Raw genomic sequence first — 64758 nt, forward strand, 5'->3', positions numbered from 1 at the left:
CATTTTATCGCTTAGTATTTAACTTAATCATTTTCTTGCTTGTTTTTACTTTATCGTTTTTTTTTCCCCGTTATTTTTAAACTTAGAAATTTTTCACAATTAGTAACAGGAATCGAACACACAAATTTTTCGAAACATTATCAAGTCTACAATTTTCATCCAACTAAGTTAATTTAAAAACTTGCAATCAATTTACTCTTAGTAGTAATTAACACTTATTATTAACAAATTTTCACGATTTTAAAAAAACAACTTATTTAATTTTTTTCCAGTAAGCAAATTTCGCACTCAAGTTACATTTCATCACTTTATATGCTTTTCAAGAGTTTCATTTAATTTATCACATTTTATTTAATCAACTCTATTAATTATTTTTTGATTAGTATTTAACTTAGTCATTTTATCACATAGTGGTTTACTTTATTATTTTTTTTTTTTCATACAAGCATTCTTGTAAGAATAAAACAAAATTTTCAACCTTCATGAATTAGAATCACTTTGAATATTTCATTTTCCCAATAATATTTTACTTTAACAACTAATTTCTTTAACAAAATCGATATCATTTATTTTAGTCTTTATCCTTTTCGAACGATACATTCAAATGGACAGCTATACGTTAAATGAAGAAACTTAATCTAAAATTTGACAAATTAAGTTAAAGCTAAATACTGACTAAAATTAAGTACAAAAGACTAACCTTTTTGGGGTGAAATCCCTCAAGTACCAGCTATCGCGAAGTTATTTAAAAACAGTGAATGAAATTGTAATAAGTGGATTGTTAATTATAACTCAATCTCACAAATTACAACTACACGCATGTTTTATTTGAAATCGCTGCATACGGCTGTTTGCCCATCGTCGATTTGCAGAAGGCATGCCGTGAAATCGCAAATCAACTCGGCTGTTGAAAAAAACTACCGTAATCCTACAGCACTTCGGATGGTCCACACACACCGGTGCGAATTGAGGAAATGACTTTATCAATATTTCTATCTACCCTTTACCGATAACAGATAACAAACCCCACGTGTGAGTATGATTCACCCCTTAGCAAGCACGTCTTGTAAGTGATGCCACTGTTTCTGACCAATTAAAATTAGTTCACGTTTCTCAAATATCAAGCACATAGATCGACAATAGCCTGATGTCAGGTTTTCCAAACAAAATTTTAGATTTTAATTCGTAGTTTCGAATTAATTTCTTTTTCATTTCAAACTTATAAAAAAAATTTCCAGCTTGTAAGAATATTTCTTTCAAAAACAGATTTTTGATTCAAAACAGTATTTTTTCAAACTTGTAATATTTTTCTACTTAGAAAATGAAATCAAAAATTTTTGTTTTCTTTAATCATATAAAAATAAATTTTTAATCTTACAACAATAAATTTTTCCGCAAAAATATTTTTTTCAAATCAAAATAATAATAATAATAATATTTTTGTGACATATTATTTTTTTTCTTTTCAATCTTTTTTTTTTTTTTCGCAAAACTATTTTTTTTTTTTTTTCAAAAATTTTCAAACTTACAAAATAAAATTTTTTCAACTGAATCTTTAAACGAAATGATTTAATTAAATTTAAAACTCAATATCACTTTACTCTTAGTATTAATAACCAATAGCACTTAACCATTTACTCTTTGCACTCTAAGTATTAATTAACACAAATGCATTACAAATAATAATAATAATGTTTAAGATACTTACAAATCATTCACTCAAGCTTTCAAATATCCATCTAGCATGTTATAGTTCATTCGTGTGAGGGAACTTGTAATAAAACTTTACTCATCAACCGAAATTATAAGCGAAAATATCACATTTTTAGCACTTAATATAATCCTACAATTAACAAATTGGTTTTAACTTTGAATTTATGCAAATTGACATGATCAATTACACGTGATTGGCCATGTCATGCGCGAGATGCGAAACCGTCATCGACATTCGGTGTGATGTGAAAACCTGCTACCATCTTAAAATTACTCGTAGTAGGTCAGGATGAAGTTGGAAGTCAAAGTGTTAGTATTTTCTAAAAATCTGAATACTGTGGAAAACAACTCAATTCTGCTCAAAAGTTCGTGTGATATTCTATGACGTCAGTAGCGAGAGATTTATGTACACTTCTCATTGGTTAAAGTGAATATTCATTGGTTTATAGTGGATGTTTGGAGAATCATTTTCAGAGTGATTCTGAGCTTTGAAAGACGTCGTGAAATTTTATTATTCTATGTACTTAGGATTTTTCTTCACCCGCTAGTGTTAAAACCTAGTTTGATTTATTTCTTAAGTTCACAGGAAGTTGTTTTAGTATTGTGACTCTTAATCCTATGAGAGTTAAGAATGACTAACGCTGGTGAAAATCATTCTGAAACTTTGAAGCCTGAAGATGAACAGATGGGATGCAACGAACATGAAAATGAACACTGAGGCTTCTCCACAGCCTGATGATATGATACACTTGGGTGATTGTATTTTCACTTTAGGTGAATGCTTTTCGGAAACGTACACGCGTGCATATTAGAAGATATACGTGTGGGAAAGATGGTATTCTTCGACCAACTAAGGATGGTATTTCCTTAGAACCAGATGTGTGGAGATCACTTATTTCAAGCCTACGTAAAAATATAAATCAAAAATTAATCGAAGACCGTGATTTCGCTTTTGTTATAAAAAAGGAGAGTCGAGTGCGAATGGTAACATCTGTGTTAGTGTGCAAAGATTGTTCAAACTGAAACGAGAAGTGTTCCAGTTGATGCCTGATAGAATTCTACTTTTGGAAAGCCAGATTGACAAATTGTGCTACGCGTCCCCTTGTATCTCACGTAGTGTCAAAGACAAACTTATGACTTATACTCTAAAAGAGTACATCCTTTCGGAAATTGAGAAAAAATATCCCTGTGATTGTCGATGTGATAAAATCAGCACATATACATCACAAGAAGTTAGTAAACTGGCTAATTCTCTACGTAAGTGACTATTTGATGAGCTCATATGCAACATAAACTACCTTTCTAAAAAAGAATGTGTGGATTGTAAAAATGGATTCATTTTTTACATGAGAGTGCATGAATGTGAATCATTAACAAGGGGTCGAAAGTTCGACACTTTTTTCGAACAGGCTCTTTTTAATGTTAATTGGGAAAACTTGACTCGTGACTTCGTTACTTTGAATGTTGATAGTCCATGTTTAAAATGTCATGTGTCTGATTTATTTGATGCAATCGATGTTAAAAATACGCTTGAAAGTTTTGAAGAGTTTTACTTAAAGATGTAAGTTTTTTTAATTGTCTTTTACTGTGTGTGTGAATAAATTGTGTTTATCATTTTAAAAGAGACTTGTGTTTTGATTGAGTTGTTGAATATGGTTGATGGATTATACTTTGAAATCACTCTTACATATATTTTTTATATGCACTTTATTGTAAGTAATCTTTTATACTATCGGTGTTGTCTTCATCTTATTGTATGGTTTTGTAATTAAGACTGAATGAAAATATAATTTTTGTGATATTTCTGTAGTTTAATACATGCGAAGGACTTCGACTAATGCTAAGTGGAAAGTCAAAATTAGAACCGTAAAGCTTAAACATGTCAATGGTTTGAAAACAATACACAGTTATATTCACATACACAATCTCGTACGTATCAATACACTTACATTAAAGAGAAATATTAAAGACTTATAAATTCTCATATGAGATAAGAACGCTCTTTCTTAACTTAGTTGGTCACATGATCGATAAAAGATCCTCACCTATTTGTGATTTGTCATGAAATAATATACATCGATAGATATGTTACTAAGTGTGTAATAGTATTTATTTTTCTTAAATTCAAAGTTAAAACCAATTTGTTAATTGTAGGATTATATTAAGTGCTAAAAATGTGATATTTTCGCTTATAATTTCGGTTGATGAGTAAAGTTTTATTACAAGTTCCCTCACACGAATGAACTATAACATGCTAGATGGATATTTGAAAGCTTGAGTAGATGATTTGTAAGTATCTTAAACATTATTATTATTATTATTTGTAATGCATTTGTGTTAATTAATACTTAGAGTGCAAAGAGTAAATGGTTAAGTGCTATTGGTTATTAATACTAAGAGTAAAGTGATATTGAGTTTTAAATTTAATTAAATCATTTCGTTTAAAGATTCAGTTGAAAAAATTTTATTTTGTAAGTTTGAAAATTTTTGAAAAAAAAAATAGTTTTGCCAAATAAAAAAAGATTGAAAACAAAAAAAATAACATGTCACAAAAATATTATTATTATTATTATTTTGATTTGAAAAAAATATTTTTGCGGAAAAATTTATTGTCGTAAGATTAAAAATTTATTTTTATATGATTGGAAAAAAAATGATTTTTTTTTTAATTAGTGGAAAAATATTACAAGTTTGAGAAATTATTTCTTAAAAACATTTTATATGATTAAAGAAAACAAAAATTTTTGATTTCATTTTCTAAGTAGAAAAATATTACAAGTTTGAAAAAATACTGTTTTGAATCAAAAATCTGTTTTTGAAAGAAATATTCTTACAAGCTGGAAATTTTTTTTATAAGTTTGAAATGAAAAAGAAATTAATTCGAAACTACGAATTAAAATCTAAAATTTTGTTTGGAAAACCTGACATCAAGCTATTGTCGATCTATGTGCTTGATATTTGAGAAACGTGAACTAATTTTAATTGGTCAGAAACAGTGACATCACTTACAAGACGTGCTTGCTAAGGGGTGAATCATACTCGCACGTGGGGTTTGTTATCTGTTATCGGTAAAGGGTAGATAGAAATATTGATAAAGTCATTTCCTCAATTCGCACCGGTGTGTGTGGACCATCCGAAGTGCTGTAGGATTACGGTAGTTTTTTTCAACAGCCGAGTTGATTTGCGATTTCACGGCATGCCTTCTGCAAATCGACGATGGGCAAACAGCCGTATGCAGCGATTTCAAATAAAACATGCGTGTAGTTGTAATTTGTGAGTATTGAGTTATAATTAACAATCCACTTATTACAATTTCATTCACTGTTTTTAAATAACTTCGCGATAGCTGGTACTTGAGGGATTTCTCCCCAAAAAGGTTAGTCTTTTGTACTTAATTTTAGTCAGTATTTAGCTTTAACTTAATTTGTCAAATTTTAGATTAAGTTTCTTCATTTAACGTATAGCTGTCCATTTGAATATATCGTTCGAAAAGGATAAAGACTAAAATAAATGATATCGATTTTGTTAAAGAAATTAGTTGTTAAAGTAAAATATTATTGGGAAAATAAAATAGTCAAAGTGATTCTAATTCATGAAGGTTGAAAATTTTGTTTTATTCTTACAAGAGTGCTTGTATGAAAAAAAAATAATAATAAAGTAAACCACTATGTGATAAAATGACTAAGTTAAATACTAATCAAAAAATAATTAATAGAGTTGATTAAATAAAATGTGATAAATTAAATGAAACTCTTGAAAAGCATATAAAGTGATGAAATGTAACTTGAGTGCGAAATTTGCTTACTGGAAAAAAATTAAATAAGTTGATTTTTTTAAAATCGTGAAAATTTGTTAATGATAAGTGTTAATTACTACTAAGAGTAAATTGATTGCAAGTTTTTAAATTAACTTAGTTGGATAAAAATTGTAGACTTGATAATGTTTCGAAAAATTTGTGTGTTCGATTCCTGTTACTAATTGTGAAAAATTTCTAAGTTTAAAAATAACGGGGAAAAAAAACGATAAAGTAAAAACAAGCAAGAAAATGATTAAGTTAAATACTAAGCGATAAAATGACTAAGTTTAATACTAATCAAAAAATAATTAAATAAAATGTGATAAATTCAATAAAACTCTTGAAAAGCATATGTAGTGATAAAATGCAACTTGAGTGCGAAATTTGCTTACTGGAAAAAAATTAAATAAGTTGATTTTTAAAATCCATGAAAATTTCTTAATGATAAGTGTTTATTAATGCTAAGAGTAAATTGATTCCAAGTTTTGAAATGAATTTCAGTAGAAGTTATTTTTTGGTAAGTCTATTTTTAAAATTTGCTGACATGAAGTTTTGATACTCGACTTATAATTTTAACATTTCTTGGGTTCTTCATTGATGTTTAAAATTTTTGTGTTATGTGTTTTATTTTACCGTAGGTAAAAATAATTAAATAAAAGTGAAATTTATAAATTGTAATGAAAATTCTGTTAATGAAATTAGTTGGTTGTAAAGTAATATTTTGGAAAAGCTGTAATGAATGATAAATAGTAAAACGCAGTAAGTAAAATAGTAAAGTATGGTAAAATAATATAAAATAGTCAGAGGGGATTTAATTCATGAAAGTTGAAAATTTTGTTTTATTCCATCAAGAGTGTTTGCATGAAAAAAAAATAAAGAGAGGAAAATGTGATTAACTTAAATATCGATGATAAAAAATAATTATTAGAGTTAATTAAATGAAATGCGATAAATTAAGTGAAACTCATGAAAAGCATATGTAGTGATAAAATATAACTTGAGTGGGAAATTCGGTTACAGTAAAAAATTATTTAAGAAGATAATTTTTAAAATTCATGAAAATATTTGATAGTGATAAGTGTTAATTAATACGAAAAGTAAATTGATTGTAGATTTTGGAAAATTAAATGGATAAATGTTTAAAAATAGTAACGTATGTGATAATGTAAAATATTAACAATGAAAAAGAATCAAAGACGATTAAATGAATCTAAATCGTAAATGAGTTGCTATTTTAGTAAACTGAAACTAGAGTGAAAAGCATTTTAGTAGGAACATGTTAAAATCTCTTGTGCTAAGAAAAATAAATAACTTTTAAGCATAATTTTGTAACTGGAATAAATGTATGATAAAATGATTAAGTTAAGTATTAATGAAAAAGTAATTATTAGAGTTAATTAAATGGAATGTGATAAATTCAATGAAACTCTTGAAACGCATATGCAGTGTTGGAATGTAACTTGAGTGCGCAATTTGCTTACTGGAAAAAATTAATTTAGTTGATTTTTTAAAATCCGTGAAAATTTGTTAATGATAAGTGTTAATTACTACTACGAGTAAATTGATTGCAAGTTTGACATGATTGCAAAAATTGAAGACATGATAACGTTTCGAAAAATTTGAAGGTTCGATTCCTGTCACTACTTGTGAAAAATTTCTAAGTTTAAAAATATCAGGGGAAAAAAAACGATAAAGTAAAAACAAGCGAGAAAATGATCAAACTCTAAAATATACTTAAAAAAAATCGAAATCACGAAAAAATAATCTAAGTCTGAAATGCTTCAAATTAGTTAAAGACTAAAAAGTTAAGAAAATAGTTAAAGACTGAAAATAACTGAAAAACGCTAAAATAGTGAAAAAAAAAAAAAAAATAATCAAAGTTCTAAATGACAGGAAAAAACGTTAAAGTTCAAAATGTGTGAAAGTATATTTAAGTTAATTATTTCTTCGAAAATTTAACAAGTAAGAAAAAATATTTTGTTGTATGAAAGTCAAAAAAAAAAAATTAGTTAAGAAAATTATTTCTTCGAAATTTTTACAAGTTAGAAAAATTATTTGTCAATTTGACAAAGAAAAAAGAAATTAGTTAAGAAAATTTAACAAGTTAGAAAAAATAAAAATGATAAAGTTTGAAATGCATGAAAAAGAAAATCAAAGTTTAAAATATATTTCAAGTCCACAAAGCATTGAACCAAATCTAAAATCTCGAATGGGTTGTATTTAAATAAATCTTTACTTAAGTGAAAACTTTGTTATTATGAAAAATAATAATAATGATGATAGTTTCAATTATGAGCTGAAATACAGTTAATGATATGCCATGATTAGTACTAAAGAGTGAATTAACTGATGGTTTTAAAATTAATTTAATTGTAATATTCGTTGTCATGGTACAGATTCACATTAAGATTGAAAGTGTAATGGAAAATATAGCATAGTGGTTAGCATACGTTTTTGCTAACTCAAAGTTTGGGTGTTCGATTCCCGACACTCTGTAAAATAAAAATAATTAAATTCGCGGAAATATTCTAAGTCCGGAAAAAAAATATTCAAAGTTCCGATAGATGGCGCCACGAACGTCCTTAAAAGTAAAAATCGAAAAGTAAAAACCAGGGAGATTAAAGGGAAGGAGATAAATCTTTACTATGCAGAAGTGGCAACGTTTGTTCACTTTTTCCAGAGGGCGCTGTATGTGCACCGCTCCCGTCAATCGCAGCAGATCAATGTAAATGATGCTAAGTTTCTCATTTTTTTAGAGGCAGCTATTAAAGCAAAATAAAGAAAAAACTGCTGGAAATTGGTTGTAATAAGGGGCTAATATAGTGGACGATGTACGGCTTTCGTCTACAGGAAGTTAGCGCAGTATTTTGATGGAAAATTGTATTTTATTTTTCATCACCAACTTGCCGAATTCGTCTGCTATTAATATTGCGCTGTGCGATGTTTTATTTTTTACGAGTGTGAATGTTTCTATTCCTGAAAATAATTGACGAAATGAGAATGTAGTAGAATTAATTACGTAAATACTTTTTTTAATTAGTTGTAAATTTCGTGACATGCTTCGAGAACTAGTTAAAGCGAAACAATTTTTTGCTTTCACGACCTTTAACAGAAAAAAATAAATGTTAATGTTCTATTCACTTAACTTCAAGCTGATATTGATTGTAATAATTTTATTCACGTGTTTACTCACTGCTTAAACAGAATTGTTATCATTATTTTTTTTATTATTATTGCTTTTTTTTTCTACAACCAAATCGGAAAAAAATCGGGAACCTTTTTCATTTAAAAAATACACATGATTATTTTCAACAGAAAACCCCACAAACTATCTCAAAAAAGCGTTCCAAGGTATAATTTTTTTGAATGAATAAGGTTTCTCGATTTTTTTTCCATTTGGTTGTCGAAAAAAATGCAATCTGTTTAAGCAGTGAGTAAACACGTGAATAAAATTATTATAATTAATATCAGCTTGAAGTTAAGTGAATAGAACATTAACATTTATTTTTATGTGTTGAAGGTCGTGAAAGCAAAAAATTATTTCGCTTTAATTAGTTCTCGAAACATGTCACGAAATTTACAACTAATTATAAAAAGGATTTACGTAATTTATTCTACTACATTCTCATTTCGTCAATTATTTACAGGAATAGAAACATTCCAACTCGTAAAAAATAAAACATCGCACAGCGCAATATTAATAGCAGACGAATTCGGCAAGTTGGTGACGAAAAATAAAATAAATTTTTCCATCAAAATACTGTGCTAACTTTCTGTGGACGAAAGCCGTACATCGTCCACTATATTGTCCCCTTATTACAACCAATTTCCAGTAGTTTTTTTCTTTTTTTGCTTTAATAGCTGCCTCTAAAAAAATGAGAAACTTAGCATCATTTACATTGATCTGCTGCGATTGTCGGGAGCGGTGCACATACAGCGCCCTCTGGAAATAGTGAACAAACGTTGCCACTTTTACACTAGCAATCCCGTAGGACATTTCTCTCCTTCTTCCTACTCCGTGGTAAAAACATAGCAACAATTGTTGCCAACCGAAAACTAAAAACTTTGACGTTGCCATCCAAAAACTTACCTTCTACAAAGTGTTGCCATTCCCTAAAACGAAGTCCAAAAGCGCGGGGGAAAAAAACGCGCCAAAAACTCTTCGTAACCTTTCATGACAAAGGGCGAAAACGCGGGTGGGCGAAAACGTGGTGGCCCTCCGGGGGGCGGTGGTCAGAGGCGGAGGAGGCACAACCCCAAGGTCGGAGGAGCAGGGGAGGGGGTGGGAGGAAGAGCTGATCTTCAAATCTTCCTCCTGTCGGTGAATGCCCATTATCTCCCTACTACCGTATCCGAACTAAAGCCGATACACTAAATAAATATGCTTCAATTAACCTTTAAACTGGCAATTTAAAATATATTTCACAACAATAAGACACCTGTATTCGTGCTACTTGAAGTGATTTAGGAAACTTTTTGACAAAAAGACTTAACTTTCACAGGAAATAGGTAAAAACGTCTGAAATCCCAAAACGTTCCACGGAAATAATCAGTGAAATTTTGGAAAAATTTTTTACACTGAACAGTTGACACTCATTGCTGTAAAAGTCAGTATCACCAAAACAATTGTTTTTAGTTATAAGTGCCATTTTTGACGCTACAAAAAGATTCCTGTTAAACTGTTTATAGAGATAGTCAGAGAGTTCAAAATAGCCATTTTGAACTCTCTGACTATCTCAGGTTGTTCACTGTGAAAAGAATTCAGAAACATTCTTGAAAAATAATGTGTCAGTTACATATTAGGCAGAGAAAAAGGAAATTTCTGCACTAAAATTACATAACCTTTCTGAAATTAACCCGAAATCTTTCTGAAATATCCATAAACATTGCCAATGAAGTCCAGTCACGTTTTCGGATTAAATGAGGAACTTTCCAGGAAAACTTAGATATGTTTAAATCAATAGCTTAGCATTTTCCTGACTTACCAGAAAATCTCTTAAAGGAATTTAGCAACTCCGGCCATGGCTAACGCAATTTTGCAGGCTAACTCCAGACCGTAATTGTGCTGAAAAGAAAATAGTTATTAAAGATGCTGAATATATCTTCTTACGCATAGATTTTAAAAAAGTTTCACCACAGTAGGAGCCTACATTATTCATGCAACTTGTAGCAGTTAAAAAAACTTTTTTACAAAGGTAATTGATTTTCGTAGGAAGCTGGTAAAGACCCATGAAACTCCGGAAAGTTGCCCGGAAATGATCTGTGACCTTTCGGAATGGGGTCAGTCAAAAGTACTACAGTTGACTCTATGTTTAACGAATTTCAAGGGACCACAAAAAATCGCCCTTAAGTAGAATGCGTCCTTAAATTGAATGCTTTTAAAACTAGAGTGGAGCATCCGAGACCGTGAAAAGCCGTGTTTAAATAGAGAAAATCGTTGAATAGAACGTCGTAAACAGATAATCAACTGTACTTTTAGTCACTGAAGTTGATAGATTGAGCGAAATAAATAACATGTACTCAGAAAATACTTTCATTTTCCCAACATTAAAATTTTTAATTAATTTTTTTAAGTGTAGGATTTTTAAAACAAGGCGTGGTCTTTAAGACGTCACAAGTGATTTACTTTGGCACGTAATCCACTGGCGCACTGAATACTTACGCTTGCTGTCAACCTAGTTTCTACGTTATGATAATTCAGAAGCAAATTAAATATTGCGCTCTACGCTTGCTACCAACCGCATTGTTGCCCGTACATGTGAGTAAAGATGCAAATTAAATATTGCGCTCTGCGCTAAGGGCAACAATGAATGGCAGTTCATCATTTCTGATGTCATGCGCAGAAGCGTAAGAAATAAAATCGAGTCTGCGCACCGAGATAAATAATTTCTTTAAAATAGTAAACTTTGTCAAATTATTTAAAAAATGGTCAAATCCTATGTTTTTAAGCATGCTCTTTCAGAAAAAAGTACTTTTAAAATTTCGGAAACAATCCCGTTTTCTTATAGTGCTAAATAACTTATGTTCTGCAATGCAAAACCTGAAAAAAAACGCATTTGCGAAAAAAAAAAAAACTGGAATAGGAGCTACCTACTTTTACAGCTGCATTCTTCAATTACACAAACGCAAATATTTTTTGATACTGAGACAATCAAATTCGTGTTTCCATGTTATTTCAACTCCCAATCTAATAAAACCAGAATCAGAAGCAAATTTTTCAACTATAATGCGAGTATAATACTACTTAGAAATCAAAAGACAAAAAATGTTCAAGACCTAATCAGGTTTATTTTTTCTTCGAAAGACATCAACTTTTTCCCAATTTCATTAGGTTTAACATAGAGTATACAACAACAAAAAAAATTTTTTTTTGTACGCTGCTTAACTATTTCAAGTAAATCCCCAGGAGTATTTTTAAGAATAAAAAATGTAACTACTTTTTAAATCTTTTTAAAAGGATGACTCCTCTGCACTAGTCCCCTTAACTTCTTCTACGTCTGCCTTAAGCAATAATAATAATAAAAGAGTTTGTTAACTCAGTTACACATAAGCTTTAAAGCTCTTAATCTAATTTTGCAGAAAGGTTAAAACTTTTCCAAGAACATCGTTGTTTATAGTATCTTTGTAATTTAATTGATTTTAGATGAGTAAACATGCTTAAGTTTTCTAGATACGTAAACCCGTTTTCGTGAGCAAAAATGAAAATTTCTGCCTTAAGCTTCTACTATCTGGTGACAAACATTTGCAGGGCATCTGATACTTGTAATACTATTAATGTATTGCATTTTTTAGGTACTGAAAATACTGTCATTATACAAGTCTTTTTTTTTTTTTAATTGAAATGCGGAGAACAGAAAAAATTGTAAAGAGAACGTACCACTTACCGGAACTGATAGGCAAAATATTCAATAGTCTTACCTAGAAACCCATAAAAGGACAGGCCGACCTATCCGACATTTTGGTTCCAGGACAGCGTTGGATCCATCCCTGTTTCTAGTATATTCAGTAAGTTACCGCCCTATAGCCAGGGCTAAGGCAGACATATATGAAACACACCGCCAGCTCACTCATTCCAGCCAAGGATTGCAGTTCCGTGCTTATTAGCACTCATCAGCCCGGCAAAGGAAGTGACTGAGCTAGAGGTGGAAAACCTGGAAGCCAAGAGTGATAAACAAACTGGTAGCTAATATAGAATTAGCGCTGACCAGACGAGTGACTGAAGCATGGTTCGATTCAACTCGAAGATTGCAGGCTAGGCATCCATTGCCTGCAGACAAACCAATAGTTTTTCTTCTCAACCAGTTTTTGTTCCTTACTGTTTTGTTCTTATGTACTTCAAAGCAAACCCCGAGTAACCCGCAACCGTAATGACAGCATTATTAACGGGTCTCTTGAAACTGAGCGTTGGGAACACGTGAAAGAAGAAAACATTACGATGCCGGCATGAGATCCGTCAAAATCTTTACACGAATTTGAGGTTGCAGAGGTTAAAATATATAGCATGCTCTTAGCGTTGAACGTTGCAAACTAATTAGCCACAGATTGTTCATGCTTCAAAATTTATCCAAACGAGTTATAATATATATATATGTATATATATTCACACAAACAGTCAAAATACAAATGAAAAAAGCAAATGAAAAAGGTGAAACCAGGACCAACACTTTATCAAGGGGGGGATTGGTCCTAAAGTTCACAAGGCCCTTTCTGTCTAGCAAGAGGGAAGGTCCCAATAGCTTGCTAACCTCCCCGAGAGCCTTAGAAGAGAAAGGAATCAGAGAACATACCTTAAGATAAAAGAGCATAAGAAAGTTCCGGAGTGTATTTCAATTCCATGAATTTTAATTCCATTCTCTTTCTTGAACTTTTGTATTTATTCTTTCAGTTTTTTTAATTTCGTTGTTTTTTCAATTTCTTTGAATTTCTATTTTAAATTTGTCTTAAATTGTATCTCTTCTTTTATATATGTATATATATATATAGGGAAAGAGAGAGGTTTTTTTTCCTAGCATTTTTGGTGTTTAGGTTTTTTTTGCAATTTATTACTTTCACTAACCAGTAAAACTCGGCACAACATTTTTGCACGGAGAAAACTAATCACTTTTTTCTGTGATATTTTAAAAACTATTTGTCAAAATTCAATAACATTGTATTAATCACCTCTTTATGCGTAGGAAACAAGTCCTCTGAGAAACCAAAAAATACCGTTGCCATGAAAATAAACAAAAAAGTGAAATAGCAGTTCCTTTAGAAGTGAGAGAAGGGAAAGAAAACAACGAATGTACTGAACATAATTAGGAATCGAAGGATTAAGGCATCAAGAGACTTAAGAAGTCCTAGGGCCCGTAATTACAGTTCTTCATTTAGCTTCTCAAATCAGCGTGCTTCAAACTTCTGTTTGCTAAGCAGAAAACGTTCCGATGAAAATAGAAAGTAAAAAGAACTATTAGTTTCTCACTGAGTTTGCATTGAATTGGTTTTGAGGTGCTTATCGCTCTCTCTTTTACAGAAACCGAGTGTTGAAATTTATTTTTTAGTTCATTTTCTTTTTTTTCTTTTGCATCGAAGAAAAAAGGGAAGTTAATATTACGTAATATAAAGCATGGGCGCCCATATGCAAAATTTTGAAGGGGGGTACAGATACTTTTCTTATGGTTTAGCAGGATATTTTCCCCATAAAAACTGATTTCAGTTCAGATTAGAGTGATTAAAATTTGACATTTTTAATAACTTATTCTTTAAAATGCCTGCAGAAGAAACGTTTTTACATTTTTGTAAGAAAATGTACTGAAAGCAAAGAAGTTCTAACTTCAAATGGGGGGGGGGCTCGAGCAACCGTTGCCCTCCCCCACCCCTCAATATGAGTGGCCATGATACAAAAGGTTATTCATAACTCATTCCGGTTTTAAAATGCTATTGTAACGAAAAACTAAGGCGAATACAGCAAAAAATAGCATTCGAAATATTATAGAAAGCAATTATTTTTTGTACATGCCTTACAGGTGCTCAATGTACGATCCCCTGGCGTGGTCATTGAGCTATAACACAAGAGGAGGGAGAACTTCCCATTCTTCTACACTGAGGCTCACGGTCTGAATTTCGAGCGAGTTTGGCAAAACCAATTGCGTTATAAAACATCTTGTTTAATGGCAAAAGACCGCTTCTTTTGCGACAACGATTTGAACATATTAAGGATTTGAAAAATGCATGGCAAAAGGCTTTACAAGATAAAACTTGAGTTTAAATGTTAAAAGTGCGATTCATTTGCCATAGTCGCTTCGGCAAAAAACGGACCGATTAGTTCGCTCTCCTCTTAGTGTTACAGCTCAATGGGCGTGGTATACAAAAATGAGATAGTCCAGTTCTAACACTTTCTAGCTCAAGATGGCACTGTCAGCACCGTTGACAACACTTGCTATAAAAGGGCATCTTTTCTTGTAGGTGTATGCAAAAGAACATATTTTCGTACCCTTTCCGCGCGATTTGCCAGACCTGCATGAATGGACAACACGCATTCTCAGTAACGTTGATAGTACAATGTTGGTTAGTGTGGCAGGAGCTAGACTATGGCTTCAATGTATGCCATGAGAATATGAATTCACACGTCCACAGTAAAAACCGTTCAGAGACGTTCCTAGAAAATAATGGGCAGCTAATGAGCGCTGAGTAACAAATATCGCAAAAATAGAAACGTTTTGCGCTAATTGTCATAAACCTTCCTAAAATTATCCTGGAATCTTCAGGGCTAAAGGTTTGTATCCTGGCCAAGACTAGGCTGGAATTGCGAGCAAAAATTGCTGTAAATTGAGGTTGTTTTGCAAAAGTCGTAGTTTTTGTGATTTTTGCAACATTCCTCGCAACACTTTCATGGTGGCACTACACTGTGAAAACGATTCAGAAACGTTCCTGGAAAATAATGGGCAGCTAACGTGCCCAATTTCTGCCAGTAACATATGTTGCAAAAACCAGGAACGTTTTCCGCTAAAATTTAGTAACATTCCTGAAATTATACCGGAAGCCTCCTGAAAAATTCAGAAATCTTCCCGTTTAAAGTCAGCTGTGCTTCTGGAACCTTAGGTAGGTATATTATAATAGCTTTGCCCCTTCCAGATTTAATAAGATAGTTTCATAAGTAGTATAGCAAACATGTTCAAAGCCAAGCCTGAATTGCAAGCAAGTGTCGAGAATTGTACCCGGCTGCAATTCTTGCAAAGTAACGTCGTCATACTTATTTGCTCCTTTTGGGCGCTTTATCAGCATGGACAGACCATTATTGAACTGAAGTCGATACATTTTATAAATACGCTCAGTTAATCTTTGAACTGGGAGTTAAAAATATTTTCCACAACTGTGAGAAATCTGCATTCATGCAACTTGTAGCAATTCAGGAAACGTTTTGACAATAATTCTTGATATTTCCAGGAATTTGATAAAAACCATTGAAATCCTGAAACGTTGCACGGAAATACTCAGTACCGTTTCGGAATTTCTTTTCAGCGTACCTGCTGCGAGAAATAGCAACTAAGTATGCAAATTAGTGGTATAAGATTTACTGTTTCTCAAGCATAAAGCCGCAAACGATACCTTTCTAATCAGTTCTACTTTTCTTTCATTGCTTCTCAAAACGCCTTCGATATTTTTCAAGCACCCTATATCAAACACGCGTAATCGCATTATACAGCGAACGGTGATTAATTGAATCACTGGTAAATGAATCAACCGTTTTAATGAATCAAACCCGTCAGAAACATACCATAATCCAGATTTATTGAATTTGCCGCTTTATTGAATCAGCCGCTTTGTAAAATCAAAACTGTTTAGAACAAACGTGTTTCGTAAAAGCGGTATCCATTGTATTTAAAGATCAAACTCTATTTAAAATGCAACAATTAACGCGGGTAAACTATTACTGAAAAATGTCTATCTAAGGAAATTTAACTGCAGTATTCTATTAGTGCAAGGCTTACTGGTTGTGTTAAAAGAAGATTGTGCGACTTACAGCAAGGAAGTGCAGCAAAGCTTTTGTTTTCTGAGGCCTTATAAATGTAAAATGTTAATGAATTTCTTGCATAGGAGCTTCGTCCCAATTTGAAGCAGGGGCGGATCCAGAAATTTTTGTGAGGGGGGTAAAGTTTCAATGGGACCTCCATCGTAAAAAAAGTATCAGTTAAGCAGGTGCACCCATCCCTCCAAGGGTTATTGAGCTTCCCTTATAATGCTACGAAGCATCCCCCCACCTCAAATGAGACAAAAACCCTTTTAAATTGCCCCCCCCCCCTCCTCCTAAAACTTCCAATGGCGCAACGTGCACCATGTGGAAGATATTTCCTCATATTTTCATCAAAAGTCACATTTGGTTAGGCAGACAGGTTAGTTATGATAGAAAAAGCACGAGCACGTACATGAGGTTTGAGATGGAAGTGTGCTGTGAAAAAACGTTAAACGCATTATAGATGATTATTCTTTAGAAAATGAACAAAAAACTCAAAATAGCAATAGCTGAGAAAACGAACCCAGTCAATCCTTTTAATTATGATGCGCTGAGAAAAAATACCTTGCAGAATCAAGTAAAAAAGGTTAACATTGTTTCCACGTACTGTTTTTTCGAATCTAAAAGAATTAACTTTAAAAATGATCATGATAAAATTCTTGTCACAATGGGGTCAGCTTACCCTTTGACCCTCCCCTGAATCCGCCCCTGATTTGAAAGCTCTGTTGTTTCTTCAAAGGTTAATATCTATTCTTAAATGTTTGTGTTTTCTATTCTTTCAACTATTCATCTCTGATAAACTAATCTTTAATGAATTTAAGAAATCACACCCATACTGAATTTCAGCCCTCTTGTTTTTAGATGGCCCGGCTGTGGTGAGAGTGAACATGTTCATCAGAAGTATTAGCAAGATCGACGACGTGAAAATGGTAAGAAAATTATTGTCTTTTCTTTTGGCCTTTTAGTTTTTTTTTTTTTTTTTTTCTTTTAATCTAAATATTTATAGTTAGATTACACAGAATGAAAGTCATTCATTTCAAGTTCAGTAACTGATTATGTTGCACATGCTTATTTTACCATAAACCTAGGGCCTTGGTGGCCTAATCGGTAAGTAATTGGACTTGTGACCGGAGGGTCTCTGGTTCAAATCTAACCGGTCGAAGATCCACCGCCTTCATTAGGGTGACTGGGGAAGTTAAATTTGATCGTGGTCACAAAGTCCTCTACACTGTAAAAACGATTCAGAAACGTTCCTGGAAAATAATGGGCAGCTGATGCGCCCAATATCTGCCATTAACATATCTTACAAATTTCAGGAACGTTTTTCGCTGAAATTCAGTAACCTTCCTATCATTATCCTGGAAGCCTCCTGAAAATTCAGAAATCTTCCCGTTTAAAACCAGTCGTGTCTGTGGAAATAATATCTTGGCATCATTCTGATTTATCAAGGAAGTTAAAAGAGCAGAATTGCAAGTAAATAACGGGAATCTTTCTTACCCGCAAAGCAATGCAGTCCACACTTTTTCGCTCCCTTTGGGGGAGCTTAATTAGCTGTACTAAAAGAAAATCTGATGCACTTTATAAACATGCTCAGTTAATCTTTAAACTGGGAGCTAAAAATATTTTTCACAACAGTGAAAAGTCTGCATTCTTGCGACTTGGAGCAATTCAGGAAACTTTTTGTCAAGAATACTTAATTTTTCCAGGATGTGGGTAAAAACCGTTAAAATCCCGAAACGTGACACGGAAATACCCAGTAACGTTTCGGAATTTTTTTACAGTGTAAGTGAAACGATACCTCTGGGAGTGCTAGACCAGAAGTTATATTTGACTTCTGTTTTGGATTTAAATTATCGAACTGTCCATAGGCGGTGCTGCCATCAATCCTGTTGTCTGAGCTAAATCGGACTTCACCTAAAAATAGGTGCTTGATTAAACGGACACCGTAACTCTCTGCCTTAAAATTGGGTAGCGTTGCTACTCGGGCACAGGTTCCCGAGTGGCATAAGTAACAACAACAACCATAAACATTCTACTTAGTGCACCAGTTCGATGTTAAATTTTAAAAAATCTTCAGGGTGTTTAAATTAAAAGATGAATATCTAAACTCTTCCGACTGCGTTATTATGTCCTTGACTCTAAAAGCTTACTGAAAAACGAGTTATAAAAGACAGTAAAGATATTAAAGAAACCATTTTCATTACTCCTAGCAAGGACACAATAGACTTTAAAATTGATATAGGACTAATGAGAATTCATATTGCGCTTCCAAAAAGTTGATCTAAGTCTTTCTTTTTTACATCACTGTAAAAGCGGTTCAGAAACGTTCCTGGAAAATAATAGGCAGCCGATGTGCCCAATTTCTGCCAGTAACATATCTTGAAGACTCCAGGAATGTTTTCCGCTAAAACTCAGTAACCTTCCTAAAATTATTCTGGAAGCTTCCTGAAAAATTCAGAAATCTTCCCGTTTAACGTCAGCCGTTACTCTGGAACTTTAGCGTAAACTTAAATAGGTATAATATAATAGCTTGGCACCTTCCCGATTAATCAAGAAAGTACCACAGTCAGTATTGAAAACATGGCCAAGGCTAAGATGGAATAGTAAGAAAGTACCCAGAGTTTTACTCTCTTTCAAAGCTACGCAGTCCATGGACTTATTCGCTCCCTTTGGGAGCATAAACGTCTGGACGGGCTGGAGGCGAATTTTAGCCGATACATTTTATAAATACGCTCAGTTAATCTTTAAACTGGGAGCAAAAAAAAATTTTTTTCACAACAGTGAAAAGTCTGCATTCGTGCAACTTGCAGCAATTCAGGAAACCTTTTGACAAAGATACTTGATTTTTCCAAGAAGTGGGTAAAAACCATTGAAATCCTGAAACGTTACACGGAAATAATCAGTAACATTTCGGATTTTTTTTACAGGGATGTTTGGGGATGTGTTTCTCTTAGCAAGAATTTATCTGCTATGTAGTTTTTTATTTGCTATTGCCCATAAATGTCATTCAATTTTTTTTTCGCCATGCATTGAATTTTGTGATTGAAATAAAGGTAGCACAGGTATTGCAACCGATAATCAGGAAAATAAGCATTATAATGGAATAGTGCCAGAAAAGATCGTAAATATTACAGTAGAGATTAGTAAAAATAAACTTTAAAATATATATTGTGTATACCTTTATCTTCACTAGTAATAAAGCTAAAAGTCTGTCTCTGGATGTCTGTTACGCACATAACGCCTGGACCGTTCGGCCGATTTTCATGAAATTTGGCACAGAATTATTTCGTGACATGGGTGTGAGCACCTTGAAGCTATTTTTCGAAAATCCGTTTTTGTTCTTTTTCTATTCCAATTTTAAGAATATTTTACCAAACAAGTCATCATAATGCGGACAAGTAAATTACCATAACATGGGCAAGCAAATTAACAGAGCAAATTGGCGAGAAATTCATCATCCGCTATTTGTAAATATAGAGGCGAACCAAATGACCTTTTAATTTTCTACTGCGGACAAAGCCGTGCGGGTACCGCTAGAATACATATAAAGTAGACACGTTAAAAGTGAAAATACTTAACCCTTAACTGATGATATTAATTTACTTATTTATTTATTTATTTTTGAACGTAAAAGTGAGATAGTCAGTAAAATTCCTAGCGTTATATTTCTTCTGCACTCCACAAAACTTTCTAAATTAAAGTAAGAAATTTTCCTTTATTTCTAATAAATATAACTGAAAAAGTAACGTGTGTGATATACACACGGCAAAAAAAAATCCAAAATATTCCTGTAAAATAATGGGCAGAAAATAATGTGCGCGGTGAAAATTCTTGAAATAAAACAGGGGGTGAAAAACATTTTTTAGTGTTAATAAATGTGTAGGGAGAATACCTCACCAATATTTCCGAGATTTTCTATATCGGTATTCCACTTACTCACTAAAATTTATATTTTTAGGCATATGTGTTGAATTTCTATGCGTATTTTTATCTGACTTACGTCACTTTTTCAGTTATACTTATATACCGGGCGATCCAAAAGTCCAACTAACTTTTAAAATGAATAATTCGAAAACGAATAAAGATAAAAAGATGCGGTTTGCACTAAACGGATGGAAAGGATGCGGGTTTTGTTTGGCAACAACACAAAAATAATTCTAATGGCGACCAACAGATGACACTGTCGGATTTTTGATGTGGAATCATGCCAAGTAACAAACGATAAAAAAAAATGTGCAACGGTAGCAGATTCTGGTAATCGAAGCATATATGCACCAAAATGACGTAAATAGTTGAGAAAGCCCTCTTAGTTAAACTGTATTTTAGAACAATGAAGAAATAAAAAGTACTACCGCCATCTGTTCGTCGGAAACGGAACTACTTTTGTTTTGTGGCCACACAAAACCAGGTTTCTATTCCATCCGTTTAGTGCAAACCGCATCATTTTATCTGTATTTCATTTCGAATTATTTATTTTTGAAGTTGGTTCTGACTTTTGGATCACCCTGTACTTTAACAGTTCTAATAAAGTATAAAATAGCTCTCTTACTGTCTTAAGCAAAATTCAAAAAAAAAAGTAAAGTGATAATAATTCACCGAATAAACACATACACCTAGTAAAAACAGATACGAAACCATTAAAACGTTTAATTAGAGCTTGAAAAACAAACAAGGCAATGACATTAACGACAATTTTCTGTTCTTGCCATTGTAGAATTCGAACAACGATTCAAGCTGCCAGTGCACCCTTATTTTCTTTACTCTCCTCTAATTTGCTTTTCTTGTGCCCTGCAGGAATACAGCGTACAAATGACATTGAGGGAGCAGTGGAAGGACGAACGGATGCAGTTCGAGGACAAGGAAGGTCAAATCCGGTACCTCACGCTCACAGATCCAGATAAAATCTGGAAACCAGATCTTTTCTTCTCCAACGAGAAGGAAGGTCATTTCCACAACATCATCATGCCCAATGTCCTACTGAGAATCTACCCTAACGGAGACGTCCTATATAGCATCAGGTTAGCATGAACTTTGTTGCCGAATTGGAGAACTAAAACTTATGATTTGCAGTTTTAACACTCATATCACGTTCAAAAATGTCTGCAAAAGTGGCACAAAAATTTTTCATCTTAAATCTTCAAGATAATTGATAACTGGGAAATACCAAGCTAAAAAACAAAGTTTATTTTTTAGCTCGATTTATATTTTTTTCTCCACCTAACCCCACTTTTTATGCACTGTAAAAACGATTCAGAAACGCTCCTGGAAATTAATAGGCAGCTGATGTGCCCAACTTCTGCCAGTAACATATCTCGCAAAAACCAGGAACGTTTTCGCTAAAATTCGGTAACCTTCCTGAATAATCCAGAAATCTTTCCGTTTAAAGCCAGTCGCGTCTCTGGAATTTCAGTGTAATCTTCGGTAGGGATAATATAGTAGCTGGACACCTTCCTGAGTTATCAAGACAGTTCCAAAAGCAGCATAGCAAACAAGGCCAAAGAGTAAGACAGAATTTCAAGTAAGTATCTCATGTGATTGCAATTCTGGCAAAGCTACGTAGGCCACAATGATTCGCTCCCTTGGGAGTTTAATCGGTGTGGACGTGCCGCAATCGTATTGAAGCCGATACGCCTTATAAATACTCCCAGTTAATCTTTAAACTAGTAGCTAAATATATTTTTTACAACAGAGAGAAGTCTGCATTTGGACAACTTGTAGCAATTCAGGAAACTTTTTGACGATGAAACTTGATATTTCCAAGAAGAGTATAAAAATCATTGAAATGCGAAACGTGACACGGAAATACTCAGAAACGTTTCGGAATTTTTTTACGGTGTAATGGTACCTTAAGTTCCAGAGGTTCCGTATGGCTGGGATAATTGTAGAATAGTTTCTCTACTTTTGACTGATACAAAAGTTCTATACACAAATCAATTGATCCAAAAATAGAAGTATACATTATCTTAGCCACAACATGCCCAACCCTTCTAACTTTTGACATTTAACAATATTTTGTCTAGTTGTTCTCACCAAATACTCCAAAAATGTTTCGTTTCACGAAACTTAAAATAAGACAAAATATCCAATGAAGCTAATGTAATACAAATATTGGACTTGACTACCAATGAACAATCATTCGACTTTCCCGTTTTCAGCAAAGCGTTAGAGGTGAGCGGGCTTTAGTTGATACACACATTTCACATTTTGATTTTTCTAATTTTTATTAGTTATGTTACAAACCAAAATAAAATTTCGTGTAATACTATTTCTATTTTTCTGTCAAAATAGTTTAATAGAATTCACTTTGTTGACATAGTTTTTCGTGCATAAAATGAATCTTTAAATAAAAGAACCAATGAAATTCATTTCTGTTTTTAGTTTCGTTTTTAGATCTTTGGTTTTGTTTTGAATCCAGCACACAGAACCCATTTTTACGGAAGACCATTCTTCTTTCTTTTTAACAAATCTGAATTTTATTACAAATCGTCGAAAAGCAATATATACAAAACAAATTTCTACTTGAAGCAATTTCAGGGTTAGTTCCGTCAAAGCACTTAATTTATTTATACGACGAATTTAAAGCTTCACATTAAGAAATTTTTAAAAGGAATTTTATGGAAATGTTATACACTGTAAAAACAATTCAGTACCGTTCCTGAAAAATAATGGGCAGCTGATATGCCCAATTTTTTCCAGTAACACAACTAGAAAAAAACCAGGAACGTTTTCCGCTAAAAGTCAGTACCCATTCTGAAATTAACCTGGAAACCTCCTGAAATGTTCAGAAATCTTCCTGTTTAAAACCAGTCATGTTTCTGAAATTATACAATAAACTTACGTAGGTATAATATAATAGCTTAGCACTCTCTTTCCTGCGTTTGTAGGAAAACTCCAAAAGCAGTGTTGTGAACATGGCCAAAGCTACGACAGAATTGCTAGCACGTATCAAGAATTTGACTCGACTACAATTCTTGCAAAGCTTCGTAGTTTGTAGACGGATTTGCGCCCTTTGGACGCTTTGCACGTCTGGACTAACCACAATCAAACTGAAGCCGATACACTTTATAAATACGCTTAGTTTATCTTTAAACTTGGAGCTAAAAATATTTTTTACAGCAATAAGAAGTTGAATTCGTGCGACTTGTAGCAATTCAGGAAACTTTTTGACAAGGATACTTGATTTTTTCAGGAAGTGCATGAAAACCACTGAAATCCCGGAACGTCACACGGAAATACCCAGTAACGTTTCGGAATTTTTTTACAGTGTGATGAAAATCTCAGTTTAACTGAAATTATATGTGAAATACATAAAAATGCGTAGTCTTTTGTTGAGTTTAGCTGAATATCTCGATATTTTTCCATTTGTAAAATTCAAGCTTTTATTAAACAACCCATAGCATGTTGTCTATTTGGCGCATTTTTCCAAGTCGATCTCTTACGTTTCTTCGGACAAAGTCTAGAAAACAATAGTTGCATAAAATACTTTTCAGAATACAAACGTGTGTGGTGAGTTGCGACGTGCCTTAAGTATAAAGCTTTTGAGGTAGATTCTCGTTCTTTAATGAAAGCTCCTGTGTTTATGCTTCAGTTGAGACATAAGTTGCTGGGTAAGAATTTGCGGATTATAATAAAACTTCAACTCGCTGAAAACGAAAGCGTTTTCATTAGAATTGTGTCCTTTTAAATGAAATTTTCTTCGTACAAGCTTCGGTATATTTTAGCGAAAGTTTTATTGATGTGTCTCAAGAAACTGAGCAAGTCGAAGCAGTTGTGAAGTTGAAGCTGGAACATGAAGTTGTTTGAAATTAAATGTGTTTGTTAGAGGAGAAATATAAAGAGTTATTTACAAGCTAACGCAAGTGTTAGTATAATCTCTGTTGAAAATGTTTCATTTTTACTTCCTTTTACAAAAACAAAGTATTGTATTCGCGAAAAAAGTTTCACTCAAAAATCGACCTTACTTTCCATTTTGCTCACCCCCGAATGAATGTTGAGTTCTTTTCTCAACATGACCGCACGTGGATAAGTGTCTAAGAACGTATAGACACGCGAAATAACCATTTTAACGATTCCCGAGAAAAAAACAACGAGTTTTCTCGTGACGTCTGTATGAACGTATGTATGTGCGTACGTGCATATGTGCGTACGAGCGTATGTGCGTATGTATGTCGCATAACTCTAGAACGGAATGTCCTAGAAAGATGAAATTTGGTACGTAGACTCCTAGTTGGGTCGAGTTGTGCACCTCCCATTTTGGTTGCATTCGGATGCTCCAAAGGGGTCTTTTGTCCCTTTTTAGGGGGAAATCATTGTTAATTTCGATGTAAACTCAAGGGTGTTATAATTTGGCGGACACTTGGCAATATATCGCCAGTCTTTTGGTCGCCAAGTTTTGTAGCCAGCTTGGCAACAAATTTGGCGGTTTTTTTTTTTTTTTTTTTTTTTTTTTTTTTTTTTTTAAATCTGGTTTTAATTTGGCCACTGTTGGTCTATTGAATCACATTAAAACTGCCAATAATGAGAAAATGACATTAAATTGGAGTAAAAGGAAGTCATGTGATGCACACATCAGCTCCTTTTCTTTTGTATTTACTCTGTATTCTTTTGACTATCTGAATGTTAAGGATCACTCAAAACTGCTTGTTATAAATCTGAACACAGTACGACGGTAAATTGATGATGCAGCTATACATCTGTCATTTGCAAATTAATATACAGTCAAATTTCGACTGTTATTTATGCTTTACTTATCATTTAATTATATTCTCACTCTCTGAACTATTCTCACGGAACTAGTACAAATTATTTCAGACACTACTGAACTTAATTAATTTCCGTAATTGTCACCTATTATTCCTATTTTGATTGATTCTCTATTTATTTGTGCATAATAATGTATCAATAATTTGTACAACACTAATTTGTAAAATTTTCAAAAATATTTTAACTATTTTGGCACACGCCGAGCGTAGCAGTAAATGAATAACAGAGTGGACAGATAACCCTTTAAAAAAATGTTTTAATCACAAAGAAAAGTTAAAGTGAAAAACAAGCATAAAATTTAAAAACAATTCTGAAATTTTTAATTCGTTAGCAATTTAAAGAATTGTTTTTAATTTTTAGTGCAATCGTAGCATGTTTAACATTCAATATCCTTAAATATTATTTCCGTAGCCTGTTTTATCTTGCTACGCGAGATCTTCCTCAATTTCTTTGATTTGCCCCTCATTTTAAAGCTTATCGTGTAGGCTAATGACGAAAAATAGACCCACGGTCTATTTTTTTTCTGTCAAAAAAACCTGTTTTAAAGCACCGGACACAGGTTTTCGGGTAAATTTATCAGTTTAACTTGCGCTGTGTGACCGGCAGAGCTGAACAGCTGGATCGACAGAGCGCTCCACTGGTAAACAGAAAAACAAATTTTTCGGGCCCGGTCCAGACGATCTGCATCAAAAAAGTAGACAAACATCATGCAGTATATGAACACTTAAAAACAATAGTGATATTGTTTTATAACACAAGTTGTAAAATTGAACACAAGCTGTAAAATAACACAAGTGAGATAATAAAATAAATGAGATGGAAACGCTCCTTGCTGTTACGAAAACTTGAAGCAACCTGTAGCTAAACTGATTTTTAATTGTAAGTTTTTTTTTTTTTTAAATTTCGGCTCCGATTAGAAAACTAAAGCATAATGTAAGCGAAAGTACAAGGATCAGGTTTAAGATTTCATACTACAATGGAATAATTTTTTGTTCAGAGAAAAAATCGTATACTGAAATGTAGATTCTTCTCATGACAGTTTTTGACCTTTTGTACAAATAGAAAAATTACTACCATAAATTGAAATTACGCTTTGCCTTTTGTTAAACTGTGAATATTTATTAGAATACGAAGTAAAATATTTAAATTACTAACAACTTGATGGGTAAAATATCATTTTTTTTTTCTTCTTTCCGCAAAAAAACAACTAGCCAGTCCCATTTTTACTACATTCAAAAAGCTACGCTTAAAAAACGAATTTAGTTCAACTGATTTTATATTTTAACCGTTCGGTTAAATGATGAACACGTGCTGCCATCTAAGCCATAACTATTCAAGCAGCCTGCGATAACAAATTGTATAAATTTCAAAAACAGAAGCACTTTTCTTCAATATCTTATGTTATATAATATTTCTGTGGATTATTTTTCTGTCGGTATGCGAGATCGTTCATATTTCTTGAAGAAATTTCCCCTTCATTTTAAAGCTTATCGGCTCGGCTTATTACGAAAAGTAGACTTACGGTCTAAACATCATATTTTCGGAAACGCCCCTTGCTGTTGCAAAACTTTGATGCAGCCAGTATTTCTTAAGCAGATTTTCTTAAAAGCAAAATTCTAATACAATTTGCCAATTTGTTGCGTCGCTTTTCGTGAAAAAAGAATTACAATTTACCTTTTTTTTAAAATGGTATTTATTATTTTTTCTAATAAAGCTTTAAAGCACTGGACGTAGTTCTTTGGTTAAATCGATGATTTTTTTTCGGTAGAGCGTTCGGTTATAAACTAGCTGAACTATAGTTAGGGCCCTGCATGGGATGTCCGACATTATAGCTAATTTAGATTAATGTTAAGCATTACATGTACTCATAACATACAACAGGAAACATACGTAAAGCAATAAAATAAATGCGACGGGAATGCTACTTAACGTTTCCACTCCTTTTTGCAGGCTACAGTTATTATTCAGATACGTTGACTATTTATCAAAAGGTGTTCTTAATTTTTTTTACGCTTTGACTTCATTCAGACCATTTAAGCATAAAAAAAAGTATTAGATTTAAAAATTCAGACCTCAAGGGAATCCTTTTTGTGCAGAAAAACTTTTTCATTGTAAGCTTAAATGTAGATTTTTCTAACAGTAGTGTTCGACCATTTGTATAAATGAAAAAATACAACACCAAATTGAAATTACGAGATTTGCCCAGTAAACCTTAAACTATTTATTACTACACGATGTAAAATGTTAAAATTATTATCCACTTCATTAGTAAGAAATCATTTTGTACTCCTCTGCTTTCGGCAGAAAAAAATGCATTTTGTCTACGTCCGAAAAATTACCCTTAAAAAACGGACTCAGTTCAACTGGTTTTGGTTATGAATTTTAAATGTTCAATTAAAAGAAAAACATTTGCTGGCATTCAAACTGTAACGCTTAAAGCAGCCTGCTGTGCGAAATTGAATCAATTTTCAAAAATAAAAACACTTATTTTCAACTTAATTTATTATTTCTCTAGAATGTTTGCTTCGATCGCTACGCGAGATCTTCCTCATTCCTTAATCAAATTCCATGTTTTACGAATAATTTTAAAGCGTATCATGCTGGCTAATGACAAAACATAGATGCATGGTCCTTTTTTTTAGCAAAAAGTTTTTTTGCTGTTTTTTATCACGCATTGCTTCAATGAATAGCATTCGAAAATGAAAGCGCAACTGCTCGGTTGGTTGGAGTATTGTACTGTCACCAGAATGGCGCCAGTTCGAATCCGTGCCAATAATTCCTCTTTAATGTTTCTTATTTTCCGTCAGATGCTCACTAGGCAGGAATATATTTGCCACAACCCTGTTTTTTCACATGCACACTTACTGCTTTTTCACGAGTCACTCACTCACACTTTTAATGATATTTATGTTTGTATTGAAAATACGTATAACCAAAAGGTGAGCGATGAGCACATTATCACAACTTTGTATTCAACGAGGTTTTGTTGCTGATGTCTTTTAATTGTATGCCTGCTTTTCTGCGTTTACTTTTTTCCGTTTACTTTAATCCGTTTACTTTTTTCGATTCTTCTGCATAACGTTCTTTCTTTGAAATTTTTAAAGAACGAAATGTCACATGAAACTATTCGAAGCACAGTGCGGAGTTCCGCACGTTCGACTAATGTCACATTATCAGAAAATCACAATAATACCCACCTTGTTTGTTGACGATAGAATTGAAAGTGACTGAATAAGCACAGAATATATACTACTTTGATTTCTTCAAAATATCACCAGATTCGATTAACTTGTTTATTTTATTTTCGAAGTGTGGACAGTATGTTGAGTGTTATTTCCTTGTACATGACATAGAAAATGATACGACATATATATATATATATATATATATATATATAAGCAATTTTTAATGGATTTCTGTTTATTATTATTATTTCATTTGAACTGTTTTAATCATTTTTATTTGAAAAATTGCAATTTTATTGGTATTTCAAATATTGATATTCTTGTTGCGTTTCATCACGATTTTAAACTACATTTTAACTCCTAATTATTAGAAGCAGGGGACACCTAATATTATCCGTCTTGTTCCAATACAAAATACTTTCAAGCCCTTTTAAAATTGTGCACTGTAAAAACGATTCAGAAACGTTCCTGGAAAATAATGGGCAGCTGATATGCCCAATTTCTGGCAGGAAGATACCTTGCGAAAACCAGGAACATTTTCCGCTAAAATTTAGTACCCTTCCTGATATTATCCCGAAAGCTTTCTGAAAAGTTCAGAAATCTTCCCGATGGAAGCCAGTTGTGTTTCTGTAACTTCAGAGAAAGCTTCGGTAGATATAATATAATAGCTTTGCACCTTGCTGATTTATTTAGAAAGTCCCATAAGCAGTATTGCAAACATGGCCAAAGCCAAGCGAGAATTGCAAGCAAGTATCGAGAATTGTACTCACCTGCAATTCTTGCGAAGCAACTTTGCCCAAACTTATGTACTCCCTTCGGGAGCTTAATCATCATGGACGGACCTTATTTGCACGGCAGCCGATACACTTTATAAACGCACTCAGTTAGTTTTTAAACTGGGAGCTAAAAATATTTTTTAGAACAGTGAGAAGTCTGCATTCGTGAAACTTGTAGCAATTCAGGAAACTTTTTGACAATGATACAGGAATTTTCCAGGAAGTATGTAAAAACCATTGAATTCCTGAAACATTACACGGAAATACTGAGTAACGTTTCGGAACTATTTTACAGTGTGTACAAACAATTTCAGACATTGAAACAGACCCCAGCACGGTTATTCACTGTTCCAGATTAAAGAGTTCACAACAAAGACGAAACTGCAGTCTCTAGATGAGATAACTTACTGTCGAATTTAATATTTCATCATACACAAATAAAGAACCTAATTTAAAGATTACAGTGCTGGGCAAATTATTAGACTAAAGAGGTTTTTTTTGTACACTATTTGTACTAAAATACTATTGATTTTACTGTTAAAGTACAGTACATACTGTACACTGATTATTTCGTTATTTTAGCATAATTTAATGTTTGCAGGTGGCAGCACTGTCTGCTTTGTTTTTGTTCTTTGTTTATCTACCTACCAGGAACATAACCTCAATCAGCTTAAACAGTTCACTAGTCCATTTAATAAGTGTGTTCTGTTATATTTAAAGTTAGTTTTAGGTAATTAGTGAGTATGTGTTTGTGAGTATATATAATAGTGAGTATAAACAATTTTTCACCTCCTTTTTTAAAAAGTGTCAAGAAATGGTGTAAACCTTGTGAAAAGTATGCCAAAAAGACTTAAAATGCTTATCAAGAACAAGGGAATGCATATTAAATATTAGATAATTATTTCACTGTTCGTTAATGTGTCTATAGTCTTAAGTCCTAACAGTCTTAGTGTAATAATTGGGCCAGCACTGTATTAAAAAGTTATTATTAAAATTTGTTTTAAAAAATTCATAAGTGTTGGACATAAGTTGTACTACGTTTTTGAGAATGACCAACATTTAGCATACACTATAATCATATCTGAAAACGTACCTGAAATTATAGACTTTTGTCACAAGCAATATATTTTATTTCTACACTTTCTTTTACATATGGATTTCAGGAATTATCAGTACTATGTACAGAAGCCAATGGGGTCGTTTCCAAAATTTCTGTAAGAGCATGCTTAAAAACACAGAATCTGACCATTTTTTAAATAATTTCTTGGAGTTTAATATTTTTAAAAAAATTATTTAAATCGGTGCTCTTTCATCGTTTAACGCTTCTGCCGATAACATCACAAATGGTGAAATGCCATTCAGTGTTGCTATTCACGGTCCAAAATATTTAATTCGCATCTTTACTCACGTGTATTGGCAACGATATGGTTGATAGCAAACGTAGAGCGCAATTGTAATTCGTTTCTTGATTATCATAATGTGGAAATGCGGTAGAAAGATGCGCCAAAGAGCATCATTTGTGACGCCATAAAGACCACGCCTTGTTTGAAGAATCGGACATTTTAAAAAATTATTTAAAAAATAACTGTTGGGAAAATGAAAGTATTTTCTAAGTCCATGTTTTTTTGAGCAATCACGATTGCTTATTGTTTTCACTTGACCATTTTTGATGTCCTATCTTTTATTTTCCCACCGCCACCCTCCGCAGCATAACCGTCGACCAGTTTCTCACGATGCTGCTCCAATAGCGAAAGCCGTCTCCAGGTTGCATCCATGTCCTACACACACGCGCATACATACACGCACACACACACATACACACACACAAACTCATACACAAACACATACACACATACACAAACACATACAAAAACACACACGCATACATACAGACACCTACACATACACACAACTACCCACACATTCATGCCTGCACACAGACACAAACACATATGCCTACTCACATACACATACCCCCCACACACATTCATACACACAACTACCCACACACTTATGCCAGCACACAGACACAAACACAATGCCTACACACACATACACATACTCCCTACACGCAAACACACATACCCCCCACACACAAACACACACGCCTACACACACACTCGTGATTGCGGAAAACATAATTTGAATTCAAGATGTCAAAATTCAAATTATTATTTTTTTTTTTTTTTTTTGTTTATTCTATCCATTTCAGTGACAAACAGTACTACTTTTGACTGAAGGAAATAACCCCATTTGAATTTTTTTTTTTCCTATCAGAACAAGAGTCCCATTCGTTTTCGTTTTACAAAGTGACTACATAAAAACCTGAAAAATCGTTCCGGTTTGATATTTATTCTCGAAAAAAGATTGGACTTCCCAAGTTCTTAAATTTTCTACAGCTTTTTGTTGTGCCCATAGAATATCGAACAGTAAGTTCACTAGTGCAGACTTTTATGTTTTGGGAAGAATATTTCCCGTGGGAATTTTCTCGAGATAGATAATCATGGCTGTGAGTCTTTCCTATAGTTTTATTTTTTAACTTCGTTGCCAGAGTTCTAAAAAAATTGAAGACAATATGAATGAATGACAATAGCTCTTGTTGATAAAAATTTTAATCTTGCAGTGTATATGAAGTTTTTTCTTCTTTTTTCCATTTCAGAACTTTTACTGTCTTTTATGTTTATTTTGCAGAAACAATTTCCATTTTCCTGAAAAAAACATTTTTGCCAATTATTTCTTTTCATACTCCTTCAATAAAAGCATATATTAGAGTTCGGTTGTTTTCCGTTTTATTCACCATTTCATGTTGCTAGATTTTTGTTACTTTTACTAGAAGTTTTCACTATGTTTCGCTTTGGGTTGTTTCACTATGAAATTCGTATTTTATCTACATTTTTTCAAAATATTTAAAAAAGGGCTTCTCCATCTAAACAGGTTACACTGTAAAAAAAATTCCGAAACGTTACTGAGTATTTCCGTCTAACGTTTCAGGGTTTAAAAGGTTTGTACCAACTTCCTGGAAAAATCAAACATCATTGTCAAAATGTTTCCTGGATTGCCGCAAGTGGCAGGAATGCAGACTTTTCACTGTTGCAAAAAAAATTTTTAGCTCTCAGTTTAAAGATTAACTGAGCATATTTATAAAGTGTATTAGCTTTAGTTCTATTATAGCCCGTCCAGACTGATAAGGCGTCCAAAGGGCAAAAATCAGTCTGTGGATTACGTAGTTTTGCAACAATTGCAGGCGAGTAAAATGCTTGATACTTACTTACAATTCTGTCTTAGCTTTGGCCTTGTTTGAAATACTTCTGTTGCAGCTTTCCTGGAAACGCACGAAGGTGCGAAACCAGTATGTTATGCCCATCTAAGTTCAATCTAATTTTCTAGAGACACGACTGGCTTTAAACGGGAAGATTTCGGAATTTTTCAGAAAGATTCCAGGATAATTTCAGGAAGGTTACTAAATTTTCGCGGTAAACGTTCCTGATTTTTGTAAGATATGTTACTAGAAGAAACTAGGCACATCACAGCTGCCCATTATTTTCCGGGAAAGTTTCTGAATCGTTTTTATAGTGTAATTAATCACAGATAGGACAAATGCCCTGCTGCGTTAAAAAAAGATAAATATTTACTTAAATTATATTTATGGAACGCATATGTGTGCAGAAATTAAGTAAATGTAAAGCCGCTATGTACAGTGAGATCCCGATTTAACGAAGCTCTATTTAAGGAATTTCGCGATTTAGCGAATTTTTCTTTTTTTCCCGACTAAAATGAAGGCAAAACCCCTATTTACCGAATAATAAACCTCAAATTAACAAATTATTTTAATATCCGATTTTTTTTTTTTTTTTTTTTTTTTTTTTTTAAAGTTTAGTTAGGAAACATTGGATTGTTTTTCAAATGATATGTCAATTTTGTTCGAAGCAGAAAAAGACTTTTCTTGGAGTCTGTAATTTTTGACTGGCGAGGGCGAGAGAGCAACCAACGAATAGTAATTTTGATGCAGAAAGAGATAATACTTCCATTAAAACTTACTTTTTCAAATGCTTTACGTGTCCTGGAAACTAAAATCAGATCTCATGCAGCAGGCTGTAAGTGACACGGTATTTTCTTTTCTCTATAAAATCAAAGAGAATATTTCGAGTCAAGTATCAAGGAAATTGTCAAACATCTATTACTCGGTACTTTGAAATTTCAAATTAACTAGTGGGTAATAAATCGCGGAATACTGAAAAAAAAGTGTACACTTTCTAATTATGGATATTTTTGCGCAGTTGCTTTTTAGGGTTTTGAGATAAGGTAAGTGCAGTTTTTTGTTAATTAATTTTCACACCCCAATATTACGAATACACTGTAAAAAAATTCCGAAACGTTACTGGTTATTTCCATAGAACGTCTCGAGATTTCACACGTTTTCACCTATTCCCCCGTAAAAACAAGTATCTTCACAAAAAAGTTTCCTGAATCGCTACAAGTTGCACGCGTGCAGACTTTTCACTGTTGTGGAAAATATTTTTAGCAACCAGTTTAAAGATTGAATGAACGTGTTTATTAAGTGTATCGGCCTAAAGTTGCTTACGGCTCGTCCAAAATTGACTAAGCTCACACAATAAGAGCGAAAAAGTCAATGGATAGCTACAGCTTTGCAAGGCACGAATTGCAGACAAGAGATATGCTTGGTTCCTTCTTGTATAGCTTTGGCCGTGGTCGCTCTGATTTTTATGGAGCCTTCTTGGTAAATCAGGAAGGTTATAATCAATAACACTAAACCTACTTAATTTTTCTAGAAGGTTTAGAGACATGACTGGCTTTAACAGGGGAAATTTCGCACTTCCTCAGAAAGTTTCAAGGTTAATTTCAGAAAGGTTACTGACTTTTAGCGGGAAACGTTCCTGATTTTTCCAAGATATGTTACTGGAAGAAATTGGGCACATCAATTGCCTATTATTTTAAAGGAATGTTTCTGAATCGTTTTTACAGTGTAACTCCGATTTAACATATAGAAGTTTCGGTCCCAATGAATTCGTTAAATTGGAGTCCCACTGCATATAAGAGGAGTACACATAGAGGCTACGAGTGCGCTATGTATGCAAGGTGGAGATCATATAGGAGCCTTAGGTAAAGCTAGCTATTTTCAATAGAATATGTAATATTGTTATTTATAAACAACAAAACTTCACCGTAACTGACAGACAAATTGCCATTGTTTCAACACACCTTTTTATTTCCTATTACGTACAAAATAAACGTATAAAGCTTAATGAAAACAAAATATTTGACGCAAAAGGGTTGCAGAAATAAATCTCCCATTAAACTAGTTTAGGGCCATGCAATAAATAAAATGCAACAGCGATTTACGTGCGTAACAGTCTAACATTTGTTTATTACATACTGTAAAACAATTCAGAAACGTTCCTGTTCCGAAAATAAAGGGCAACTAATGTGTCCAATTTCCAGCAGTAGCATATCTTGCAAAAGACAGGAACGTTTTCCGCTGAAAGTCAGTAACGATTTTAAAATTATCATGGAACTTTTTTGAGGATTCAGAAATCTTTCGGTAAAATCCATGCACGCACGGGGAGAAATCAGGGACCTTCAGAATTTAGGGAGGTATGAAAATAATAACTTGGTACCTTCCTCATTTTCCAGGATTGCTCCTAACGCATTATTAAAACCATGGCCACGGCTAAGGCAGAATTGCACGTTACTACCAAGCATCCTACCCGCCTGCAATTCTTGTAAAGCAAGAACCAAGCAATTGTTAACCAAGCAATTCCTTGGTTAACAAATATTTTAACAGCGAAGTTTTTTAATAAATTTCTTCCTTATTCAGCTTAGATAAACAAATAGTAGATTTCTAGTAGAATGTATGTTAAACTCTTTTTTCATAAACCACCAAAATCGTCGTAAATGACATTTAAAATAAAATTGTTTGCCATTTTTGCTTCCTTTTATCAAAAAAAGGAAGTATATTCGCGAAAACATTTTCACTCAAAAATCGACCTTTATTTCCATTTTACTCACCCCCGAATGAATGTTGATTTTTTTTTTTTTCCCCGACTCGACCACACGTAGATAAGTGCCTAAGAACGTATAGACACGCGAAATATCCATTTTGACGATTCCCGAGTTAGTTACAACGAGTTTTCTCGTGACGTCTGTATGTACGTATGTGCGTATGTGGGTATGAGCATATGTATGTCGCATAACTCAAGAACGGTAAGTCCTAGAAAGTTGAAATTTGGTACGTAGACTCCTAGTGGGGTCTAGTTGTATACCTCCCCTTTCGGTTGCATTCGGGTGTTTCTTAAGGGGTCCTTTGCACCTTTTGGGGGGGGGGAATCATTGTTAATTTCGATGTAAACTCAAGTGGTGTTATAATTTGGCTTATACTTGGCGATATATCGCCAGTATTTTGGTCGCCAAGTTTTGTCGCCAACTTAATGGTTTTTTTTTTTTTTTCTTTTTGAGCAATCACGATTGCTTATTGTTCTCATTTGACCGTCTTTGATGTTCCGTGCCTTTTTCAACCACCACCGCCACCTGCAGGCGCGGCTCCGTCCTCCGGTACCCGCTCCTACAGTGGTGGACAAAATTATAGACTCATTTTTTTTCTTTTGTTTCAATTATAACATGACTCAGTTTAAATTATTTTCATTGAAGTTAAGATGAATAGTTGAAGAAATAGTTCTAAAATTAGTATATCTTATCACCTAAATTAAAAAACTCATGAAATTAGAAAATTTGCAAATTTAATATTTTATCATTGCGTGAAACCTGGACAAAAGTATAAACTCAAAAGTAAAAAATCCAGGATTACGAGAAAATTTCGTTCGAAAATGTTAATTTAACGCCATAGAATGAATAAATGTTGCCATCAGTGATTGCTAAAAGTTTTGTTTTTGGAAATTAATGAGAAACATATAAATGCACCGCTGGACAAAATTATAAACTCATTTTTTTTTTTTTCATTTTATCAATCATAATTTAATTCAGTTAAAAAAAATGTTCCAGTAAAGATAATAATCACTAAAATAGTCCTAAATTCAGTATAACTCATAAACTTTATAAAATAAATAATTTCATTAAAAAAATTCTCAACTTTTATATCTTAATAACACATGAAACCTGGCCAATAGTATCAACTCAAAACTAAGAAACTCTGAAGTTTGGTAGAATTGTATTCAAATACTTAATCAGTTAATATCCAAAAATTAACCAATGCTGAATTACAAAATTACAAACTTACGATACTGCATAGACACAATTATAAGCTGATAAAATTTTAATTATTTTTGTTTTGAGTTTAATTAATTTACATTTGCAATTACTTTTGTAAAACAAAAGCAAAGATATAGGAAAATGTAATTTTGCTATTAACATGGATAAATTGAAAAAAAAAAAATCAATATTTGAAAAGTTTTAAAAATTAACACTGCTTTAAATCTAGCCATCAGTGTAAACTACAAACTTTTATAAACGAGTTGGGCCACCATTTTTCTGAATTACCTCGAATATGCGGCTGGGAATAGATTTCACAAGAGTTTCCAACAGCTGCAGTGGCATATGGTTCTATACTGAAAGTATTGCCCTTTTAATTCCTCTGCGGTTTGGTACTGGTGCCCATCATGATAAACTTTGCGAACCATGGTCTAACAAAGATTTTCAATCGGATTGAGATCCGGACTACGAGCTGGACATTTGATAACTTTGATATCCCAGAGCTTGAACCATTCTTTTACTTTTCGCTGTGTGTACACTCGCGTTATCTTGCTAAAGTAACCAGTTACGTCTAGGAATCGGATGAGCAAAAGGTAAGAGATGATCTTCCAGTATTAATTGGTAATCTTCAGCGTTCTGCTTTCCATTGAGAAAAGCCAATCCTGCTTTACCATGCTGAGAGAAACCAGCCCAAACCATTACAGAGAATTAAAAAAAAATAATAAGTTTATAATTTTGTCCAGCGGTGCATTTATATGTTTCTCATTAATTTCCAAAAATAAAACTTTTAGCAATCACTGATGGCAACATTTATTCATTCTATGGCGTTAAATTAACATTTTCGAACGAAACTTTCTCGTAATCCTGGATTTTTTACTTTTGAGTTTATTCTTTTGTCCAGGTTTCACGTAATGATAAAATATTAAATTTGCAAATTTTCTAATTTCACGAATTTTTTAATTTAGGTGATAAGATGTACTAACTTTAGAACTATTTCTTTAACAATTCATCTTAACATCAATGAAAATAATTTAAACTGAGACATGTTATAATTGAAACAAAAGAAAAAAAAATTGAGTCTATAATTTTGTCCACCACTGCAGTCGGTGGCGTCCATGTCCTAGACACGCACGCTCATACACATACGCGCTCATACACATACGCACTCACACACATACACACACGCCAACGTGCATACACACAGGTCTACGCACACACAAAAGCCTACACATACACAACTAATACACACGTCTCCGTTCAACAGGAGGGCAGACTTGGAGAGACAAGAGCCGTGTCTAGAAACAAGTGAGTAGAGTAGTAACCAATGAGTAGGGTTCTGTCGCAACTCGTGATTGCGAAAAACATAATTTGAATTGAGTCGCCTATTTTCAAAAACGGCCTAGTGCAGTGATTTAAAATTTTCAGGAGGGCCGAAAAACTTATTACAACTATATCAATCAATTGTGGTGTATCAATTGTGGTTCTATCTATACTTCTAGCCTAGTATATTCAAACTGAAAGATTAATTTAAAAAATAATAAAATTAACTAATGGTAATTAAGAAAAGTAATTTGCACTTGGCCGGGTTTGAAACTCAATATGTCACTTGGCCACTTTTGATACTCAACTATTAGGTTAACGATTAAAATAAATAAACTGAAAACATTAAAGTAAATATATTTAAGTACAATATATATCTCAAAAAATTAATACAATAATTTTGCCTCATAAACTCTTTTACAAACTGAAAAAATTATTCAAGAACGAAAAAAAAATCCCAGAAGTAATGCAAATTGATAAGGAAATAAAAAACTTGAATAATAAAGAACGATTAAAATGAAACTCAACCCCTTACTTCTTCATCTGGATCGATAATTAATTCGTGACAGTCTTCGTTATTTTCTTCAATAATATCATCCTGGTGTGGGCGCAGTTCTGAGTAAAACTTAAGGGTATTTAATGACCTCCAATTGTCCCCAAAATGATTTGACAGCAAATTATGTACATCATTAATTTTCGCAGGAGCAATGGGTTTCCCAGTTGGAATGATGTTGAGGCGAATGTTCTCTGCTTTCTGATTTTTTTTTGTTATGGATTTATATTGTCCCAAGTCAGATTGATAATTTACTTCTCCTTTTATTAATATCCGATTCCCAGATTTCTTAAGAAAAAAGCGTTTCGTGGGTGCAAATTTAAAATGCCAGCTTTGCGGAGGTTTCATTATAATTTTGCACTCCGATTTCCAGTCGTAAACAAGGCAATCAGAGCCAAGTTGCTCTACAGTCCCATAATTTTTAAAAATATCGACAAACTCCTCAGGGCGCACTATGACTTCTAATTTTTTTAAGTCACGTTCTATAAATCCGAAGACTCTGTCAGGTGGGAGGAAAGAGTGTCCCACCATTGGAAATAGCAACTCAATAATAATGTCTTCTGGGGCAAATTTTATCAGCCAGTGGTGTAGCATCGTTATTATTGTTGAATTTTTATTTTGCCCGCCGCATCCGTCCGCGACTAACCTCAATTTCTTAATTCCAGTGAAATCTGTGTTAACCAAGCGATGGAAAACGGCTGAGGCGATTTCGTTGGATCCTTTGGGTAGAACAGTTTCATTCCACACGTATATGAATACGTTGCTGGGGTTGAGAGGAGTTTTTGAATCTCCTTGAACAATGGTGAAATTGTACATTGGAATTTTCATACTGAAGTATGACGCCTGGTCGGGGAGCCGAGGCAACATTTGGTTTTTTTGACAGTCGAAAGAAATGGTCAATAAATCAGGACGACGTTCCTTAAGTTTTTTATAAAAAGCTTTTCCTTTCAATAAATGAACTTGTTTCAGAGAGGCTAGTACTTTTTTTTCGTTCTCACGTTTTTCCGCTTTTATTTTTTCATTATACTGGGTGCAAACTGAGCATACATCACTCCGAGGTGTACCGAAACCCAAATTGTAATTTGTATTAAATATTTTACGAAAATAACTTTCCTTAACATGTTGTTCCTCATTACACTCCGCCTCATACATTTTCCACAGTTTTTGTACGCTTAACTCGGATGGAAGGTACATGCGAGCAACAGTTTTACTCCGACAGTAGTGTGACTCGCAGCATTTCAGTTTTTCAATAAACTTTTTAACAGATGAAAGTTTGTCGCGATTATTTGCAGATTTATGGTCGCCACCACGACCCTCTGAAGGCATTGTGCCGCTTAATTTATGTCTCTTTATTATTCCCTGAACCCGATGCTTTTTAAGGTTTAGACTTCGTAAAAACGTTTGTCGACATACCCTTAGTTGAGTTCCAGATGGAGTTGGCACAAAGAATTTCCCAAAAAACATCTTTGGTTCTCTGTCTAGGAAAGTTTTAGACTTCCGGGACGGGTCATCAGCGATCACATATTTTAGTATGAAGGCATCTTGCAGGATTTTAGTTTTATGCGAATAGAAACGATTATGAAACACCGATACATCTTCCCGGCGAAGATCTGCACACTTGTAAACTTCTTTATTTTCATGTTTGCAGTTTGGCATTAAGGGTAATCCAGGATTACTGTATCGCATTCGTTTTTCCTTGCTTCGTTGCCAAGAGCTCTCATTTCGAACCCTTTTCCGTGCTAAGGCTGGTTCAACACACTGCGGATTCACTTCCATTTTTCTTTATCAAGAAAAAAAACATGAAACACTGAAAAAACTGACTTCCATAAAAGATTTTAAAAACAAACCTCAAACTCACTCAAATAACCTTACTTCTCTAGAGCCACAGACGAAAAGTCTACACCTGTCTGTTGCTATAGTAACGAGACATGTCTCATTTCTCCGAGGGCAGTTGAATAACGGTTAGAACTTTAAGTGCGGTACATTGGCTTAGATTTTTTTTTTCTGGGGGGGGGGGAGGAGGCGAGGAAGAAATCCTAGCCTCCCCCCCCCCCCCCGAAGAAAAAAATCTAAGCCAATATACCGCATTTAAAGCTCTAACCATTATTCAACTGCCCTCGAAGAAATGAGACATGTCTCGTTACTATAGCAACAGACAGGTGCAGACTGTTTGTGTGAAGGGCGCTCCAAGCGGATTATATGAGAAACCCAACTTGGCCGGTTTTGAAACTTAACCGAATCTTTCCATGTTAATTTATCATTGAAAAAGGCCGCTTTTGAACGTAAAATTTTAGTTACCATAGCGCTTAGTAAAACTGAGTGGAACTTATAAAAAAAATGAAAATCGAGAATTTTTGCACTTGGCCGGTTTTGAAAATAGGCGACTCAATTCAAAATTTAAGAATTCAAATTAATTTATTTTTTTCAATCTGGTTTCAATTTGGCCACTGTTGGTGATATTTAGAGAGTAAACTATTGAATCACATTAAAAATGCCAATAATGGGGAAATGACATTGAATTTTAGTAAAAGGAAGTCGCGCAAAGGAATGTGACGCATACATCAGCTCGTTTTTAATTTTAAATACTATGAAAGAATTTTATTTTCCTACTTTAAAATACTGCGAAAATAATGACAACTAAAGGACTGATCACGCACTTTTATAGTACGTATTCTTCCAGACAATAATTGTGTTATCATTTTTGTTTTAGGATATCTCTGGTTTTGTCCTGTCCCATGGATTTAAAGTATTATCCTTTAGATAAGCAAACATGTTCCATAACTATGGTCAGTTGTAAGTATCATTTCTTTGTACTATTTGCTCTTTGGAGCTTTTTTTTTTTTTTTTTTGTATCTAAAAAAATTTACTTCCAAAAGCACTAAACTATTTTCATAAATTTTTGCCTTTCATTCAAACTTAGTGCAAAATACTGTGAAACTATTTAACCGTTTACGCCCAATAATTTAAATTATTGTATGTAGCAACGTTGTTTAGTCAGCAGTTAGCGTCAAAAGTTTAAGATGCTAAAAAATTCTTATATTAAGAAAGAATTTCAAAAAAAAAAAAAAAACTGCTTAAGATTTATACATAATTCATTTTTTATGTTGTTCCTTATTTTGTGGAATTTTTCCCACATTGTTAGCAGCTAAATGCACGTAAATAGGCTTATGAAAGAAAACTAAAAATGGCATCTATGAATAGAAAAGTTCCTTTAGTAAGTTCGCCTCGAGAGACATTTTGGGGATCAACACTCTATAGAACTTAAGCTTGAAACCCATATTGCCGATTCTAATCTGACAGTGTTATATTCCTACAAAGGCTGTTACAACCAACCCGACATCCAGAAGGTAATTACCATTCAGAAGGAATAACAGTTGGAGTGAGTGAAGCTTTCAATTCTTGAAGAAAAAATCCCAAGTCACGTGATGTATTTGAAAGTAAAGTATTGGAAGAAATTTAGTTTCTTCTGTTCGTTTTCAGTAAAACGTGAGTCTCATTCGTCAAAGTTTAACCATGTGACTTGAGATCTTTGCCTCAGCATTTCCTAAGCCAATGATAGGGCTTGCTTCCGACAGTTACTTATTCCTGCTCTAAGGTAATTACGCTAGTGCCTGGTACAAAGTCGAAAATCGTCAAGATTTTCTCAAAGCTACTACAGCTGCACACGTAGATGTCTATTAAAGTATTTAACAATGTATGAATAACTTGCTGCGTCACCCGGCTTTGCACGGTGTTCCTGGAAGAAAAAAGTTGCTTCAAGTGACGCGTGTTCAACGATCTGGCTTGAATAAACGAAAAAAAAATTCAATAAAATTTCCCTACAGATTCCGGGAAAATAACCGAAAGGGGAAAACAATTTAAATCTCCCGAATACAGTAAAACCCTCAAAGCAAATGCAAGAATTTGATTTGTTCGCAATCAAGAAAAAAAATGACAACGAATTTTTTACCTCAATGATTTATTCATGCTTATTAAAACTGAGCTCTCGCAGACGATAAATTTCTGATTTAAACTTGATTTTAATTCACTGAAAAATGCTTGTAAATTATCTGCTGGTGATTTTAAAGACTTGGTGGTTACAATTCAAAGGGAAAAAACCATCCAAAGGGGTATTTTACGCGGACTTTCGAATGACACTAAAATTGAACTGATCAGATAATTATTTCGGGTAGAAAGAGCCAATCAATGCCGTTTTCGGACACTAAAATAAAATACTTGAACTGTTCTTTACTATTTTGGCGTTGTACCCCCCCCCCCCCCCCCCGCCCCGCCCCCTCCTACGTTCCTTCTCTGGTGCCCAAGTACTTTCCTGCCAAATTTGGTCGAAATCCGACGTAAACTGGATTTGTATAGAGAACATATAAACATACATACATATCTCTGTTTTATTTATATAAATTGAGCTACGGATCAAGACAAAAAACTAATTACGTTTCTATCTGTAGTATTTTTTAAATGAATTTTCTTTATATGTGCAAGATTTTATACCAGTATGATGATAAATTTTCGATTTGAACTTGATTTTAATTCACTGAAAAGTTTTTTTAATTTTTATAATTTTAATATCTTTATGCTTATAAACATAAGGAGTTTAAAAAATAAGAAAATAGAAAAGTTAGATATCTTTTAAAAAATAAACTAACTGCCTTTGTGTAATTTTTATTTACGGAAATAAATGTTATAAACAAGGCATGTATTGGGAAAAGTATCTTTGAAATAAAACTAAATTGGAATTCTCTAATGTTTATTACTAATTTGATTGATGAAATTTAACGCATGTTAACGGTTTATGGTTGTTTTGACACCTGAATGGAAAAACTGGAACCGATTCCGTGCATTTTTGAAATACAGCAAAACCAATTTTGATATTTACACACAAATTGTTTCAAGGCAAGTAAACTTTTCTTCGTTTTCATGTAAGCAGATATGTAATAAGTAATATGGTACACAAGTGTAAAGTTTTGTTTTTTATAAATTTATTACGCTTAACGATCAAAAAACTAGGAGCAATTCTGTAGATCAACTTTCTTTTTCTTTTTGACTGAAGCATGATTTGATTTTAATTGTTGATTTTAATCTAACGTGTATTACTTTCTAAAGATGGCTACACCACAGAAGACTTAGTCTTCCTGTGGAAAAAGGATGAGCCTGTCCAGCTAGTCAAGACTCTCCATTTGCCAAGATTTACACTTGAAGCCTTTCTCACCGATTATTGTACCAGTAGAACGAACACAGGTAAGTAAACAAGAAATTCTTGTAGAAACAAATGAGTATGTTTTCCAGAACGCAAGCATAGATTTTCCATCTTTAGTGAAAACAAGAATTTAGCTTGAGCCGTGGTAGCCCGATCGGTAGAGTGTCGGATTCGGGGCCGGAGGGCCCTGAGTTCGAACCTCGATGGATCGAAGATCCACCGTCGTCATTAAAGGGGACTGGGCGACGTTAAATATGCTCGTGGTCTCAATGTCCTCCAAGGGAAACGATACCTCTGGGGGTGCTAGCAACAGGTAGCTATTAGCTCCTGGACTAGTTCTAAATTCTCATTAACTGTTCGATCCGGTGATGGTGCTGCCATCTATCGGTATAAAAAATAATGGAGGCAAGGCACTTAGTATGCAGTCCTCGACATAAAATACAGTTGTAGTCAGTTGTGACTCGGAATCGGAAGAATTTAGCTTCCAACTATGCAATTTTTTTTTTTTTTTTTTTGAGCAATCACGATTGCTTATTACTTTCATTTGACTGTTTTTGGCTCCCTATCATTTTATTCTCCCACCGCCACCCTCTGCACCATCACCGTCAACCGGCTCCTCACGATGCTGCTCCTATAGCGAAAGCCGTCTCCAGGTTGCATCCATGTCCTACACACACGCGCATACATACACAACTACACACACACACACACACACATACACACACACACACACATACACACACACAAACACATACACCTACACACACAAACACATACACCTACACACACAAACACATACACACACATACATACAGGCACCTACACATACACACAAAAACATACACACACACATGCACACAACTACCCATACATTCATGCCTGCACACTGACACAAACACACATGCCTACACACACATACACATACCTCCTACACACAAACACACATACCCCTCACACACAAACACACACGCCTACATACACATACTCGTGATTGCGAAAAACATAATTTGAATTCAAAATGTCAAAATTCAAATTAATTTTTATATATTTTTTTTTCCTGGTTAAAACAATTCTTTAGGAAAATAAGAAAAATAACTTAATTTATTGATGTGTAACGAAACATTTGCAACAATTTCAATTTCTCAGATGTTTATACATTGTAATAACTTAGCCAGAGATTGAGTAGTTCTGCCAAACTGATTGTGTACAGCGTGATTATCTGCTTACATTAATGTCATGAGATAAAAAATTGGGTGTTTCCATGTCCTCTTAGTCTCTGGCGTAAAATTTAAAAAAAAAATCTGGGTACAAGGAAGCATTGGGCACCTCTTCGACTGCTCTGCACTCCGGAAGGCCCGCGATTCTTCTGCTTTCAAGACGCTCTCCCCTACTGGAGATTCTTCATTTTTGTACTGAACTGCAAGATTTCGTATGTTCGAAAGAGCAAATAGTTAACATTTTATTTGAAACAACTATTAAACTAGTGTATTATTATTGCAACAACAATTATTTACAACTACTTGAAAAATGTAATTTAAAAAAAAAAACTAGGAGGCACGATTTCACTCGTTAGAAAAAAATCCTTAAATCAAATTTTCAATTCCCAATTATTCTCAGAGAGTGTAGTCTTGGACACATTGCACAAAATTTTACCTCAATTCATCCAAAAGAAAAGGAAGGACTTAAAGTTGAAACGTTGAAATTTTCAGATTTTCAGGCCCATTTTCAGATTTCAGACTCAGAGAGTGTAGTCTTGGACACAATGCTTAAAAATGTATGAGTTAATTCCTCAGAAAGACAGGGGGAAATTAAAGGTTGAAATTTTCAGACCCAGATACTCTCAAAGAGTGTAGACGTGGACATAATACACAAAAATTTGTCTCGAAGGATTTAAAGTTGAAACTTTGAAATTTTCATATTTCCAGACATACTCTCCGAGAGGGTAGTCTTGGACATAATACACAAAAATTTTTCTCAATTCATTAACGAAAAAGGGAAGGATTTCAAGTTGAAACGTTGAAATTTTCATCTTTTCAGACATACTTTCGGAGTGGGTAGTTTTGGACATAATGCACAAAATTTTATGTGTCAATTCATCCAAAATAAGGGGAAAGATTTCAAGTTGAAACGTTAAAATTTTCAAATTTTCTGACATACTCTCAGAAAGTGTAGTCTTGGACATAATGCACGAAAAAATATGCATCAATTCATCCAAAAGAAAAGGAAGGATTTCAAGTGGAAGCGTTGAAATTTTCAAATTTTCAGACACACTCTCAGAGTGTAGTCTTGTACACCAGTGCACTAAATTTTGCTTCTCAATTCATCTGAAAGAAAGTGAAGGAGTTAAAGTTGAAGAGTTGAAATTTTATATTTTCAGACCCAGATACTCTCAGAGAGTGTAGTCTGGCTACACTCACAACGTTCAAGTATTTATACGTCGATTCATAGTTGAAACGTTGAAATTTTCAAACCCCAGATATTCTCAAAGAGTGTAGTCTAGGACAGAAAGCACAAACTTTTATGTTTCATTTCATCCAAAAGGAAGTTAAGGATCTAAAGTTGAAAAATTGAAATTCAGTTTTATTTTTACCCCAACAACTAAGACATTTTTGTCGACCTGTTCATCTCCAGCGTATCGATTTCAAAGACTTGATTCAAAGAAAAATTATTTAAAAAGTTTTCTCTTAGAGTAAAAGAGCTTCTCGCCCTGCTCCCCCCCCCCCCCCACACACGCGCACTGAACAATTGCTCTTATAAAAACAAACTTTTTGAATAATCTCGTTCTATTAACTTGTGATACAAAAATCACCCGTTTTCATTTCATGTTCATATGCAGAAAAAATGTGTCAAATTAAAATTCTGTGCAAATTAGTAATTCAGAGTAAATTCGTCATAGTTGATATTTCTAATGGCATTAAGAAAGACAGCTGGCCCAACATTAAGCATTAAAATTGTGAGAAAAAAATATCTAGAATTTTGACGATTAAACATTAGCAACCTATAACCAAAAATTATAACTCCATGAACAGCTCTTTTACTAGCTCTAAAAAGAGTTTCTTAATACATTTTTCTTAAACTCACAATTTGTTCCTTCATAAATTAGATGCGTTTTTACGTAAACTATGAAAAAGCTTAAGCGAAAAAAAAATGGAAGCTTCGTCAAACTGCTATACTTAAGCCACTTAATTAGTATTTTTAGGAAAGCTGAAAAGTATTACATTTTAAATCCTGAAAAAACCACCCACGCTAATAAATAATGGACTCGCCCACAAAGTTTCGACCTTAAAAAAAATTGTTTTGTGTGCTTCTCCACATGTAAAAATTTTGCACACATGACAAAGTTTTCTTCTTTAACTTGTATAAATCTTAACACTCTCGTGAATCAAAATAATTAGACTCCATTTAAATTTTTCTTTAATCTATAATTAACAAAAAATTTAATACATTTATTTTCTCTATCCAATTAAAAAAGTGATTAGAATAAATGTCAAGTGAACAAAAAATCCCAAGTAATTTTAAAGGTTTTAAAAGCTGGAAAATATTGCCGAAATAAAAACTGATTGCATAGTTAGCATGGCTGGGCCACTGATGTTTTATTTAAAAAGAAAAAAGGTTCTACCCTCCCTTCCACTACCCCCGCCAAAAAAAATGAAATTAAATGAAAGGAAAAAATGAGCCTATAAATGGTGCTGGCACGAGTCACTTTGGTGAAAATGTGCAAACACGGCGGAGTTGGGTAAAAGTCCGTAGAACATCTAAAAATTTGTACAATCCGACCACTTATGGCAATGTATTGACTATCATTAAAAAAAGAAAACATCAAGACTATCTTTAAAGCCCCTGCAGACGAAATTATGAAATAATTAAACATTTGTTTTTCATTTGGTACACTGTAAAAACGATTCAGAAACGTTCATATCTTGCAAAAAACAAGAATGTTTTTCACTAAAAGTCAATAACCGCCCTGAAATCCTCCTTAAATCTTCCTCGAAGCATGGCGCCTTCCTGATTAGTCGAGAGAGCTCCAAAACCGCAACTAGGGCCCAACGCTAAGACAGAATTGCAAGAATCTCATGTGCTCGTAGTGCTGCAGAATCCAGAAACTTATTCGCTCTCATTTGGAGCTTAGCAAAGTGGGATTAAGTGTACGCGTACTTCAGCCGATGAAATAATAAATACGTTCAGTCAATCTTCAAAGTGGCAGATAAAAATATTTTTCCCAAAAATAAGAAGTCTGCATCCGTGAAACTTGGAGAAATTCAGGAAACCTTTTTACAAAAATACTCAATTTTCACAGGAAATTGGTGAAAACCTGTGAAATCCCATGGAAATCACCAGCAACGTTTCGAAATTTTTTTAGTGTAGAAAGAGTGGAAAAGAGTATTTTATAACGAAAGATTGTAGGTTAAAAATCAAAAGAAGTTATGATACGTCAGATATACCGGACACACATTTTGAAATTAATATTTCAGCTAAAAAGATCCATGAAACATTGCGCAAAATTTATTGAAAAATAATTTCCAAACAATATTAAAAAATATATAATAATATAAACATATGAAATGATAAATAAAATGGTTATTTTTAAATCAGGAAAAGAAATTGTCTTTTCGACGAGAATCCATGGTTTGAAACCTGCAAATCCTAATCTCCCAATCCCTATTTGAGAGTGTTGCCAAACCTAAAACGAGAAATTCTTACATAGATAATAATAAGGAGAGTGTAAAGAGTCAACAACAACAACAAAAAGTAATTTCATAAATTCTTACATGATTAGCAGCTGTTAATAGTTCATGTCTGGTATAACGGAAACAAGTCTGAAGAAGTTAATGAAATTTAAAGTTTTATCTTAACTTTATCGTGTTCTCAAAGATACATTTAAGATGCATTCGTAAAATAACTCATTTTCTAAATCTTGTTTCGAAACAGAATATGTAAAAGACAGTGACACGTTTCTTCTTTTTATGCATCATAAGATTTAAATTTTATAAATTTATAAATTACTCAAAAAAAGGGGGGGGGGGGAATTCTCATTTCCTTTGTCATCTTTTATTTGTTCACTTAAAGGTCGCTTCCCTCAACTTCGCTGTTCAGGTTATTTTTCAAAAATAGCAGTTCATACAGAATTTATACATAACAAAATCGGCAACCTTTATATTTAACAATTTGCTTATCGGTCGATGGAATTTCAATGGGGTAGACAGATTAAAGCATATTTGTGTTTATGTATGTATGAGTGCAGTCCAGTCTCGACTTACGCGGGAGATGCGTTTCAAGACCAGTCACATAAGTCGATGTAACTCTTTCAGAAATTTTTTTTGAGCAATCACGATTACTTATTTCTCACTTGACTGTTTTGATGTCCTTTGACTTTATTTTCCCACCGCCACCCTCTGCAGCATCACCGTCGACCGGGTCCTCACGATGCTGATCCTATAGCGAAAGCCGTCTCCAGGTTGCATTCATGTCCTGCACACACGCGCATACATACACAACTACACACACACGCCCACATACACATACACAACTACACACACACACGCCCACATACGCACACACAAACACATGCACACACATACACCTGCACACACACATACACATACACACACGCATACATACACAGGCACATACACATACACACACAAAAACATACACACACATACATACAAACACCTACACATACACACACATACACACAACTACTCACATATTCATGCATACATACAGACACCTACACATACACACACACACAAACATACACACACACATACACACAACTACCCACACATTCATGCCTGCACACATACACAAACACATATGCCTGCACACATACACAAACACATATGCCTACACACACATACCCTCCCACACACACATTCATACACACAACTACCCACACACTTATGCCAGCACACAGACACAAACACACATGCCTACACACACATACACATACCCTCTACACACAAACACACATGCCCCCCACACACAAACACACACGCCTACATACACACACTCGTGATTGCGAAAAACATAATTTGAATTTAAGATGTCAAAAGTCAAATTAATTTTTTTTTTTTTAATATTTCCCACTGATCATAAAGCAATGCATTTTGGCGAAACATGTGACAAAGAACCACATGGTAACCTAACTCAATTTTGATAAAAAGTGCAGGTGCGACTCTTGTGCCACGCACAGCAGTATACAATTTCACATACATAGAGGACGGAGTACAAAGCGTCTTGCCTCCGGACACACATAGGAAAGATTTAAAAGGACACCGGCGGGAATCGAATCCATGACCTCCTTCATAGAACAGAAAACTTCTGCCACGGAGACCACTCTCTGATAAGTTGAGCTGCGACTTTGACGATGTTTTGCTCTATTTTGTGGAATATTAAAGGGAAATTCGTGCTGAGTTGAAATGGGTTAATTTCGTGGGTAGTTTTGTGAAGGTATTCCAAGTCAAATTCGCAATTTTTTTTTTTTTTTTTCACGTGTCTTCTACCACGGAGCTATGGAGGCGGTCTCTGATAAGTTGAGCTGCGACTTTTACAATGTTTTTCTCTGCTTTGTGTAACAAGGAAAGATAGTTCGTGCTGAGTAATGGTGGGTTACTTGCGTGGTGGTTTTGCGAAGATATTCCAAGTCAAATTCACACCAATAACGTGTTTTTTTTTCGTTTTTTTTGGCGGTGTATAACCAGGCAACAGTTTTCAGAATAGCAACTCGCACAATAGTTCCGGCACATGCACAGTTATCTGCTGTTCGAATAACAAGTCAGACAACTGTTGTCTGAAAAAAAAAGTATGACGGCCGTGTATAACCAAACAACAGTTGTCGGAATAGCAACTCGCACAACAGTTTCGGCGCATGCGCAGTTATCTGCTGTTCGAATAACAAGTCAGACAACTGTTGTCTGAAAAAAAAAGTATGACGGCCGTGTATAACCAAACAACAGTTGTCGGAATAGCAACTCGCACAACAGTTTCGGCGCATGCGCAGTTATCTGCTGTTCGAATAACAAGTCAGACAACTGCTGTCTGGAAAAAAAAAGTATGACGGCCGTGTATAACCAAACAACAGTTGTCGGAATAGCAACTCGCACAACAGTTTCGGCGCATGCGCAGTTATCTGTTGTTTAAATAACAAGTCAGGCAACTGTAGTCTAAATAATAAAGTACGACGGTCATGTATAACCAGACAACAGTTGTCAGAATAGCAACTCGCACAACAGTTCCGGCGCATGCGCAGTTACCTGTTGTTTAAATAGCATAATCAGACAACTGTTGTCTGAATATACAGTACGTTTTTTTTTCTTCACCGAACTCACAAAAAGCAGGTAAATATTGCCACGATCATAGCTCGAATAACCAGAGTCACACCATGTGGGCATGTGTTTTGTTGACCCACCAATTACGGACCGTTGGTTAAAATATCCTCTTCCATTTCCCTCTAGGCGAATACAGTTGCCTAAAAGTGGACTTACTCTTCAAGCGGGAATTCAGCTACTACCTAATTCAGATCTACATCCCCTGCTGCATGCTGGTCATCGTCAGTTGGGTTAGCTTCTGGCTGGACCCCAATGCCATACCTGCCAGAGTGTCACTAGGAGTGACTACTCTTCTCACCATGGCAACCCAGATATCCGGCATCAATGCTTCCCTACCACCAGTCTCCTACACTAAAGTAAGCATTCTTCTTGCGCTCTCTAAACTTGCTGTTCAACCACGGATTGTACGGAATTGGCAAACGTCCAGTTAGGACGAGTTTATCTTTCTAAGGGGGAAAAGTAAAAATTTGATGCGCGCGTTTCACTCATTTGAATGAGACTCTGCTTAATTTAGAGGCTTACATACGTCTGCAAAAGCTGACATCCCTAAAAACTAATAGATGTGTCCATTTACGCCTGAAAGCCGGATGTTTGCCTTTTAATATAATCCGTGGTCAGACAGTACCGACGCACCGGTTATCTCATCCAGAGACTACAGTTCTGACCTTGGACTCATCAGTCTGGGATATTGAATAACCGAGCTAGAAGCAGATGTCATTCATTGCCTCCATTAGACTCAAGTGTCTTTGTTTTTACACTAGTATAATCTAGAGCCGTAATTTACATAGCCCGACGCATCAGCTTAAGTTTAGCCATTTTGGATCTTATTTTTCATTATTGAGAAGCTAGGGTTACCACACAAAAGTTCCGAATTTCGCCAAATTTACCGTAAATAATATGTTCTTTAATAAACAATTCACGTGCAGCTAATAATCGCTCGCAGTGAACAATCACCAAACGCGAGAACTCGCCAGAAAAGACAACCACTCAAGCACGCGCTCCGATCCAAAATGCCTGATCTTAAGCTGATGCACCGGCTCGTATACGTAGGGGCCTTAGTATAATCTGTACTGTTATTGACATTTTCCTTTGCAGGCCATCGATGTTTGGACTGGAGTCTGCCTAACTTTCGTATTCGGGGCGTTGCTCGAGTTTGCCTTAGTAAACTACGCGTCTCGAAATGAGGACCACAAGAAGCAGGCCAGGCAGCGGAAATGGGACCTGGAAAGGGCAGCTGCTCTCGAAGCAGCAGCAGAAGACGGTCCTGGGTCTTTTGGCCTGGTGAGTCATACTACTTATTGGCACGCGAAATTGTATGCAAAATAACAAACTTCGTAGTTTGTTTTTTTTTTTTTTTTTCATTGCCGTTACAGTAGAATCTAACTTAACCGGCCCTCGTTACACCAAATCTTTGGTTTTACTGGATCAAAATTTCAAGGCATTTTATATTCGTACAAATTATGATTTTAATCAATACTAGGGATCGCAGTACCGGTATACCGAACACTGGTATTTCGAGCCGTTTTGTTGTTTTGTAATACCGGAATTTGCTGAGGAAAATACCGATATTTTCGGTATTAGCAGACAATAATGAATAGTTTTAATTCAAGAATTTTCTCAATTTAACCTATTAAATATCTACTTATATTTTAAATTTACATTTATTTTCCCATAATACAGAACCGAAATCAATCTATTGAGGCAAAAATTTAGCTTCAAAAGCACATGAACTAAGAATATCATTAAATATAAGTATTTTGTGCACCGTGTGTTTATTTTTTCCCTTTCCCTGATCGCTCTTTTCCCTTTGGGTAACGTTAATTTCGAGTGTAATTTTGAATCCTCCCCCCCCCCTCTTTGTCCGATTAATAATTTATTCAAACCATCAATTGCAAGAATGCTTTGTGGTTTTTTTTTTTTTTTTCTTAAATATTTGTCTCAACTGTACTAAATTTTGAGAAAAAATTGTTTCTTGTTAGCATTACAAATGGCAATTTGTTGGCACCAGTATTGGTTTGTTGTGCCGTCTCGCTATTTGGCTTCATACTTGGCAAGGTAATATTTAGAAATTATATATTGCCTTGAAAATTTGCATAGAGGAAAAGCATAAATATGTTTCACGAATTCAAAGACATTTTCAGTTGTTTACATAACTATAATTGCAAAGAATTTTGAAAAGAAAGCTAAAACGATAAAAGAAACCAACAAGATCAAATTTAGTCAAGTTTATCGTACATTTCAAACCAAAGGACTAATAAAAAGTAAACACAAAAATCTCCTGTTCAAGAGAAAATAATGTTAATAATGGAAAAGTATCGTCTCCCATGAAAGAAATTCCAACTAGCTTTAAATCAAAGAGATAATAGAAATACACACAATACGAAAGAAACGCACACACACACACAAAAGGGTTTATCCAAAAACATTAACCATCAACCTGCGTGAATTCAGAAAGAGTAGTTTCAACTGCAGGAACGTTAAGTACTAAAACGAGTTCCAGGCTTAGAGACAATTCAATAGATGCATTATGTTTTGTACTAAGTACTGATTTTTTATTATGACATTTGTTCCTTCATTTTTTATTTCTTCACAATAAGTTTTCATCGTAATACAATTTTGTACAAAATAATGAAATGTGGCAACGAAACAATATGTTTTCAAGCAATTTTTGAGAAATTTCAAATACCGGTATTAATACCGGTGTTCCGGTATCACGTTTTAAAAATACCGAATACCGATATTGAATTTTCGGTCCCGTATTGCAATCCCTAATCAATACTAATAACATCTATATTAATAATATAAAGCAGAAGATTTTGTTTGTTTGAACGCGCTAATCTCAGGAACTACTGGTATGAATTGTAAAATTAAATCAATAATAATTATGATGCATTTTTTGTTGCATCAATTGCTCGAACATTTGTTGTCCGAGTAGCTCAGTCGGTAAAGCGCGTGGCCAGGAACCTTAGGGCCTCGTGTTCGAACCCAGCGGTGGCGGAAAGATTTTCTGCAATTATTATCCGGCTCATGTAAAAAGTAATTAATTTATAAATCAAAGGTTTTCAATTATTTTTATTGATTTTTTTTCTATATTCCTATTTAACGGAAAACATCGATGTGAATAAAGGTGTGCAATTTTTTACTATATATATATATATATATATATATATATATATATATATATATATATATATATATATATATATATATATATATATATATATATATATATATCATCATACAGTGATGTACTTAAAATAGTTTTTTAATAAATTGTTGTCGTATTAACATGGGTGAAACCGTGGGGGGGGGCACATCTAAAAGTAAAGAAAATAATTCATTGTTTCTCAATATTATTACTAACCCAGGCAACGCTGGGTTTGTTTGCTAGTAGAAAAGTATGAAGTGAGTTTCTTTTTTATTTTGATAAAATGTACTGCTCCTGCATGAGCTGTAAGCAATAATAGGTAGTTTTGATACAGAACATTTTTTTATCATCGAAATAAAGGGAATAAAGGGTAACTGCCTACTTAGGGATTTGTTTTATTGAACTAGCCATATTACTCGAATTATCGGGATTGGCTTTAATTCCAGTTAGTTCGGATAAAATAAGTTGTACTATGCCTATAAAAATTACTTATAAAATTCTTTAATAAGAAACAGCTCAAAATTAAGCGCAAAAGTGTTCTCTCCACTCCGCCGACAGAATTTTTAATGGACTTTACTTTGGTTCATAAAAATCACTACTTGTATACCGCTTCGCCAATTCTAGTGCACTAACATACTAAGATTGGTAATGTGACTTAAATTCAAATCTTCAGAGAAGCGGGTATCAATAAATCTCTGCGCTTAGCTTGAATTTACTTGATTCTCTTACAAATTAAGCGTTTTCTTTTGATACTTGATTCTCTTATATGTATTTAGGGTTGTCTGCAGTCTGAAACATATCCTGTCGATGGCCATGTATGTGGTTTTTTTTTTTTTTAGCAGTGTAATTATGGGCTTACAATTGGTGTGTTTGCATTGGTCCGAAATATATACTTTATTTGGCCAATACATGTTTAATATTTTCCTCCGGCTCTTAGTTTGAAAGGTATCAAGCTCTTTTTCTCGTTGCCTATTTACGAGTTGCCTCGTAGCTTCCACGTATTGTTGATTTGAAAGTTTGTACTATTTTGAGTTTTATATGTAGGTTGTGAAGATCTCCGTATTTTATTTGGAGATTTGAAGGTATATTGAGCTTTTTTTATTCATATTAATATGTCATTATTTTTGCTACCGGTTTCTGTAACAATATGGCTAAAAGAACAATACTATCTGCAAATGCTTCTGAACCAAAATCTATTTTTAACTGTAAGTCATTAAACGAATTTCAGTCTCTCTCCGCACTTAACTATTGAAGTCAGCGATTAAAATAACATGAAAGGTTCCTTCATTAATATAATTAATAATTTATTTAATTTTTTTCCACAGGGCCAAAGTTCCACTCAAGTCAAAGCAGTATACAAGTCAAGGTACCAGTACAAAACAAGTTCATTCACTGGTCAACCTGAGATGGACAACGAGGTACAGTCATTTTGAAGTTCTTTGAAAATGATATAACTACAGTAACACGCTTCTAGCTTGTGCACAATGAATTAATGGGAAGAAAAGACAGCTCTAAATTTTAAATCATTTTCTTTTACTAATTAGAAACACAGGCGGTAGGCAAAACTTAAACCTTTCAAATGTACCACGTGCATCAGTGCCTTTTCATTCGCAATCCGAGCTATCACTATAGTGTATTTAGGGACTCTTGATAGTGGAAGTAAACAAAATGGTTGCTGTTTGGCGCCAAGATTTGCCACTTTCGTGAATTAGTCATTGGATTGGCAATTTTCCCAGGAACATTTCGCTTATCTAACTCGAGCTGTTTTAGATAAACCAGCGCCAAACAGACAACTTCCACTATCAGTTCTTCCTGAATTCACTATAGTTAAGATTGTAGTTAACAACGTTTTTTATTCATCAGAAATTTTCTGTGTAAACTTTACGAAGTCTAACTCATTTAGACTAAATAAAAGTGATTTCAAAACAAGAAATTTGCGATTACAACTGCCTATTACTCTACTGATTGAAAATTAATATTTTCGGCGATAGATAATTCAATTTTTTTTATTATTATTTTATACTATTTGAAGTACAACACCTTCTTTAAGCAGTAAATTACCGCGCAAAAGCCAGGACTAAGCTAGAACAACATACAAAATACCTACAGTCCGGTAATCACATCCTGAGATATGCTGTTTCGTCCTAATTATTGAGCTATTGATAAGTCCTTTTTTGCCTAGTTTGCTATCTCCATCTACAGCACTTTTGAAAAAAAAAAAAAAAAAGGAAATTCAACTCGCTAATTTATGATCAACATTTGGGTCAAAATTGCTCATGTACCAGTAATTAAGTAACAACCAAATAGAATCATGGCAGAAAAGATTCTTAGAAGCGAGCGAATTTTTTAAGAGTTAAAAAAAGGGGGGGGAGGGGTTACCTCATCAAAATAGTGGTATTCGCTATTCGCATTATAAAGAGAAAATCCTGATTAAAAAATCGATCCATTTGCAAACATTTTTTTTCTTTTTTGTTCTAAGTCAATAAATATTTTTTAATGATTTACGAAAATAAATTTCACTTGATGATGACGAAAATTCATTTCTTCTCAGACCGCTCCGTTAGATTCAACTCCATACTTTGCTGTTTAGCACTGCCATTTAGTGGCACTTCTGAAAAACAAATTTTAATCTTGATTTATTTGTTGTTTCCTGGCACAACGGCATTGACGTTCACACGGGGTCACCACGGGTACCCCCATCAGCTCAAAAATAAATATATAAATAAATAAAATGAGTAAAAAAATTTTAAAGGAAAAAATAAGAAAAAAAAAGAACTGACTAGATTAAAAATTTAGTAAAGCACCATAATATTTTACGGTAGCTTCCCGGCTGCCAAAATTGAGACTGAGGGGGCTATGGTTGACTGGCAAGGCAGCTTCTCCTAACGAATGTCCACAATACACACCGAGCTTTTACCATTTGTTCTTCTCTAATGCGTATCATTTATGTTAAGATGTTCAAATAATTTTCAACTTCAATCTGATGATACAGTGCGGAAGGAAACAAGCATTTCTGATTCTCAAAAACAACTCGGGTTCTAAATTTAAACAAAAGTTCGTTTTGGTACTTTAAAAGAAGATTTTGTCTATTTTTCCCACGAATGTGACTTTGGTCACATTGTAAATGTATAAATATTTTGAAAAGAATATCACTCTTTTTCATGAAACAGATAGTATGTATAAATGTACTCCTTGGAATTATGTTATTGAAAAAGCATGGTCAAAAGCATGGGAGAGTTACTTTTTTTTTGAGCAATCACGATTGCTTATTGTTCTTACTTGACTGTTTTTGGCGTTCCTATGATTTTATTTTCCCACCAGCACCCTCTGCAGCATCACCGTCGACCGGCTCCTCACGATGCTGCACCTCTAGCGAAAACCGTCTCCAGGTTTCGTCAATATCCTACACTTACACGCATACATACACGTACCTACACACATATACATATATACACCAACACACACATACATACACCTCACACACATACATACACCTACACACATACACAAACACACACAAACACACATACACACAACTACCCACACACTCATGCCTGCACACAGACACAAACACATATGCCTACACACACATACACATACCCCCCCCCACACAAACGCACCCCCCCCCACACACACACAACCCACATGCCTACATACACACACACTCGTGATTGCGAAAAACATAAATTCAAATCAAGATGACAAAATTCAATTTTTTTTTTTATATTGATGTCTTAATTTTTATTTTAATGAGCTTATTAAGTTTAATTATTATTCTTTCGTTTTGAAAGCTGTTAAAAAAAACTTTTTTAATGAAAAAAAGTGTACAAACACACATACCCCCTACACACAAACACACACGCAAACATATACACACACACACTCGTGATTGCGAAAGACATAATTTGAATTCAAGTTGACAAAATTCAAGTTATTTTTTTTTTAATTTAAATTTTTGTCTTATTTTCTCTTTTAAAAAAATCTCAAAGGACGTTCAGTCGTTGTTTTCATTTTCGCTGTTGACGTCCAAAGTGAATAAGTCGCTAGGATTACCAGAATAAAATTCCAGGACATTGGCAGACTTCGCAAAATGACTCATTCCGCTAACATTAATTGCTCGCCATGAAAATCACCAAAAGGCAACCTTTCTGCACGAGACATCACAAATGATGAAATGCCATTCACTGACGCCATTTGCGCACAGAGCAAATTATCATAATCTAGAAACGCGGTTGACAGCAATTCGTAAATATCTAGCGCGGTAATTGAATAGCGTGCCAAAGTAGATCACTTGTGACGTCATAAAGACCACGCCTTATTTCTAAAATCCGACATTTAAAAAAATAAAATGAAAAATAACTGTTTAGAAAATTAAAGTTTATAATTAAAAAGCATGAACTTTGTGCATGATATAGATAAAAGTCGGAAATAACGTTTAAAAGCACAAATAAAAGATTGAAAAGTTGAAATGCAAACAGTTTCAGTGCCTCCTTCCTCAGTGCAAAGTTAGCAAATGGGATGAAACTCTCCCATGACCGTGTTCCATCCCATTTGCTTGCTTTGCACTGAGGAAGGAGGCTATTGTTTCTGAAACATGTTTGCATTTTAAACTTTTCAATCTTTTATTTGTGCTTTTAAACTTTGTTTCCGACTTTTAAAGTTTATAAATGCTTAATGAAATTGTTAAATAATTGTTTTTGCTTATTCTATCAATTTCAAAGTCTAGAAGTAGTACTTTTGACTGAAGGAAACAACCCCATTTCTGCTCTAAGTGTTATATTATTGTTGACACGGTACCTTCCTTCTAGAAGACCCTCGTCCAGCCAGCTGACCTCCACGCTGCCGCCAAATTCCGCGACTGCGAAGTGCACATGGGAGGGATGATGGAGGGCAGCAAGCGACAGCCTGGATTGTTCCTCTGTGGTACTTGGTGGTTCCAGCGCCGCTTCCCAACGCGCTCGAAGAGGATCGACGTCATCTCCCGCATCTTCTTCCCGCTGGCGTTCGCCCTCTTCAACCTCGTCTACTGGACAACCTACCTGCTCAGAGACGACAAAGACGAATACTGAACAGTCTCTGGGGGGTGATCATTCCCCGAGAAAACACTCGTCTTGTCTTTTGGAAAACACCGTGGCCTTCCGAGATTGAGTCCCGAGCTCATAAAACTGGGGCCCTGCTGATCTCGCTTCGCTCTGTCGGATTCCGCAAATCAGCACCTTAGTTCACTCGGTGAGAAAAAGCGTTATCTCCCTTCGCCTGGATAGTCTGCGAACTAGTTTTGGGAACTACGATCAGTGAAGGAAATTTTATTCGCCGAAAGATTTTAGTTCAAGTTCACAGAACTCTGGAACGGATACAAGGGATTGCCTCTCCTTTGAGGGACCCTGCACAGGCAATTTTTCCTAATTAAAGTCCTAAAACATAAATGTAGATCATTTTTTGATGACGTTAAGGTATGGAATGAAGCTCGAACCTCCCTCCCGGAAACTTTACGAAATTGAAGTTTCAACAAAGCGTTTTCCAGGCGATCTTTGGTGATGTTAGAAAAAGAAGTTGGAGATTTTTCCTCTGAACGTTTTGCAAAATTGAAGTTTTAAAGACGCGATTGTAGGCGTCTCAGGTAGTATGAGGGAAAGGAATGAAATCAGTGAGTTTCCTCTGGTAATTTTTCGAAACTAAGGTCCCAAAAAGCCCAATTTTGGACGAACTTCGACTCCCCCGAAATTATTACAAAATGGAAGTTCGCCTGTTGAAATCTCTTTTATTGAACTTCCGAGTGACCGGAGATTTTCACTATTGTTCACAAGTGAATTAAAGTGCTGATTAACGCAGAGTGACCTAAATCGGACAGCATGAAACGAGATCAGGATACCTACAACACGGATGAGGTCACTTCTTCCCGCAGTGTTCATACTTTTCACGAGTCAATTCAGCGTCGCGTCGTGCCGTTTGACTTTGAATTACAACAGCGAAGCCATCTGCTGGTTGTACCCTCTCCTCAGTTTCACTTTGATCAGTTATAGATTGCTGAACCAGAAGTTGACTCTTGTTATTTTTTATAAGATGAAATATACGGAAGTTGCGACTGTTGCGGTGACATCATATTAACGTGCAGTTTTATGAGCTCGTTGGATAGAATACAAGGACTACAGTTTTGCAGAAGCATACTAGATTTTTTGTCACAACTAAACGCCAAAGAGGGAACTGGTTGAACACTTCATCTTCGTGAAGAAGTCATTGACAAAGTAAAGCGTATGTTTGCTAAATGCATAAAAACAGTAAAAAATTGCACCGTGCTAACATCTTTTTTGAAACATTTATTTTAACCAACAATGACTATTTTTCTTTTTAGAAAAAACAGTTTTTATGATGTGATTCATCTTGTATTCCCTCCAAGAAGGCCATGCATGGCTATAGTGAAAACGATATGGTGGAAATTAGCGATGATAACCGCATCAAACTGGTATTAGGTATATATTAAACTTCTCATCGTAGCAACAACAAACCCAGGAGTGACCACTAGGGTGATCATCGCCAAGCTGCATCTATTGAAATTTTTAGAGAGTTGATTGTTCTTTTTTTTGGGGGGGGGAGGGCTCTTCGCGGGGCTTTTGTGGTATTTGGTGGGCTCTTGGGAATAGGCACCCCTGGCAAACCGAAATCAAAGTGAAGAGGAAGTTTTGCATTAATGTTACACGGTAATTTATCTAAAAACTAGAAGGTTTTACAAACTCAAATGCACTTTTAAATTTTTGGATTAAAACTGTACAACTTTCCAATAGAACTGTTTTTTTTTTCTTTTTTTGTTCTGTGCGTTTTAAAGAACTATTGAATTTTTCATTAATTTTCAGATTTCGTCAGTCAGTTTCATAGTTTTCTAAATTTCTTAAATTGCACATATAGCCAGGTACAAACCTATAATTATAAAAAAAAAAACAATCGTTCGCGCGAATTATGTACATATTTTAAAGAAATTAATCACACCCAAGGCCGTTTGCAACTAATAATGGAAGGAAGGTGGGTCAGTCATTTCGGTGATCAGAGATGTCAATTGTCTCCCCTGGATTTTGAGTCATAATGTAATTACGCATTTGTTTATGTATTTTTCTGCATTTTCACTGCAAAACTCATTGAGCATGTACCCTACCCCTGAAAAGTTTTATAATGACGGGCTTGATATTAGTCCCCCCCCCCTCCATTTTCCCTATAAAATTCACATTTAGTATATACAGCCCCCCTTTAAAATTTTGAAATGACAGGCCTGGGGGAGGGACTTCTCTAAATTTAAACTTTTTCACTGTGTGTGGGGAGGGGTGGGACACGTGGGAATTTTTTTTTTTTTTTTTTCAGAAGAGAGAGTATTTTTTCCTTGGGGAGCTTATGAAAAAAAAGGGAGTGTATCTGGCACCATATATTACCTTGCGTTACCTTTATAGCAGTATTATGGCGGAAACCCAACTTAACGCCAAAAAAAAAAAACTTTCCCGGTTTAATGAGCTTCCTAAGATAAAATATACACACTCAAAGTCAAGCGTCGAGTTACAGCCAACTCATCAATTCGTTTATTAATTAAAACAACCGTTTTTCTATCAATTTTCGAAATTCGGCCTTTTTTTGGTTGAATTTGAAATATTTTAAAGTTTTCAACAGGATTAGTTGTCCTTCCTCTCTTGCTACAGTACGCCCGTGACCTGAGCCAGATTGAAGCATGGTCACATGGGGCACAGGCCTTTGGCGCCAAAATTTGGGGAGCTCCAAATCTGTAGCTTCAATTTAAAAATGGAGTAAATTTATTGACCCTATTACAAGGTGTAAAAATTAAATGTAAAAAAAATGTATCCTTAAAATTTTAAGTAAAAAGTGGTGGGGGCACCAAAAATGTTTAATGTTTGTGCCCATTGTCCACAAAAATCATAGTCTTGGCCTGCCCATGGCTCGATCTTTCTGTTTTCTAGAAAGTCGAGCGCGTAAAATATTTTGGCATCAAAGAAATTTCATCGCAATACCTGTACCTTTCCGAGAAATTTTCATCATGTCGTTTTCAAGAAGTCATCGGATCCATTAATATTTTGAGCGGATGGGAAAACAAAATCATTGTCTTACGTTTCAGTTCTCCTCTTTACAAGAACCGGTAGATGGCAGCACAAACTTGATTACGAATTAATCATCAAAGGAACTGTCCTCTTTCGCTAATATCAACATTTGTGCTGAAATGCTGCTGCTTGAAATGATATATTTATATATACATATTTACATACATATATATATATTTGTCTTGTGGGACGTGATGTTTTTGTATATAAGCATATGTTCGTATTTATATAAAGCTGTCGATTGCTATTGGGTAAAAGGTTGCGCGCCTCAAGTACTTCTGATAAACGTTGTTGTGATTTGTTAAAATGTATTCAAAGTTGGAACTTGTGATGCATTACTACTGTTTGCAAATTCAAATTCGCTATATTACATTCAACACTTTTTTGGATGAATCAAATAAGAGAAAGAAATTAAGCTGGAAAAAAGTTGCCTCTCTCTATTTTTTAATTTGAATGTTGGAGCGGGAAAACGTTTTGCACAAACATGAGAAGTAAATAATTTAATTGATTTTTTTTTTAGTTTAAAAAGAAACTTCATACTTCAAAATTAACAAAAATTATAATAAAATAATTCTTTCACAGTCATTGTTCACAAAATTGTTAAAATGAAAGAAATGTAATATTTTTATCATAAGTATTACTTCAAATCAAAATAATTACTTAATTAATTCATTCAAATCAAAATAATTACTTCAAAATTAACAAAGTTTATAAAAAAAATTTCTTTCACACTCATTGTTCACCAAATCGTTAAAATGAACAAAATATAATATTTTTATTGACCAATTATAAAAAATGAATGTTTGTTTGCAAAATTTGAAATAAAGCTTTTTTTTCGATCATAGGACCTATTTCCCTTCAGTAATTTTAGGATTATTAAATTTTTACTGCCCCTTTAATTATGCAACTTGGAAGCAAAAGCAGTGCCTAACTTATAAATTCAAAATTCTTCAATATCACTTCAAAACTGAATGTTCCGCTTTGTACGCTTGTTTTGAGAGTAAAGAGTTTATTACTTGCATAATGTGACCAGACGTCCCACTTTTGACGGGACAGTCCCTCTTTTGTCTTACTGTCCCGCCAAAGCGTCTCGCTTTGTCGAAAAAAGTCCCGTTTTTTTTTTTTTTTGTTTAAATTCCTTCACACAAGAAATATAACATACAATCTAGATTTTTTAAACGCTTTTTCGATTTTTTGCTGTCAGTAAACGTAAGAACGCCATGTCTTTAATGTTTAATACGCTGAAGTACCTCCACCATGATTTGGATTGAAGCTTTGGAGGAGTTGTTAAGCGTCAGGTGTTGGCCGCGAACGGGGGAAAATGAATTCATGCAGGGAATTAATTGATTTTCTGAAAGGCAACAAGAATTTGCTTCTTAAAATTGCTTCTAACAACAAGTACTACTGAAAATAATAATTTTGATTAATAAATTTGTTGTGTGATGCAATATTCTTTACATCAATACTATTAAATTATTTTCAACTTGAGTTCTTTATTGGTACATTTGAGTTATTTCTTGGCATTTTTCTGTTACGTAAAATATTAAGTCTGTGGAAAAAAGGCTTAATAGACGGCCCCCCACCACTCCGTCATGTGTCCTGATTTTTAGCTTGAAAAATCTGGTCACATTATACTTGCAACAACTAAATATAGAATATACAAAACTCATTGCGTTGACAATGACTTTATTCGAGGACAATCGAATACGTAAAGTCAACTTCTAACTGTCTTGGTGCTAAACTTCTAGTAAAGTAAGTGGCCACAGATTGGAACCACTTACTTTGCAAGTGGGTTGGAAGTGCAAGGTGGAGTTTTATTTTCGACACCTGTCGAAATAATGATTCTGATGGAACAGTTTGTCGAATGTTTTTTTTTTTTTTTTTTTTGAATGAATTTATTCACGTTTTCTTTATACACTTTGTGTAACTGAATCGAAATAATTACAGATTAAACTCAGGAGCCGACTAACTAAAAGTGAGGCTCAAGGCTCACTTTAATTTGGAGGCCCTTTGAAGACTATGCAGTAGTTGATTTACAGGTTTAGGGACCATCTGAATGCACTTTTGTTGATCTCTTTGTCTATCACAGAACTATGTATAAATCATTTATCATGTCCATTTATGAATCCCCTTTGGGGTCCCTCACAATTGTGACAAAGTAAATTTGTTACTGGCAGAATGAATAAAATTTCTCTTATAAGGAACTTTTTTTCTTCCAATTAATATAATCATAATTTTTTACTGTTCCTTTTTAAAAACATACTTTTTTTCATATAGTTGCAATGCTATGCATAATTCTTTAAGTTATTTTTGGCCCCATAGGAAGATGAGATCCCAAGCCTAGGCCTAGTCGGCCTATGCGGTAATCAAGCCCTGATTAAACTTAATATATATTTATCTATTACTATTATGAAGTTTTATTTTTATCTACGGTACCTAACCCCTGTTTTAACACTACTATTAAATCATAATTTTCGTGGACCGTAACAACGAGGGTCCACTGTATTTTATACAACATTCCCTAACTTTTTCTGTTTTATTTTTGTTTCCTTTTTTAAACTTAAGACCTTTCCATTCAAAAATCCATTTGAAATGTAATAGTCCACTTTCGAGTACTACAATTTTACTTACAGCTTTTTTTACTGAAAGTAAAGGGTTACATTCAAATAAGT

At 34.1% G+C, this 64758-nt stretch overlaps 1 protein-coding gene across 1 annotated transcript; it reads left to right on the forward strand.

Moving 5' to 3' along the window:
* The first annotated feature begins 15655 nt into the window (after positions 1–15655).
* LOC129228689 (glutamate-gated chloride channel-like) lies at positions 15656–59062 on the forward strand. The gene is made up of 9 exons (XM_054863372.1): positions 15656–15722; positions 17361–17428; positions 21294–21517; positions 41031–41113; positions 43421–43555; positions 50972–51201; positions 51941–52126; positions 55319–55411; positions 58802–59062. The coding sequence occupies exons 1-9, from the start codon at positions 15656–15658 to the stop codon at positions 59060–59062; spliced, it is 1347 nt and encodes a 448-aa protein (XP_054719347.1).
* Positions 59063–64758: the final 5696 nt, after the last annotated feature.

Source organism: Uloborus diversus, chromosome 8 (genome assembly GCF_026930045.1).
Source record: "Uloborus diversus isolate 005 chromosome 8, Udiv.v.3.1, whole genome shotgun sequence".
NCBI classification, from domain to species: domain Eukaryota; kingdom Metazoa; phylum Arthropoda; class Arachnida; order Araneae; family Uloboridae; genus Uloborus; species Uloborus diversus.

Bases quoted from the DNA above. Each gene is read 5' to 3' on its own strand.
- LOC129228689 (XM_054863372.1), top strand. From the start codon at position 15,656: ATGTTCAAAGCCAAGCCTGAATTGCAAGCAAGTGTCGAGAATTGTACC. The intron at 51,202-51,940 runs GTAAGCATTCTT...TTTCCTTTGCAG, and splicing joins CACCAGTCTCCTACACTAAA to GCCATCGATGTTTGGACTGG. The intron at 52,127-55,318 runs GTGAGTCATACT...TTTTTTCCACAG, and splicing joins GTCCTGGGTCTTTTGGCCTG to GGCCAAAGTTCCACTCAAGT.